This window comes from Panicum virgatum, chromosome 8K, assembly GCF_016808335.1.
Source record: "Panicum virgatum strain AP13 chromosome 8K, P.virgatum_v5, whole genome shotgun sequence".
NCBI lineage: Eukaryota > Viridiplantae > Streptophyta > Magnoliopsida > Poales > Poaceae > Panicum > Panicum virgatum.
In genome coordinates this window covers 42,879,505-42,948,910 of record NC_053143.1, presented here as the reverse complement: position 1 = coordinate 42,948,910, position 69,406 = coordinate 42,879,505, and the positions used below count along the sequence as shown (strand labels likewise).

At 48.6% G+C, this 69,406-nt stretch overlaps 6 protein-coding genes and 1 long non-coding RNA gene across 9 annotated transcripts in view; 4 read left to right on the top strand and 3 right to left on the bottom strand.

The window, feature by feature from the left end:
- The window catches only part of LOC120644764 (ETO1-like protein 1), a 5,359-nt gene extending 4,108 nt beyond the window's left edge, over positions 1-1,251 (bottom strand). Inside the window, exons 1-2 of the mRNA XM_039921470.1 lie at positions 333-1,251; positions 1-155 (exon numbers count right to left, since the gene is read on the bottom strand). The exon at positions 1-155 is cut by the window's left edge and continues 1,555 nt beyond it. Of these exons, the coding sequence (XP_039777404.1) occupies positions 1-155; positions 333-463 (286 nt within the window). The 5' untranslated portion in view covers positions 464-1,251. The remainder of the gene's footprint in view (positions 156-332) is intronic.
- Positions 1,252-27,809: 26,558 nt separating this feature from the next.
- On the top strand, positions 27,810-30,382 carry LOC120645777 (scarecrow-like protein 34). Its single transcript, XM_039922517.1, has one exon. The coding sequence runs from the start codon at positions 27,913-27,915 to the stop codon at positions 30,031-30,033; it is 2,121 nt and encodes a 706-aa protein (XP_039778451.1). The 5' UTR covers positions 27,810-27,912; the 3' UTR covers positions 30,034-30,382.
- A 928-nt stretch (positions 30,383-31,310) lies between these two features.
- LOC120644763 (50S ribosomal protein L4-like) lies at positions 31,311-35,492 on the bottom strand. Its single transcript, XM_039921469.1, has 7 exons — positions 35,278-35,492; positions 34,032-34,149; positions 33,560-33,708; positions 33,318-33,425; positions 33,099-33,218; positions 31,890-32,063; positions 31,311-31,770 (listed from the first exon to the last, which is right to left on the bottom strand). Exons 1-7 carry the CDS (start codon positions 35,389-35,391, stop codon positions 31,669-31,671), a joined length of 885 nt encoding a protein of 294 aa, XP_039777403.1. The 5' UTR covers positions 35,392-35,492; the 3' UTR covers positions 31,311-31,668.
- Positions 35,493-35,839: 347 nt separating this feature from the next.
- Positions 35,840-37,258, top strand: LOC120646330. Its single transcript, XR_005664385.1, has 2 exons — positions 35,840-36,101; positions 36,695-37,258. It is a non-coding gene; the product is annotated as an uncharacterized LOC120646330 (long non-coding RNA).
- A 2,847-nt stretch (positions 37,259-40,105) lies between these two features.
- On the top strand, positions 40,106-41,895 carry LOC120644762. Its single transcript, XM_039921468.1, has 5 exons — positions 40,106-40,384; positions 40,482-41,006; positions 41,093-41,296; positions 41,396-41,519; positions 41,614-41,895. Exons 1-4 carry the CDS (start codon positions 40,156-40,158, stop codon positions 41,497-41,499), a joined length of 1,062 nt encoding a protein of 353 aa, XP_039777402.1. The 5' UTR covers positions 40,106-40,155; the 3' UTR covers positions 41,500-41,519; positions 41,614-41,895.
- A 6,300-nt stretch (positions 41,896-48,195) lies between these two features.
- Positions 48,196-48,970, top strand: LOC120644761 (EPIDERMAL PATTERNING FACTOR-like protein 4). The gene has a single exon (XM_039921467.1). It carries the CDS (start codon positions 48,219-48,221, stop codon positions 48,606-48,608), a length of 390 nt encoding a protein of 129 aa, XP_039777401.1. The 5' UTR covers positions 48,196-48,218; the 3' UTR covers positions 48,609-48,970.
- A 6,505-nt stretch (positions 48,971-55,475) lies between these two features.
- LOC120644760 lies at positions 55,476-63,898 on the bottom strand. Of its 3 annotated transcripts, none has more exons than XM_039921464.1 (10): positions 63,651-63,896; positions 63,227-63,556; positions 62,971-63,114; positions 62,758-62,865; positions 62,620-62,657; positions 62,506-62,544; positions 62,214-62,285; positions 56,428-56,517; positions 56,225-56,345; positions 55,476-55,966 (listed from the first exon to the last, which is right to left on the bottom strand). In XM_039921464.1, exons 1-9 carry the CDS (start codon positions 63,884-63,886, stop codon positions 56,254-56,256), a joined length of 1,149 nt encoding a protein of 382 aa, XP_039777398.1. In that variant the 5' UTR covers positions 63,887-63,896; the 3' UTR covers positions 55,476-55,966; positions 56,225-56,253. The 3 variants fall into 3 exon arrangements, with proteins under 3 accessions (XP_039777398.1, XP_039777400.1, XP_039777399.1); XM_039921465.1 differs by having other exon boundaries at positions 55,752-56,001; positions 63,651-63,897; XM_039921466.1 differs by lacking the exon at positions 62,971-63,114 and having other exon boundaries at positions 63,651-63,898.
- Between the last annotated feature and the right edge of the window lie 5,508 nt (positions 63,899-69,406).

Genomic DNA, 69,406 nt, shown 5'->3' with positions numbered 1-69,406 from the left:
CGCGGAAGACCTGGAACTGGAGCAGGAACAGGCAGGACCTCTCATCCGGAGGGCAAGACTCCAGCTCCTCGTGTATCTGAGCCAGTATGTCGACATAGTCCGCGGGCTTGAAGTGCGGAAGCACCGCCGGCTCCGGCATCTTCATCAAAGACTCTCTGCATCACAGACAGCAGAAAACAGGGCAAACACCTCAATCAGCCAATTTTCCCTTCACAGAATCAGTACCCCCAAAAAAACGAATCTTGAGCAGCACAATTCAGCCACAGCAAGCCCATCTTGCGAAATCAAGCGAGAAATCAGGTAGGGCGGGGAGCAAGGGGACGGGCGCTTACATGGAGGTGCCGCCGGAGGCATGGGCGGCGGACTTGGAGAGGCCCCCTCTGTCGAGGGGCAGCCACGAGTGAGGCGCGGAGTGGAGCTTGGTCTCCTTGCAGGCTGACTCGGAGAAGAAGAGCTTCCTCATGGCGCATACCACGGCGAGCCAGACCAGATCTGCCCCCCTCCGCCTCCCGAATCCGCTCAAACCCTTCCCATCCAGGGGGCCCAGCCCCGCCCCCCGGGAGCCAAAGACACGCCGCGACTCGACCCCTCCCGCGCCACCGACGGAGGGGATCCGGGGCCCAAGAATTCCAGGGGGAAGGGAGCGCCGGGGAGGCGGCGCCGCCTTTGGAGCTCCGAGCCGCGCGCTCCGGGCAGGTGCAGGAACCCGGCCCCGAGAACCACCGCACCAATCCGCAGCTAGCTAGCTAGCTAGAGAGAGGAGAAGAGAGAGAGGGCGGGACGGGTAGAGAGAGAGAGAGGGGGGAGAGGAGGATGGAGAGAGAAACCCAAAGGAGCCGGCTTTAATGGCAGGACACGGCCGGCCCAGCGGGGCGGGCGCGGAGCAAGAAGCCAAGGGGGGGAGTAACCAGTAGTAACCACTCCCCCTGCCGCCCCGAGCGCGCGAGCTCCCCCACCACCCCCAACCACACCTCGCAACCAAATCCAACCCGACCCCGAGTACGGAAAAGGGGCGGCCGGCCCTCCCGCTGGAGCGAATCCACCAGGCGCGGCGCGGGCGAGCCGGGATCCCCCAAGATTTGCTCGCCCCGGGCGGCTCCTAGCCTCCTGCTCTGGAGGCGGCGGGGGGAGGAGGGAGGAGGGAGACGGGTGGGGAGGAGGGAGAGAGGAGCAGGCGTGCGCGGGTGCGGGCCGGCGCGGGGTCCCGAGATTCAGCCGCTTTGGATGGGGAATTCTCGGGAATCCAAAGCGCCCCCGGCGAACGCTTTGTGCGGCCGCTGCTGATATCTCTCTCTCTCTGCCAAGAGAGCAGGCAGGGAAGTTGCCAAGAGAGCATGTAGTTAATTAGATGGTGAAAAAAAATTTATAAACACTTTTAGCAGCTTTTACCATTAATTAGATGGATTAAATGAAATCTAATTACAAAATCATCTCCACAACTATGATACTTTAACAGTTGCTGTAGTTAATAAAGCTTTTGACCGTACGATTATAGGATGATTAGAGTATGATTACTGTAGCATTATTGTTGCAAATTATAGACTCATTAGATTTAGCTCGCAAAGTTGCATATATCTGTAAAAATATTTGACAAATAAATTTCGTTTAGTACCTAATACATACATTCGTCTTTTTTTGAAAATATTTCAAAGGGCAACAAACATGAAATATGGCCAAAAAGATGAAGAAAAAAAGAACAGGAGCTCCGTGCTAATCTGGGGTCAGGCAGGGGCGGCGGCCTAATCGCTTGGCAGCAACCCAACCCAGCTCCGACAGACACTCCGTGTGGTCCAGCGAGGGAGTGTCATTCATGGCCAACGTACACGTTTGGTTGCGGTGATCAGTGGTTTCAGCGTCGACGGATAAATTCGGTAGCTGGAGTTGTAAATAAATCACAAGGGAATTCTATCAAAAAAAACAGTTTACTGCCTCTTCGTTCGAAACAGTGAAAAACGGTTTGCTGCCTTCGCCGTAGTTTCAACACGGTCGTTTGACTACGACGACTTGGCAGTTGGCACTACTACTACTACACCCAGTGCTATTTAATTTCCACGTGATGGTTTCCCTATACTCCTTCATGCCCATGCAAAAAAAAAAAGTCCAACGATCTAGCGATACAGGTGCTGTGCTACTGGTCAAGTATGGCCATGAAAAAAAAAGTTACTTCGGCCATCCCGTATGGCCGTATTTATTTATTTTGTGGTGTCCGGTTTATTTGCGCCACGTACGCGAGGCCACGAGTTTTAGTTTTATTTTTCCCGGCAGCAAATAACTAAATGAACCTGCCGCCGGCGCGGACGTTGCATGGATGCGAACGTGCAACAACTCACCCTCGCTGTTCCGTTCCGTTCCGTTCCGTCCCAAATTTGTTTATCCATCCATCCATGTAAGATGCTCCGTCCATTTTGTTTCAAAAAAAAGAAAAAAAAGATTATCTGTTCATGAATTCCTTTTTCATGCCATAAGTACTTTCTCTATCAAACTCCGTTTTGAAATATGTTGTGGGCCTAGCTTTTCACAAAAAAAAATTGTGTGGGTCTACTTGATGATGCAGAAAATTCGAGCAGGTACTGCAGCTGAAGCTACTCTAGCAGTAGAAATCAATTTGGTATGGTAAGGTCGACAAGAAGTTTTACTGCCACTGTGGCTCTGAACCTGAATCTCGCTCTCTACACTCTCGACAAGTCTCGATCTTTTTATTCTTTCTCCAGAACCGAAACTTGGCCTTTTGCCCTACCAACGCTGCCACGCATTGGTCAGAAGCGAAGGGTCTGCGTTCTGACGAATAGCCTCACCACCGGCCGAGTGCACACATCGCTCTTTACGCCCTAGTTTTGGTACACTTCCAAGGTGAGGGACACATGGCAAAGGGTAGTATTTGATTAGTTCATTCCAGTGCGATGCAGGGTGACGGCGACAGTGCGAGCCAGGTTGGACTTGCAATGGCGAAAGAAGAGATTTATTTGCTGCTAAGAGCAAGTTTTATAATATCGCCGGCTACCGGCTGCGAGCGCACATCTCCCCGCGCACGAGGGTGCGGACCCCACTGGTATTGAATGCTGCCGCAGCAAACTGAGCCAATAGAAACAAGGTAAAAGTCTCTCCGCCAGCAAAAAGCGGGCGTGTAGTGAGTTGTTGGCTTTCATCTCTCTTGTTTTCTCTCACATCCACGTTGGATACCGCCCACAAAACGTCGTTTATAATACCTGCTCTAATGGAGTAGAGTAGTACTCCCTCCGTCCCAGTTTAACTACCTTTGTGAGATTCAAAAAATTTGTTGCCTCAAAAAGAAAAAGTTTGTGTGCTTGTAGGTCAGGCACCGGCCTCACCACTAGCCACAAAGATGCAGAGCTCGCGTCCAATTCCCAGTCATTTTCTTTCATCACCAGGAGAAAAAAAAGCTCAAAAGGGGCTGTACGGAATCGTTTCCAGGTAGTAATCCGTAATCTCTCACGATGCGGCCAATTCCAGAGAAAGAAGAGGGGATTTGTTTGCGAAATACTTTCTGTTTTGCAAAACGAGTGCAAATTAAAAAGATTAGTGTATCCAACAAAGGAAGGAGCCGTGGAACAGGGGCAGCGAAACCTGCCGGAGGCAACGGCTAGTGCGCGACGTGGACGCGCCCGTGCGCCACTTGCCCGCCCACTACTAGTACTAGTAGTCTACTAGCCCCTCTGGTCTATGGGCTGCGGGCCCCGGCGGCAACCAAACGCGGGTGTTGCCCGAGCCGAGCCAAGCCGGCTCGCCCCAACGGCTCCGCCACTGGCAGCCTCGTGGGCCCGCTAGTCTCCTGGCTTTGACTTCTCTCAGGTGCAGCAGCAGCGGCAACGAATCCATAAATTAAACTCATTAATCAATCAATTGATTAATTAGCTTGTGTTCGAGATGGTGTGTCTGCGATGATGGACTGGCCAAAACTACGTGGCAATTCAGCGAGCGTTAGGCCAATCTCAATAAGATTATCATAGGAGTAGTGTCATCAGTTTTAAATATCATACCATGTTAACTAATTTACTTATATATAAGAATCATTTATTAAAAGAGAGAAGTTTCATGCGATGAAATAGGAGTGTCATCATGATACCCTTCCAGTACAGTTATCAAATTTATAGTTTGGTAATCGTACGATAACACTCTCACTGACACGTACCCTCCACCGCAGAACATGCATTCTTGCACCGTAGTCGACCTACCGTGCATACTCTAAACATAACAGCTGACCCCACACGTGTGACGAGCAGTTGCATATATACAAATATACGCATCTGCGATCACCTACCACCTGATATGTAGTCTAGCTACTATACTAAATATTAATAATCAAACAAGGGGTGACTGGGGGAGAGTGGTTAGATGATAATAAACCGATTTATTAACCGCGTTCGGCCACGGCAGGCAGGTAGACCAGCTGCACGTCCACGTCAGCTTGGGGAGAGAAAAAAAATAGAGTGAAGAAAAAAGAGAAGAAATTCGGTGCCGTTGGGGGGCTTGGCCGACCAACTGCTCCGGTCCGGTCGGTCGTCGAAGCGACAATGCAAGCTCCCGTCCAACACCTAGATCCATTAAGAAATCCCAAACGAGTCCTTATTAGCTTCAAGGTCGTCTACCCTGGGGAACAAAATAGAGGGCCTCGAGAGCTGTTAAAAAATGAAAAGAATTATTTTGTAGTTGGGGAGTGCTCCCTACCTTGCCTTTCATATAACATGTGTTTGGTTTGGAGATGTGTTGTGTCCGTTCTTATTTCTTAGGTTGGCTTTAACCCAAGTTCAACCCACCTATAGTGTTTGGTTGGAGGGATGGGTTCAATCCAATTTTTATTTGGTTGGAGAGATTTAGAGAGATGATATGGATGCCAACTTCACACTGTTAGCAACAGTTGTCCGCAGACCCCACCTGTGTCATCCTCTCTTTTATTTTTTTCGTCTGCTCTTCCTAGAGCCTCCTCCTCTGTCTCTGCGCCCCGTCGACCGAGATCCACGAGCAACCAAGCTCATCCCCAAGGCCAAGTCCATTCATTGAGTGCCGCCACCGATAGGGTGGCCGAGCAGCTGGCCACGCCGCCGCTTACTCCTCCGCCACCCCCTCCTCTACCCGGGCAAGCTGCGGCAGCCAGAGCTTGCCCCTCCTCCGCGCTCCTCCACCGGCTCCCCCCTGACACACCGTTCCTCGCTGCAAATGGCTCCGCGCAACGCCACACGAGCTCCGCGTCGCGCTGCCTGACCCGGCCACTTGAGCTCCGCGTCGCGATGCCCGACTCCACACCCTCACATTGCGCCGCGCCGCCACATGTCACGCCCTACCCCACTCGCGACAGGCCGCGCCGGGTACCTATACTGCCCACTGGCGGCCGACTGTGGCGCGCCGCTACTCCCCTCGCCGAGCGCCCGAGCCGACCCGCCGGCTCGCAGTCGGCCGTGATCTGCCAAGCTGCGCCCCATCTCACACGCACTAATGGAAGAAGATGGGCGTGACAAGGACGAAGTGGGTTCGGATGGTCCCTTCATTTTGGTGGGATCTCATCCCAACCTGCATCTACAAGGAGTATTTCGATATGGGTCCATCACATTCCACACACAGTTGCAACCAAACACGGGTCGAATTAGGTTGTTCCCGACCCATTTCGACCCAGCAACCAAACATACCCATACAAAAGCCGTAAAGCCTAGCTTTTGAGTCCGCATGCAACAAGAATGTTCATGCCTGCTACGTTGTTGCTCCCTATATAAAGCAAGAAGCCGCCGCGTACTTTGACCGGCCTAAACAAAGCTCGCTCGATCTATCGCAGCCCTCTTTCGATCCGTTGGCCTATCTAGCTGCTTCTTAATTCAGCTCTTCGCATGATTGCATCCGCTTAATCATGCATGTCCGGCCCTAACAATACAGCCTCATTGATTTCTCTCAGGTCTCAACCTTGGCAAAGCACACCACACCCAAAGTTGCAGGCAAGTAGGCAACGGGTTGCCTACGAAAGAGCACCATGCTTCATCTTGTTGCCCTCTGGGTGTGGACACCACCACATCATGCATGTTACCTGTCACGTACACGCATGCAAGGTCCGGTTCATCCGCTCACGCTGTCAGCCAGTTACGCAGGGTAGCACGCGCAGGGAAGAGTTTTGCGTACGTGCATCTAGATCTAGCTAACGCTGCCTCGCCGGGCATCATCGTCTCGTCCCGGTCCCGGTCCCGGCCGGCCGGAGCCCCACTCCTGTCACGTCCGTCCGTGGCGGCGCTGGCGATTTTGATTATTGGAGTCGGTGCACCCAGACTCCAAAAGTTTAATCGTTTTCAACCATATCCTCCTCGCACCCATCTGGATTTTGGAGCGTATTTAAGCCATGTTCTGGTGACAAAGATTCCGTCCGATCCGGTCCGGCCGGTGTCAAGCAGCAAGTCTGGTTGCTTTGCTTGTGCACGGCTGTGCCGTGTGACGACTGACGACGAGTAACCCAATGCAACGGGGGCTAATCAGAGGCTGTAGCTTTGTGACCTTGCCAGTCTGATGAGGTTTGCACTCCACTACTCCGGTTCCTGCTCTGCGATATTACGTGTTACTCTCTCCGTTTTAAATTATAAATTATTTGATTTTTTTTACACAAGTTTGACCACTCATCTTATATTCAAAAAATTTATGCAAATATAGTCAAATTTAAGTCATTCTTAGAGAACTTGTATTGATAAAGCAAGCCACCACAAAAGAAGTAATATTTTGTACAAATTTTTAAATAAAATGAGTGATCAAATTTTGGGTTAAAAAAGTCAAACGACCAAGTAGTAGTATGAACTGATAAAGCTTCTGCGGTGGAAGATTGACGGGTGCACCGAGAACCAGTACTTCCAAGTCTTCTAATAAATTTTTAAAGGATCTCCAGCAAAATACTTATCTCTTATACTCTATATATTTTCTCTTTTGATCACCAATAATATCTTTTACGTTTTTAGTAGCATACTGTAGCAGATTACTCAAAGAATAGAGTGGAGGATCGCCAAAAAGGATAGATTATTGGTGTTGCCGATGGAATTGATAATCTTCTGGTATTGGGAAGAAGGATGATGCTCTTACTAAAGCATAATTAAATGTAGTTACTCGGAGGGAATAAAATGCCCGCGCAAACTCTTTAGTTGCTGAATTCATGCAAACAGCGTATCCTTTTATTTGTTGGCAGCTATGTGATTCACTTTATTTTTGCTATTATAAATGTGCAAAAAAATCACTTTAGGCATCATATAAAAAAGCACGTGTCAGAGATAAAGAAAAACGTTTGCTATTATAGATCAAAATGGACCAAAAGGCGGCCTGGGGTCGTCTTGTAAACCCAACCCGCCACGCGTCTTTTTATTTTTATATTTTTCAAAAACATTTTTTTACAGAAATATATTTTCAATTTCACAATTTATAGTTTTATACCCCTGCCGCCCGGCAGGGGGGCGGCAGGGACTTATATGTAAATAAAAAAATTTATTTACGCGGAGGCCCTTGGCGGGAGCCTGCCGCCCGCCCAGGGGGGTGGCAGGCTCCCCCAATATAAAATGCTTTTCCCCCCTCCCCCTCATTTGCTTCCCACGACATCCAGAGAGCGGGAGGGAGAGAGGAGGGGTGAGGGAGGGAGTTGTAACGGCGAAGCCCTGCCGGATATTGAATCCTAACCGCAGGTAATAAATATTTCTCAACTTTCTCGATCTAAATTTTTTGTATGTTTAATTCTATAATTAGTGTATGCAGCAGTAATGCTATTTTAGCGATTTAGGTAATGTTTTAATATAATTTTGGTAGAATTAATATTAGTTTTTAGAAAAACCAATTAGGTTTACCAACCAATTTTGTGGTATTGATTAGTTGTTTAATACGAGAAAAAATTTCGAGAAATAGTCAGAAAATATAGAAAATGCTAGAAAAGTATACGAAACATTCAGATAAATTGTAAAAAATGCAAAAAAATTAAAAAATGTTAGAAAAATATATTTATAAAAAGATATTGTACAAAAATTGTAGGAAATGCAAGAAAATGTTAGAAAAGTTTATGAAAATTTAAGATAAATTGTAGAAAAATGCAGAAAAAATGTAGAAAATGTAGAAAACTTATATTTTTTGTGTTAGGTATGGCCAAAGATACGCCAGCTCTACTTGACGGAGTCATAGACTCGTCGCACCGGTCCTTCCTTGCAGTGGTTCAGCGCGTGAAACTTAACGTGCTGCGTTCACGTCCACCAGCGGAGTTTATTCCTATTGACCCACGATGGGTGCCCAGGTGATATGTCGTCAGATTATGTTTCTAAGAATACGTTTGTTTTGTATACGTTTCGTACAAAATGTACTTACCTTTGATCGTTCTATTTTTCAGGTTGAGTGAGACTGGTCTTCTTACTATTGGTCGTCTTACTGAGAGTGGTTCAGTAAAGCTGGACAAGTCCCTACTGACGGCTCTGGTCTTCTTACTATAGGTCGTCTTGCTGAGAGTGGTTCAGTAAAGCTGGACAGGTCCCTACTGACGGCTCTGGTTGATAGATGGAGGCCTGAGACAAACACCTTCCACCTCCCTTGTGGGGAGATGACACCGACCCTACAGGACATTGCGATGCTGCTGGGTCTTCCTATCAGTGGCGATGCCGTAGGGTCTCGCGTCGTCCCGCCTACGTGGTTGGACGATCTAGAAGAGCGTTTTGCAAATATTGACATCGCGATTGATGTAGAAGAGCACCCAAAAGCAACAGGGCCTGCCAAGTCATGGATCCTGCAGTTCCAGGTACATACCTTGTTTTGTTACGATTAATGTTAGAGTTATGCTTTTGACTAGTGCAGTTATGGTTTTATTTTATAATTGATCTCGTACTCATAAATGTTCATCTTTTCTATGCAGCCCGACAATTTGGCACATGATGCTGATGAGGATAGCGTCACTCGATCCCTTGAGGCACACCTATTGTGGTTGTTTGGATACATAATGTTCAACAACTCACACGGGGACTATGTGGATAGGGTGCTTGTGCCTTACGCACAGGAGATCGCAGAGGCAGCTGTGGAGGAAATGCCTCAATACAGTTGGAGTTCAGCGGTACTTGTAGTCACGTACCGTGGCCTCTACAAGGCATCGGTGCAAAATAAGCACAATGCAATTCTTACAGGATGTCCGATTCTGCTACAGCTTTGGTCATACGAGAGGATAGCAATTGGTCGCCCGCTTGTCGACCACTCACCGTATGAGCTGTATATGTACGGTGACACCGAGGACGATAGGCCCACCATGGGGACTCTCTGGTACGCTCGTCAGGTACGGAAATGACTGCTACTCGTACTATTCTGTTGGCAATTCTGTTGCTTTGTTTCACCCTCTTTGTATTTCTTATTTGTACATATTATTATTAATCTTGTGCAGAAGAGATGGGCCCACGTACAGTCTCGTCGGGCCTATCCAGAATTTGTGGCTGAGTTTGATCGGTTGACACCTGATGACGTCGTGTGGGAGCCCTACTTCGAGTTGGCTATAAACACTCGTGCACCGATCGGGATATCTTCGGTTTGCTTTCAGGACCAGGCCTTTTGGATGACAACTACAGCGTTGGTGTACGATGTTTACATTGAGGCTCACTGCCCGGACAGAGTCAGGAGACAGTTCGGTCAAAGGCAGTTGTATCCTGTGCCGTCAGCATTGGATCGGGTCGAACGTCATGACCATAGGTAACAATTCATATGTCATTTCAGTGACTATGCATTGTATAGTTAACTAATCATATTTGACTAAATTGTTTTCAATATTTAGTTTGTCGAGGACTGGGAAACCCTTCTCCAACATGTGGGTGACAAGGGTGCAGCCTTGGGTCGATGGCTGGGACCAGGCAGAGGAGAACATGGCGCTTGCAACCCCTGCACACACGGAGGCTTCGTACAGGGCGTACCTGAGCTGGTACCAGCCTCAGACTCGTTGCCGCTTGATATATGCTGACATGCGACCACAGCCGCATGTTGCGATAGCACAGGATGGCTACGCACGACATAGGGATGAGGCATTAGCTAGGGCGGTGAGTCAAAGTTATCATCGCTTTTCAAATACTTTGGATTACAATGTTAATGTCTTTTTTTTTCTTGCTTGCAGTTAGAAATGTGCAGGTTGATGGACGTAGATGCCAGGGCGAATTTGATGAGGATTCGAGCGGGATCTATGATGGATAGGAATGAGCAAGAGTCGGCGTGGACCCGAGTTTCATAAAGAGCACATTCCTTGCTTGAAGCATTTGGTAGCCGGACATCGTACGATGACTCGTACGGTTCGTCTCAAGCCTCGACCTCGTTTCCTTGTGGTCCCACACAGCAGCAGTCTTCCCAAGCACTTTATTGGTCTCAGCAGCATTATCCAGGTACGGCAGGATACTTACTGACTTCCTACTTTGAAGCCAACAATTAATTCTCAGTCCGTACAGGTGATGCACACCCACCTTATCAACCTCACAGAGGGACTCAGTTTAGTACCATGGCACCAGCTGCAGGGATGTCATTTCAACAAACACAAGCACCACCACGACCTTTCGGTAAACATATAGTTCATATCTTAATTTCAATTAATTATGGTATGAAGTCTAATTCCTTTTGTATTTATATATATAGGATCACAATAGTTATATGATGCGGGACCTTCTTCGTATTACCCTACGGCGACTGCAGAAGGAACGCAAGGTAAATACCTAATCCGTAGCCCGAATTTATCATGTTCTTCTTATTTCTATGAATATTTTAAATAATTTCTCAACTTTAACAGGATCGCACCACCAGCTTCATGATATGAGTCCTTCTTCGTATCCACCACCAACAAGTACGTATGATGAATATGTACCCAAATATATGACTTACAAGACGATGATTAAGATATCTTAATTGCTACTGTATAGGGCTCACACAAGATACCTTTGAGGCGAACTTCAAAGATTGGAGTCGGTTATTTTCTACACCTAACCAGCCCGCCGATCCTGCCTTCCAGACACCTGTGGCCACCAGACGTCCAGGTAGAGATGTAGGGCCTCCAGAGCGACACACCTACTCTACAGATCACGTCCACGCTCAGCGTAAAAGAGGTCGACATGGCCGGGGTGGCCGGGGTGGTTAGGAGGTGCTTCTAGCTGTTTCTGTATTTTTGTTATGGACATGTCGTCATGTTATACTTATTTCGTTTTCATGCATCACCTATTTCGTTCTCATTTGCGTATGTGTATGAATTGCTAACTTATACTTTTCATATTCATGTATTTTGCTAATGGTTTTTATTTGTATCCAAAATATCTAAAACCACATTTAATGGCCTACTGCTGCAATTTTGCGGGGAGGGGGAGCCTGCCGCCCCCTGCCGGGCGGCAGGCCCCCTGCCGCCCAGTGGAGTGGCAGCAGGGGGCCTGCCGCCCGGCAGGGGGCGGCAGGCTCCCGCCAAGGACCTCCGCGCAAATAAAAAAAAATTATTTACATATAAGTCCCTGCCGCCCCCTGCCAGGCGGCAGGGGTATAAAAATGTAAATTGTAAAATTGAAAATATATTTATATAAAAAATGTTTTTGAAAAATATAAAAATAAAAAAGACGCACCCGCCACTGTCTTGTACCAAAGCCCACGTACGAAAGTCAGATCGGGCCAGGCCTGAGAAATTCTTCGGTCCCCACTCCTTCCCTTACCCACTTTCGCAGCCCACACCTGAGAAATTCTACCAAAGCCCATGCGGAGCCCACAAAGTAGCCCACGCCAGCAGCACAGCGCACGGGCCGAGAGCAAAACGGAAGGGAAGCAGCACAATTCAGATTTGAAGGCCAGAAAAATTAGCCATTTCTGCCTCAAAAAAAAAACCATTTGGTGATAGGGCCCGCTGCTATTTCTACAGAGATGCAGTCAAGTTGTGGATATGCATGCAAGGGTTAAAATGACACCATATTTATTGGAGTAAAGTTCTACCATTTGTGGAAAAAATTGCATGGAAAAAAGAGGAAAAGAAATTCAGAACATGTTGATGTCGATATGCCATGCAGTGCAACTTTGTTGAACTTGTCATAAGCACCAACATGAGCAACTGATCTTTTGTATCATTACTGGCCTGTAAGCACAAAGTTTTGGCGGTCATGCACTGCTGAGCACTAGCACTCTTGAGTTTGGTACTGAAATCGGCACCTTAATTTACAGGTCCAGCACACTGTACACAAACAAAACGCACACCCACACATACACTTGACACTTGTAGCATGCAACAGTAAAAAAGAGAATTCACTCTAGATGTTAACCTTACAAAAAATAAGAAACATCCAGACATCAGTAATGCTAAGCTTACTAGATGTTCAGTCCAAAGTAAGCGACAGCTTATCAATCAAACACAAGCATTGTTCGGCGTCAAACTTGTTCTCGACCAATGCTGCTCACAAATCAATCCAGCTAGTTACAATACAAACAACAAATCAGGCCAATTTCCTCCTACATTTTTTTTTGAAACGGAAGTCCTGAACAAATTGGCCACGAGGTTACAACAATTAAAACAAAGACGGAGTGTGATCATGAATGGGTGTGGGACCGGAACAGGCATCTAGAGGGGGGTGAATGGGAGCCTTCAAAAACTCATTGAAAAAGCTGACTTCAATTCACTGCCCAAAACACCTCTCTTCTAATCGCCAAGATGACACGAGTCGACTGGTGACACGCTCATATTAGGAATGATTAGGAATCTGTGACACAAAGCGGAAGCGACACTAGTAATAAAGCAAAGAAAAATTGCACCGAGAAAGAAGCTAAGCTATTGTCAAAACACCCTAATTAAGCATGCAAGAAATAGCAAGTTTAGAAACTAATTAAGCCTGCAAAGAAAAACACAAGAGCTAAGTAAGCAAGCAAAGATCTAAGGCCAGTAATATCAACCACTAATTAAATTAACTACTAGCTAAAGCACGGTAGTAGGAAATAAATAAATGCGAGAGAAAGAAAGAAAACTGCTCACTACCCTACTGTCGATGTAGCTGCTGGCGCTGCTCCCTGGGCTGGCTTCAGCTGCTTGGGCTGCTGAAGCTCCCTGCACTCGGCCTGCCCCCACGTGTTGCGCCTGCTGTGACTGGGCCGGCGTCCCTGCTCGGCCGTGCACGAGCCGGCCCGAGCAGCGCTGGCCGGCGGCCGCACGCCCCGTGCACCTCGCGTGCGAGCGCCGAGAGCTGCTGCTGCTGCTGACCGCATTCCCCATGTGTCTGGGTGTGATTAAGCATTAAAAGTTACACTGGATAACCAGAGTATTGTATTTCTTCATTCCTTTTGGTAATATTAGGCGATGCAACAGGAAAGATGTTATATCTCCAGTTTCTCACAGGTCTCTCAGTTTCCCAGGCAGTTTCTTCTCAAAAATTCAGATTACAGCTGTGATGCTCTTTTTGCAAAAAAGATGTACACCTTGTGGCAGCTATATCTGCAATGATCCTTTATGTAACTTCATCTCACTGAGACTGAGTCACTGGTGATGAGTAAGGAGGGTTAACTGCTGCAAATCTTTAGACTAGCTGTCTGTTGCCTATTGTACGCCGTTTGCAGAATATTTGTAGGATTCCAATATATTGTTATTGAGCTTGTTTGCATAATTGCATTAGTCAATTCTGGTTCTATGTTTTTCCCTAAGCAATTTTTATCTGTGTTCCATCTTATTTCTAAGTCATGTTCATATTGAACTTCCTTTTCTAGGATGGAGTACCAATAATTTTGTCCATCTGTCCATGCATGGAACAGGGGAGCAGCACCTGAGACCTGATCAAACGCGGGAAGCAGGTACAGCTTGCCCTGCCTTTTGCTCCGTCCATCCATTTATTTTTGGGGGGCAAGAACAGAGACTATTGTTCTGCTTCTACGTCGGCCAAGACCTCTACTTGTATGCCGTGCTACAATTTTTGGTCATTAGTGTTGACAAGCCCTGTTTGGTTCGCTAGAACACCTAGTGCTATAAAAAGAATCTTGTATGCATGAAGTACTAAACAAAATTTATTTGCAAAACCTTTTCACGGATGGGTACAATTTTGTGCGACGAATCTAATGATGATAATTAATTCGTGATTGACTACAGTAATGCTACAGTAACCATCCTCTAATCGTACGGTCAAAGATCTCATTTGATTCATCTCGCGGAGTAGCGCAAGGTTATGGAGTTAGTTTTGCAAACTGCCTTCATTTAATACTAGTAATTAACGGTCAGTATAACCGTGGGTCGGAACAGGAGGTATTAAGTATAACCGTGGCAGTAGAAACGTTTCTTGCATGAGCAGGGATCTCACAAAACTCGATCAACACCCTATAACGCAGGGAGGCAAAAGAAGCCATGGATTGCCTGCGCCATCTCTTCCAAATCAGCTGGAATGGGGCCTCAGCCGGATGGTGGGCGTGAAGGATTGTTTCCGCAACAGGAGCCGAACTAAATTCTACCAGGAAATCTTCTGGGTCGAAAGGAAATACCGTGTACTCCTCATGTTGAACGGAGAACTCCTCCAGAAGCATGCCGACTTGCAACGACAGAGACAAGAGGGCGGGTGCCCCCCCCCCCCCCCCCCCCCCCCAACTGCAACCAGGGCACATGACGAGAGCCTAGCTTCGGCAGCATCAATCTCCTTCGAGCGCGGAACCACACAGAGCTCCGACCGTGGACGGCGGGATGGGTCGCCGAACGGCTTCGGGGAGGGAGGCGGCGACGATGGTGGCGGGGAAGGACCTTCCTCCCGAAGCGGAGATGGGGCGCACACCTTGGGCAGCGAATGTGCACGGCCCGTGGATTGCGACCGCGCAGACCGTGTCTGAGGCCGGGGAGCGACCGCGCCTGGACGGACCCGCTCCATGAGAAGTAGCAGCGACCGATGCTCGAAGCGGACGGGGAGGAGCAGTTGCCTGGACCGCCTTCCTCTCTCCCTGTTGCCTGTTGTACGCCGTTTGCAGAATATTTGTAGGATTCCAATATATTGAGGCCTTGTTTAGATGTATAAAGTTTTGGGTGTATAGTACTGTGGTATTTTCGTTTGTATTTGGTAATTATTGTCCCGCCATGGATTAACTAGGCTTAAAAGATTCATCTTGCAAATTATAGACAAACTGTGTAATTAGTTATTTTATTTAGCTACATTTAATACTTCATACATGCGTTAAAAGATTCGATATGATGAGAAATTTTGTAAAGTTTTGAAATTTTGAAGGGAACAAAACAAGGCCCGAGCTTGTTTGCATTAGTCAATTCTGGCTCTATATTTTTCCCTAAGCAAATTTTTCCTGTGTTCCATCTCACTGACTAAAAAACTTCCTTTTCTAGGATAGAGTACCAATAAGTTTGTCCATATGTCCATGCAGGAGCAGGGGAGCAGCACATGAGACCTGACCAAACGCGGGAAGCATGTTGTTGGGATCTTTGCTTCTTAGATGTCCAAACAGGGAGCATGAACAGTATGAAAATGGCAATGAAATTAAGCACTTAATTCCCCAGTAATAACTAGAAAATTCAACCGCGTACACTGTGGAGAGAGGGGGCTATTTATACCACTAGCTCTCGGCTAGACTTTCCTAAACTGCCCCCTTCTAACTCATTTACAGCTCACTTACAAGCGGTTTCAGGGTAAACTTACAAGGTGAGAGGTGCACAAATCCGACCTTCTCACGTATTCACATTTTACATGCATGCCCACTACCGACGAAGGTCCTGATGTCCTTCGTTTGGGTTGCACTCTGTCCCCAATATTCTTCGGGTGCTGGGATCCTTCACAGGTCCTGGTCCTCAAGCTTGTGCTTTTGAGTGATCAGTCGCCATCTTCGGCCACCCGAAGGTGAGCTCCTTCATTCATCACAGGTCTTGGTCTTCAAGCTTGTGCTTCTGAGTGATCATTCGTCACCTTCGGCCACCCGAAGGTGACCTCCTTGAATCTTCGCAGGTCTTGGGAGGTGCCAATTATCCTTCGGGCACTCTTGTTCCCCAACACCGGGGCCCTGCAGACAGGTTAGGAGATGTTTTCGAGTCTGGGATTAACCTCCGGGCGCGTTCTCGAAGGTCCAATCGCCAACAGTAGCCCCTCGAGGGCGAGGTCCGAAGCCGACGGTCCGAACCCGCGTTAATGAAGAAGATTGCGCGTAACCTTTGGGAAGCTCCCGAGAAAAAAACGTCTCCCGAACCGTCGGCTGCAACGGTCGGTTTTGGTTGTGTACGTGTCAGGCTCCGATTGCGTTGCTTGGGCGGCCGACTCCTCGATTTTACCGTTGGTACTGTTGCTTTTCCCCGCCTATATAAGCAGAGGAGGGGGGGACCTGTGCCCTTTTGATCTTTTCTTACCTTCGACGCTTTCTGCTATAAAGCGCTTCTTCCGAAGGTTCCGCTTCGTGTGAGATTAAGCTGCTCGTTTTTCTCGATGTAAGTAGATTAGCGGTTCATGGCTCGCACTAGGCAAACAGCGTGGTTAATCAAAGGTTCGTTTGAACCCTTTTTTCTAATTTGCCTTTCTTCGCTTTTATGTAGATATGGCATTCATTAAGAGGGCGATTCTCCGCGCAGACTCTGATCCTGTTGAGCATCCCGAAGGGTCCGAGACCTCGCATCCGCCAGCCCAACAAGAACATGCCAGCGGCAGTCTTTCGGGGGTTTCAGCGAGTGTTTCTGATCTGATGGCTCCTGAGTAGCGTAAGACTTTGCTCTTCGAGCCATCTGTCGTCTCTCAGAGTACGATCGATTTCTATGTTTTAAAAGTATATTTTCCCGAAGGTGTGTATCGCCCTCCTGGCCCAGAGGTTTTCCTAGTGCCTCGGTCTGGAGAGGTGGTGGTGTTTAAGGATTTTTTTACCACTGGGTTGCGCATTCCGATGGATCCAGTAGTTCCGAAGCTGCTGAAGCCATTCATTGTGAAGCTTCACCATTTTACCCTGAACGGGATAGCAGCATTGTCCAAATTTTTGTGAGTTGTGAGGACGTTCGGAGGTGGGGTATCCGTTGATGCCTTTTGCAGGCTCTTTCAGTTGCACTGTCAACCTCGGAAGGTTTTTGTGGATGATGATGAAGAAGAAGAGAGTGAGGTGCAGAATGGGTGTTGCACCTTCGTCCCTCGCAAGTCCAATAAGAAGACAGGCTTGACGAAGGTTGTGCTTGCCGCAGCCCAGAAAAACAAATGGGAGGGGAATTGGCTGGAGTACTAGTTTTATGCCAAGATCGGTTTTTCGGATCCCGAGGGCTCGAGCGAGGAGAGGTTTTTGTTAGCTTCTGATATCGAGGCGTTCGATCATACCTATCAACCTGCGTACAACAAGCATGAGCCGGGCTTTAAGCCGTGTGTGGAAGCCTTCGTGACAGCTTACCAGGTTTGCGGCAATAGAGATGTGGTGGAAGAGTTTTTGGCTGCGGGGATTTGGCCTTTGTCCGCTGGTTGGGCTCCTCGAGGTTTCGAGCGAAAGCGTTTTTCTGGGATGGAGTATGACTTGACCTCTCCAGTTTTTGGGCTTCGGAGGCCCGAAGGTTCTAGTGGTGAGGTTATTGTTGCCGAGTTGGAGCGGGAGGCCTCGGACATCTTGGGGCCTTGGAATAGGAAGGAATATCTTTCCTTGGTCGAGGTTTGCAAAATGAACCTTCATTTGAACAGATGCTTGGCGGAGATGGGCGTGGAGTACGGTCTTCGGCCGATGCCAGAGGGTGCGGTTCCGAGGATGACGCCTCCGGGCAATGTTGGCTCCAAGGTGGCGTCGAAGAAGTCCAAGGGCAAGGCTAAGAAAGAGGAGGTGGGGACTAAAGGCGAAGGTGGCAGAGGGGGTGGTCGGGGTCGCGGGAGGGGGAGGAAACCTTCGAGCTCGAAGGCTTCGGTTGCGAGGGCCGAGAGCGCTAAGAGGAAGGCGCGGGACGAGGAGGTTTCTTCGGGCGATAGTGGTACACCCTCATTTATGGAAGAGCTCATGGGGACAGTGGGCGGGGAGATCGTAGTTCCCGAAGGGAGGCTTTTTAGATCCCGTTATGATCTTAGCGACGAGTACGGGACCATGCTTTTTGGTTCCAGCCGTCGGGTTGAGGTGGCGAAGGCACTGATTAACCTTTATTGTTGCCCCGAAGCTATAACGAAACGCCAGAGGATTCAGAGTCTTGTTAAGACTGGTGCCAAGCCTTCGGACATTCCGAAGCCGCTTGAGCCGAGGCCCACCAGGCCTGCAGTCGGTGCTCCGAAGGCTCCGGCGCTGGTGACGGCGGTCGCCGCACCTACCCTTGCAGCGGGTGCCGAGGAGGGGGAGGTTTTGGTTGGTGAGATGCTGCTCTCTCTCAGGGGCGGGGGTTTCCCAAGTGGGTCCTCGGCTCTACCTTCGGATAAGGAGGTGGAGATGCTGGAGGGGTTGAACTTTGACGAAACTGGTAAGCTTCATTTCCTTCGGATAAGTGACCCTTGGTTTGTTTGTGAGCTTAGAGGATTCCTCTTTTTATTTGCTTCGCAGTTGTGTCTGCGTCGATGAAGCAGCTTTTGGCTGTGATGCACGGGCCTGGCACGATCAGGATTCTCCCCCCAGAAAAGGGTAAGGCGGAGCCTGACTGTGTTTAGCTTTTGTTCACTTTTTGGTGTCCCCGGGGGTGATTTTGTGTTTGATTCAGAGTTTAATGCAGCCGTGGAGGAAACGTCCACCTCTGACGCTGCCTTCATCGTTGCTGACTTGAGCAAGAAGCTTGCCCACGCCAGCCGTATTTTGATGCAGAAGGCCAAGGCGGATGTGGACCTTCGGGTCAAGAGCGCCACCGAGAGATTGAGTCTAGCGGACAAACTGCAGCGGGCTGAAGTGGAGATTCTCGCTCTGAAGGACGAGAACAAGCAATTGAAGGGGAGGTGCGTTAAGTTGGAGACGACGGTGAAGGACAACGAGAAGGTGCTAGAAAGCCTTCGGAAGACGGTGGAAGAGGACGCGAACGAAAAAGCCGCTCTTAAGAGGAAGATCACGGAGCTGGAGGTGGTTCATTCCAAGATGGATGAGCTCAAGCAGGTCTTTACGGAGGTCACTTGTCGTGCCGAAGGGGTGTACCAGGAGTACAAGAGGGCTCTTGCTGCTCTTGGAGCGGAGCCTTTACCCTTGCCTGAACCGTTCGAAGGTTCTCAAGTAATCTTTCAGCTGTTGGATTGGATGGTGTCTGAATTTGAAGGACTCGGAGAGGTGATGAGTGTTGCAAATGACAACGCGGCTTCCGTCTTCTTCGAGGGGCTCATTGGCAACCTCCTTCGCGCTGGTGCGATTGACCTCGCCAAGCTGCAGGAGGGGTTTCGGTATGTCCCCTATGAAGGTTTATCTGAGGAAGTGGCCAGGATCCAGGATGTGAAAGTTGCATTTTTTGAGAGGTTCTGGGGAACTTCGGGCAAGGATGCCGTTCGAACTCTTCAGTCGCAACTTCTGAGGTGGGGTTTTTTCCATGTGACTTTTCTCTCTCATTTTTGCTTGCTTCTGACAAAGTTCTCTTGTTTGCACAGGAGATGGTTCCAGATGAACCTTCGGAAGGAGACCGAGCGCCCGGGGCTAGGAGGTCTCCTTCGGGACGCAATGCCAGCGGATCACCGAGGGATCAGGTCTAAAGATTAGTTTGTAGGGATTTGTTTTGGGGACTTTAGATTTTGTTTGTAAATATTCCCATGCTGCAGGATGTGAACAGCGCTGTGGTATTGATGAGCTGGGAGGCTTTTAGCCTTGCTCATCCCGGATGCAGCGTGGCAGAATACTTATGCTGGTCCGGTCGTAAATCTTTGTAATCGTGTTTGTTTTGGTGACTTAGTTTGACCTTCGCGATGTTCTGCGAAGTGCATCCTTCGAGTTGCTTTTGTTCGCATCCTTCGAGATGTTTTGTTGTGTGCATCCTTCGAGGTGCTTTTGTTGTGTGCATCCTTCGAGGTGCTTTGTTCGTGAGTAGAGTTGGGTCTCGATGAGCGGTGTGCGAGGGAAATGTTGGGAAAAAATGTCACCCCCCTTTCTCGCACATGGCTCGTCGAAACTCTTCGTCCGAAGCCTTTTAGGGTGCTTCGGGTGTTATGTGTTTGAATGCTTTAGAAAAGTGTATCCCGCTTTCTAGTTGCTTTGGGCAAGGGTAAGTACCTTCGCGTGAGGATTTGTCGGGCTTAAGAAAAACGTCTCCACCTTACGTTGGGAGTTGGCTGTATCCTTCGGGTAGTGAGTTGTTACCATCGAAAGTAACGAGTGTTAGGGTTATGTTTTTTTTGGAGAAAAACGTCTCCTCCCTTCCTAACAGCTCGTTTCTTGAGGGTTACCGATGTTGGTGGCAGTTCGGGAGAGAAGGGTTCCCTTCTTTCTGTTGGCCTTTGAAAGGTAATTTATTCACTGACGAGGCAAAGTGCGCAAGGTTTTATGTTTCGGAGAAAAACGTCTCCCCCCTTTCTTGCGCACTATTGTCTCGAGGGGTCTTGTGTTTGGCTTTGCATGTCTCGAAACGATGGATGCCGAGTCCAAGGAGAAAAACGTCTCCCCCCTTTCTGGCATGCATCTTTCAATTTTTCTGAGGGTGTTTTGATTCGTACCTTCGGGGGTAGGAGTTTCTTCGTTTAGGGCCGAAGGTTTTTGCTTTGCATATTTTGAAAGGCCGAAGGTTTTTGGCGTTTGTCTTGCACTTGTTGTGCCTTTATTTTCGCCGAAGGTTTTTGGTTCGGACATTTTGAAAGGTCGAAGCCCCTTGGCGTTTGTGTAGCACTTCTTGTGCCTTTATTTTCGCCGAAGGTTTTTGGTTCGGACCTTTTGAATGGTCGGAGCCCCTTGGCTTTTGTCTAGCACTTATTGTGCCTTTGGTGCCGAATGTTTTTTTGGTTCGGACCTTTTGAAAGGTCGAAGCCCCTTGGCGTTTATTTTAGCGCTTATTGTGCCATTTTTGCCGAAGGTTTTTTTGTTCGATCCCCTTTGAAGGTCGAAGCCCCTTGGCGTTTATTTTAGCACTTGTTGTGTCTTTGATGCCGAAGGTTTTTTTGGTTCGGACCTTTTGAAGGGTCGAAACCCCTTGGCGTTTATTTTAGCACTTATTGTGCCTTTTTGGTGCCGAAGGTTTTTTGGTTCGTCCCTTTTGAAAGGTCGAAGCCCCTTGGCGTTTATTTTGATAAGTATGCAAAGTTTACATATTCTGCATACATTGCTAACTTACAGTTTTAAACAGCATACAGATGCTGGCCGAAGCTTGCCGTTTAGGCTGCTTAGACGAAGGTGACACTTTACTTGGGGGAAATTCATTGTATTGAATTAGTTTACAACGGGTCCGCCTCGTCAAAAACCTCACCTCCGGTGTGGAGTTTCCCCGTGTGAGGAAAAGAGTACGGCCCTTTACAATGTAAAAAGAAATAAAAACAGCTACGAAGGTCCGCAATCGCTTATAGTTTTGCGATGCGGCCTTTTTACATGCTCATATGTAGTACTTCTTGAGGCTGTCAGCATTCCATGGATGCTGCAGCTCGTTGCCTTTGGCGTCAGTCAGGTGGTAAGATCCTGGCCTGTTGCTTTTGGTCACTAGGAATGGCCCTTTCCATTTTGAGTGGAGCTTGCCGGAGGTTTCGGCGTTTGGCTTTCTTTTTAGGACCCAGTCCCCGACTGTGATGTTCTTTTTCACAACCTTTTTGTCTCTCCACTTCGTGGTTTTTTGTTGATACTTCACAAGGTTCTCCAAAGCTTGAAGGATATCTAGTTCCATAAAATCCTTGCCGCCCGATGGTATGGCCTCGATTTGGTGAGTCACCCTTAGGCTTCGGTTTTTAAACTCCTCTGGTGTCATTGCTTCGGCATCATAGAGTAGTCTGAATGGGGTGAACTTCGTTGTTCTTGATTCTGAAGTGTTATGGGACCAGATGACCTTCGGTAGTTCGTCTGCCCATTTGCCCTTTGTCTGATCAAACAGGTATTTTTTGATGCTGTCGAAGATGATGCCGTTGGCTCTTTCGACGGCCCCATTAGATTGCGGGTGGTAAACCGAAACAAAGATTGTCTTTGTGCCCACACTGTGATAGAACTCTCTGAAGAGTTGTGAATCAAACTGTTTGCCATTATCAACGGTGATTTCCCGTGGGACCCCAAACCTGCAGATGATGTTCTGCCAGAAGAATTTTCTAATTGTTTCTGATGTGATGTTGATTAGGGGCTTGGCTTCGATCCACTTTGTGAAGTACTCGATAGCAACTGCTGCGTACTTGTAATTGCCTTGAGAGGTGGGTAGGGGTCCAACGAGGTCAATTCCCTATCTTTGCAGGGGCCAGGTCGGAGGTATTAGCTGGGTTGGCTCCGAAGATTTTGAGGACTTCGGGCCCATCATTTGGCATGCTTGGCATGTCTTGACTATGTGCTGGGCGTCCTTTAGCGCCGTGGGCCAGAAAAATCCTTGCCTGAAGGCTTTGGAGACTAGTTGTCTGAAGCCAATGTGGGATCCACAGAACCCGGAGTGTATTTCCTTGAGGACCTCAATGCCTTCGGCTGTGGAGATGCACTTCAGCCATGGGCTGGTGACGCATGACTTGATCAACTCACCCTTGGAGATTATGTAGCCCCTTGCTCTTTGGAATATTTTTTCTCTTCTCTCTCATTTGCCAGTTTATTGTTTCCCCGAAGGTATTCCATTATGGGTGTTCTCCAGTCTTCAGCTGCTATGACTGAAACCTGCTTTTCTGTCTTCTGCTTGACGGAAGGTTCTGTGATTTCTTCGTAGAATACATCCAAAGGTAATTGCTCCTTTCTTAATGCTACTTTTGCCAGCTTGTCAGCTTTGTCGTTCATGTGCCTTGGGATATGAACGACATCGAAGCCCTTGAAATATTTCTCCATCACTCTGACGGCATCGAGGTACTCGATGAGCTCTGGTTTTCTTGCTTCTGAGTCTTTTTCAATGTGGTCTCTGACAACCTTCGAATCTGTTCTGACTATGAAGTTTTGATGGCCAAGGGTTTTCATTTTGCGAAGGCCCAGGAGCAAGGCTTCATACTCGGTGGTGTTGTTGGTTGATGATTCGAGGTTGCCGAAGCTTAGATGTGCTGCGTATCTTATTTTTGCTCCCGAAGGAGACTCTATGATTGCAGCAATACCCGCTCCGTCATTGCACCAGGCCCGTCGCAGTGCACGATCCAGGTTTCAGTCGAAGGTTCCTCCTTGAAGATTGGGGATGTCCAATCCGCAATGAAGTCTGCCAATACTTGTGACTTGATGGCTGTTCTTCTCTCGAAGTCTATGTAGAACTCAGAGAGTTCGGAAGCCCATTTGGCAATTCTGACTGAGGCCTCTCTGTTACTAAACAAGTCATGTAGAGGTTGATCTATAACTACGATTATCTTGTGAGCTTCGAAATAGTGTCGAAACTTCCGAGCAGACATGACTACTACATATGCAATTTTCTCTAGCTCTGAGTACAGGAGTTTCGAGCCTACAAGAGCTTCGGAAATGAAGTAAACAGGTAGCTGCTTCTTCTTTCCCTCAATTTCTCTCTCGAGCATGAGCGCTGCACTGACAGCAGAGTAGGATGCTGCGATGTACAAGAGCAACACATCCTTCAGGTCAGGTGAGGTCATTTTGACCATGTTCTGGAGATGATTTTTGAGTGCCTGAAGGGCTTCGCTTTGCTCGAGGCCCCACTCGAATTTGTTTGCATTGCGAAGGACCTTGAAGAATGGTAGGCTTCGGTCAGCAGAGCGAGTGATAAATCTGTTTAGGGCTGCTATCCGCCCTGTGAGCTTCTGTACGTCCCTGATGGACTTGTGCTCCTCCATGTTCCAGAGAGCTTTTACTTTGTCAGGATTTGCTTCGATGCCTTTGGTGGACACGAGGCATCCTAGCACCTTTTCTTTGTGAACTCTAAATATGCACTTGTTGGGATTCAAGGACTATCCTGCTTTTTTTAGGCTTACGAAGGTTTCAGCCAGGTCTGCCACATGGTTACCTTTTGTTGAACTGGTTACTACAATATCATCAACATAAGTCAGGACATTTCTTCTGAGTTGGTGCTCCAGGACCACCGAAGACATTCTTGAAAAAGACTGTCCTGCATTTTTCAATCCTTCGGGCATCCTCACGAAGCAGTAGGTGCCGAAGGGGGTTATGAAGCTTGTTTTTTCTTCATCTTCTTTCCTCATCCAAATCTGATGGTATCCGGAGAAACAATCCAGCAGAGACATCAGTTGACTGTTTGCCGCATCATCAACGACTTTGTCGATTCTTAGCAGTGGAAAGTCATCCTTCGGGCAGGCTTTATTGAGGTCAGTGAAATTGATGCACATGCGCCACTTGCCATTCTTCTTTTTGACCAGCACGGTGTTTGCCAGCCATGTTGGGTATTTGATTTCTCAAATAACATTTGCATCTAACAGTCTCTGGACTTCGGTTTTGACTGCCGCAACTTTCTCATCTGACATTTTGCGAAGTTTCTGCTTCTTCGGCTTGATGTTGGGGTTGATATCCAAGCGATGCTCAATGCTATCTCTGCTGACGCCCCGAAGGTCGCTGGCGGGCCATGCAAAAACATCTTGATTTTTGCGTAGGAACTCGAGAAGCTCTTTTTCTTCCTAGGGCACGAGGGTTGCATTGATGGTTACCATTTTATCGGGTAGATGCACGTCAAGGGGGACCTTCTTGACTTCGCAGCCTTCTTCGAAGGTTGCTTTCTCGTTGTCTCTGTGCTTCTCTTTGAAGGTAATAGACTTGGATTCAGTATGAAGGTTGTGAACATTTTTCTGGCCTGGGGTGTATCCCTGCTCTATGTCCCGTGCAAGCTGCTGGTCCCCGCGGACGGTGATGACCCCCGCAGGAGCTGGAATCTTCATGCACAAGTATAGTTGATGAATGATAGCTTCGAATTTGTTGATTGTCCTCCTTCCTAGGATTGCGTGATATGGGTAGGGCATCTCTACCACATCGAAGGTGATGTGCTCTGTTCTTGCATTGGCTGTGTCTCTGAAGGACAGAGGGAGTGACAGTTTGCCGATTGCGTTCACTCTCTTTCCTCCGAATCCCATTAAAGGAATATCCGAAGGCTGAAGCAGGCTTCGGTCGATACCCATCTTGTCGAAGGTGTCAAAAAAGATGATATCTGCAAAACTGCCAGTGTCAACTAGTATTCTGCCAATCCTCCAGCCCTGAATATTTGCCTCGATGACAAGAGCATCTGTGTGTGGGTAGCTGATGAGGTTGACATCTTCTTCGGAGAAGATGATCGGAGAGTGTGACCACTGGGTTCTCTTGGTTGGACCTTCGGAGACGATGCAATGGACTTGCCTGAAGTAGTCTCTGCGCTGTCTCTTGTTTTCAAAGTCTAGGCTGGAACCTCCGGAGATGGGCATGATCATCCCGAAGGTTGGTAGTGCCGCGGGTTGGCTATTTGTGGTTTGGTTTTCTTATTTTGGTGGGTGGATTGGGGGTGGTGGTAGCTGCTCTTGTGTTGGCTGAGCTTGGGTGATGGGTTGACTGGGTTGTGTTTGAGAGTTTGGCTGCGGCTGCCAGTTGTGGTTGTAGTTGTAGTTGAACATGGGTGGGCGGTATGCTTGGGTAAATGGGGGGTAGAACGAACGAAGGTTGTGTGTACTGTATTTGTTGAGATTGAGTTTGTGAAGTCTGAGGCCATGTAGTATGCCCAACTAGTTTGGCTTTTTTCTCGGACTCCATTCTCTCAAGGGTCTTCTTCTTCTCCGGGCACATGTTTGTTCTATGGTCGGAGTCAGACCCGTGGAAGTGACAGAAGAATTTTTTGGGCTCACACGAAGGTCCGCGACCTCGGCCCCTTCCTCTGCCGCGACCACTGCCCCATGCTCCGGACGAAGGTTGCTTGTCATTTGAGTGTTGAGGTTCCGACTCTGGTGGTATCATGAAGGGATCAAATGTTAACTATTCCTCATCATCTTGTGAGGGTTCCACAGGTAAAATGAGTTGCTGATCTGGCTGCTTCTCTTGCTGCCATTTTTGCTAATTGTATTTTTCTGCCTGACGCATGATTCTTCTTTGCTCTACCCTTCTGCGGTGGTCGGCATCTGACTTCGCGTACTTCTCTGCTTCTGTATAGAGCTCCTCTAGGGTCTTCGGGGGAGCTCTTGTGAGATGAGAAGCAAGCTGGCCAGGCAGGAGACCTTCGATACATTTCTCAATCGCATCTTTCTCTGGGAAATTTGGGATTTGAGTCTTCTTCTGAACGAACCTCTGGAAATAGTCATAGAGAGGCTCGCGGTCGTGCTGTGGGCACTTGAAGTCTTTCACAGTGTTGGTATTTAGCTTTCTGAAGCCCTGGAAGTCCTGAAGGAGCCTTCCTTTCAGTTGGTACCAGTTATTGATTGATTGTTGGGGAAGATATGAGTACCAGTTGGCCACAGAACCTTCGCAAGCCATGACGAAGGACTTGGCCATGGTTGAGTCGTCACCTCCGGCCGAAGCAATGGTTAATTCGTAGGCCATGAAGAACTGGGTTGGATCAGTTGTAGCATTGTACTTGGGTAGCTGTGTGGGCTTGTAGCCGAGCGGCCATGAAGTTCGCTGCAGAGCAACTTAGAGTGACGAGGTCGGGTCAAATGGGAGGTTGACCGGTGGTGGCCTTCGGTCTTCATTGTGCGCGAAGGTTGTCTGGTGGATGACGCGGTTTTCTTGTTGGGCAGAATCTTCGGACATTTCTTGGTACGTCCTCTGTAAATTCTCAACTTCTGCCTCCATTTCTGCTAGTTTGCGCCAGACCTCGGCTAGCTTGTTTGCCTGGTCCAGTACCCTCTTTTTGGTGGCGAGCTGAGCTTCGATGTTTCTTTTCTTCATTTCATGAGCCTTGAGCTTGATTGCTGCTTCTGTGAGCTCCGCAGATTGGGTTTGATGAGCTTCGGTGTCTTCGTTGTCTTCAACCGGATCTCCATTAAGAACAGTTTCGTTGGTGATGTCTTCAATTCGTGGGTTGGCTTCTTCGTGCTACGGTGGAAAACCGTCAGGCTGAGTGGAGTTGCTGGTGGTACCGGCGGAGGCTTTCCTCTTCGCTAGGGCCATCGAAGGTTGTTTTTCGAGCTGGAACGGTGGACGCCGTTGTTGGGATCTTTGCTTCTTAGATGCCCAAACAGGGAGCATGAACAGTATGAAAATGACAATGAAATTAAGCACTTAATTCCCCAGTAATAACCAGAAAATTCAACCGCGTACACTGTGGAGAGAGGGGACTATTTATAGGCTAGACTTTCCTAAACTGCCCCCTTCCAATTCATTTACAGCTCACTTACAAGCGATTTCAGGGTAAAATTACAAGGTGAGAGGTGCACAAATCCGACATTCTAACATATTCACGTTTTACACACATGCCCACTACCGACGAAGGTCCTGATGTCCTTCGTTTGGGTTGCACTCTGTCCCCAATATTCTTCGGGTGCTGGGATCCTTCGCAGGTCCTGGTTCTCAAGCTTGTGCTTCTGAGTGATCAGCCGCCACCTTCGGCCACCCAAAGGTGAGCTCCTTCATTCATCGCAGGTCTTGATCTTCAAACTTGTGCTTCTGAGTGACCATTCGTCACCTTCGGCCACCCGAAGGTGAGCTTCTTGATTCTTCGCAGGTCTTGGGAGGTGCCAATTATCCTTCGGGCACTCTTGTTCTCCAACACCGGGGTCCTACAGACAGGTTAGAAAATGTTTTCGAGTCTGGGATTAACCTCCGGACGCGTTCCCGAAAGTCCAATCCCCAACACATGTCAGCCTGACCTCTACTTGTAGGTGGTACTACAAATTTTGGCCATTAGAGTTGACAATTATTCTGCATATATGACCGAGATAATACTTATCATTGAAGAAAACTTGCAGACGCAAGGCAGATTGCTGGAGAAGTCGTCGTCTGCTCGAGTTTGAGGAGGTAAGGAACAGAGAAGGGTCCGAGCCTTGCCATGGCTGATGGCTCCATCCATCCACTGTAGAAAGAAGCGCACTCATTCATTTTTTATACTTGCAGATGGACATCTCCGAACTTTCCTTGGTTGACTTGTGAATGTTCGCCCCATCTTCCGTTTGTAGATTGTCAAATGAACCAAGAAAGCTTACCCACCCACCCCATCCACAAATACTAGTACAGAGCTCATCGCCGGTCCAACCACACACAGCAGCCATGGCGGAGGGCGAGGGCCTCTTGGCTGATCCCGAGCCCTTCTCGCCGTCCGTCTTCCTCGACCTGCCTCCGACGCCCCGCCCCGATGGAACCGAGGACCCGGTCTCCTCCGACGACCTCATCCTCCCTTTCATCTCGCGGATGCTCATGGAGGAGGACATCGGCGACCAGTTCTTCTACCAGTACCCCGAGCACCCAGCGCTACTCCAAGCTCAGCAGCCCTTCGCTGACATCCTCTCCGACGCCGCCACCAACAGCACCTCCTCTGGCTCCACCGCGACCCTCTCGCCATCGTCCCCTGACGACCCGATCCAGCTTCCGCATCTCCTCCAGCCCGCGCCGCATGCCACCGCGGGGCTGGAGCAGCACGACGGCGTGCAGAGTTGGGCCTTGTTGGATGATGCCGATGAGGAGGGGCGGAGGAAGAAGAGCAGCGACGGTGACCAAGACCAAACCGTGCTGGCCTCGGCTTTCTTCAGCGGCAACAACAAGGACATTCTGAACCAGGCGTTCCTCAAGGGCAAGGAGGAGGCCAACAAGTTGTTGCCCACCAACAGCGCCCTTCTCGTCGACCAAGTGAAGGAGACCAATGGCGGCGGCCGCAAGAAGACGCATAACTGGGATGACTATGATGACTTGGAGGCCGAGACGTGCAGGAAGAGCAAGCTGATGGTGCCCGAGCCCGAGGAAACCGGCGAGGTTGTCGATGAAATGATCGTCAACGCATATGACTTGTGCCTCAAAGAAATGGAGTCCCTGCGTATCACCATGGGCAGCAGCGAGGACACCAAGAAGAAGAAGGAGAAGAAGAAGAAGGGCATGAAGGGCAAAGGGAAGGGAAGCCGGAGCAGAAACGAGGCGGTGGACCTGAGCACCTTGCTCATCCACTGCGCACAGGCCGTGGCCACGGACAACCGCCGGGGCGCCGCCGAGCTGCTCCGGCAGATCAGGCAGCACTCCTCGCCGAGGGGAGACGCCACGCAGAGGCTGGCGCATGTTTTCGCGGAGGGGCTGGAGGCGCGGCTGGCAGGGTCAGGGAGCCAGCTGTACGCGTCGACAGTGGCGGAGCGCGTCCCGGTCACGGAGTACCTCAAGGCCTGCTGGCTGTACCTGGCAGCCTGCTGCTTCGAGATGGTGGCATTCAAGTTCTCCATCGCGGCCATCTGCAACGCCGCCGCGGGGAGGAAGAAGCTGCACATTGTGGATTACGGCGTGAGCTACGGCTTCCAGTGGCCAACTCTGCTGCGCTGTTTGGCGAACCGGGAGGGCGGGCCGCCGGAGGTGAGGATCACCGGCATCGACCTCCCCCAGCCCGGCTTCCGCCCAGCCGCTCAGATCGAGGCGACCGGGCGCCGCCTCAGCAACTGCGCTCGTCAGTTTGGAGTGGCATTCAAGTTCCGTGGCATCGCAGCCAAGTGGGAGACCATCGGTGCGGACGATCTCGACATCGACCGCGATGAGGTGCTCATCGTCAACAGTGTCCGCTTTCAGAATTTGATGGACGAGGGGGCCGACATCGACAGCCCGAGCCCCAGGGACATCGTCCTCGGCAACATCCGGAAGATGCGGCCGGACATGTTCATCCTCTTCACGACGAACGTCTTGTCCGGCGCCTCCTTCTTTCTGACACGGTTCCGCGAGGCACTGTTCTACTACTCTGCCATGTTTGACATGCTGGACGCCACAGCCCCGCGGGACAGCCACCAGCGCCTCCTGGTTGAGCGGGGCCTCTTCAGGCCGTGTGCCCTCAACGCCGTCGCCTGCGAGGGCTCCGACAGGGTGGAGCGCCCCGAGACGTACAAGCAGTGGCAGGCGAGGAGCCAGAGAGCTGGGCTGAAGCAGCTGCCGTTGGATCCGGACATTGTCAGGGACGTGAGGGAGATGGTCAGGGAGCAGTACCACAAGGATTTCGCCATTGATGTGGATCACCACTGGCTCCTGGAGGGGTGGAAGGGGCGCGTACTCTATGCCATGTCCACATGGGTTGCAGATGATGCTATGTAATCTCAGAACATTATTAGAGAGGCTCTCAGCTTTTCTCCACTGGTTTCTACTTTTACAGAGATAATGGTTTCTGTTTACAAATCTAACTTCATGTATGCAGCATGATGCTGTCGTTCAGCACGAGATGAAACTTATAAGTAGTACTGACATGACAGCATAATGTCTTGCAATGTAAAGTAGATCGTTATGCTTTAGGTGTCCTTGCTGCTGCTTATAGCTGCATAGGGTCGTAGATATGGTTCTCTGCTTGTTGGGGCAGAGCTTGTGTAAATGTGCAACAAACTCAAGTCCTGTTTTTTTTTTTATTTTAGCATATGACTGTATTATTATGTAGCTTTGCAAAACTGAACTCCTTTTTTTTTTTTGCTTCTGTTTCTGTACTCTATGTTCCTCCCCCATAATTGTTGTATTCTGAACTCCTTATTTCGCATATGCTGATGGGGGGAACTTTTTAATAGGAGATGTATTGATTGTCCGGGTTCTGGGATTCGGATTGATTTTTCCGGGTTCCGATTAGGATTCGGATTCTAATTGATTTGTCCGTATTCCAATTGTCTCACATTCTCATGTTACAAGAATCACGGAGCAATACTTTACTATTACACTACCAAAGGATAGTGTGTTTATGACACAGAATCATGCCAACATTGAGCACTTAACGTGAAACTCAAAATGACGCATCTCCCGCACGCCTTCTATGGAAACCGGAGGATGGAGCCTTGTACGAAAATAGTTGAACCCTCTTCCGAGCAGGATATGGAGATGACTAGTTTACTAGCACATGATAGCTGAGTGCCTGTGCAGAGCGACCAGTTCCCGGGAAACTAGCAAAAAGACCATCAAAGCACTAGTAGGAGGGATCTTGTTAGGGCATGACAGTCATCGAGTTTCCCTTGATCGGCCAGCAAGCAGACAAGGATGCCAGTAGTTGTGTAAAGTGTTGTAGAGCACACTATGTGCCGTTTGTTTCAGCTAATTCACTGACTTCTGCAGCAGCTTCTGATGAAGCTTGTACCAAACATTACTAAGAACAGCTTCACCAGTGAATAGAAGGGACTTTGGCCCTACTTGTTAAAATATATTAGAATTTAGAAAACAAGAGAGTATTATGAATTTACACTCAGGCTTTGCTCCATGTATGTCTGCTTGAATGTCTTATAAATTCATTTGATGAATACAGGGTACGATCTGTCATTGAATCAACAAAACTCCACTTGGAAACCATAAATCACATCGAGTTAAGTTTCCACGGCTCATTTGAAAGGAGAGGAAGGTGAGACCAGCAAAGAGAATGTAATAGAAAAGTTCAAGCAAGCCTCGTGCGCTTCACAAACCAAATGTAATCGCAATCTACTTGTTTTCGGAATTACAAAACTAGGACAGCATAATAGACCGTGAAAGAAGCTTACGGTCCATCCACAATCTAGCAACAACATCCCCAATCTGTCAACGCTAACTTTATTGCAAATCCTAATATCCTTGCACATCAAAATTAAACGGACCATTTTAACACAAAAAACGGTTGTGTTTGGTGCTTCAAGTCAGCTCCGAGGTAACTGGAAAGCACCTAGCTCCAGGGATTAAATTGCAGTTGCTGTCGGTAAGAAATAATGGTCTGACTGGAATCTCTTCTTGCTAGCGGTTGATCGGGGTGTGCATCCGCTCGACAATTCTATTGATTGCTGCTCGAGTCATTACAAGGGTGTCATGCTGGAGGATACTGTAAACGTTGAGGCCCTGCATTTCATGGTATAGAAACATCAGTGCAATGCTCCTTGAGCCCCAAAAGACATACCCAGCAGAAAGCACTAATTTTGATTACTCAAACACTCAAGTAGTGAAATTATGAAGCTTACAATCGAAGGAAGAACATTCACATAGTGAAGGTTTTGAGTAGCCAGCTTTAGCTTCTTATCAATATCATCTCCATCCACCAATAAAACCTTCTTTGAATCATCCATCTGGCGTATGTATTGCACAATGTTTTTTGTCTTGTGGTTAGGAACTTCCAAGTCCTCAAAAATCAAGAGCTATACAAAGATCAAGGACCAGTAAATTTAAAGCAAACATTCTGATAGCAAAATTGAATACATCTGTTAAGGACTTGAGGTACAGACATTTTGTTATACAAGTATTCACACGAAGGACAGAAAAGGTTAGGACTTAGGAGTGCTCTGAATGTTTGTAAGCTAAAAGTATAACCACACCGGAAAACATTGCAAACAAACATGTATTGTCATATACTCATATTGCTTCACATATTTCAGTTTACTTTCAGGAAAGCAGGGTAAAGATGTCAGTTTCTAGTTACATCTGGTAACTAATGATTCAGCTTTTTGTGCGAACATGATAACAGTAATTTAAGTTGACAGTAATACAAGTCCTCAAAAACCAAAAGCTATGGAACAGCCAAATTTTACTGCATAAATTTTAATAGCATGGAAGAAAATTATAAGAGCCACACCAGAAAACATTGCGTAAAATAGACATTTATTGTCATATTATTTAACAGATTTCAGTTAACTACAATATATTTCAGGGAGATGGGGCAACAATGTCAGTTCAGAGTAAAATCTGGCAACTAAAAATTCAACCTGTTGTCCAAACATGACCCTAATAATTTAAGTCAATAATAATATCATTAAAATGGCCATCTGAAACAACAGCATATTCATGCATAACTACAAAGCTTAAATATGATGCAAGGACATTAGGACACACACAGGGGATCGGCACCATGTATCATGGAACCAAGCTCATATTTGTCAGATAAGTAGACGTGTGGCTGGCCACTTAGCCTGTAATCCTTAAAGAGGATCTAGAAAGTCGGGATATGCAAAACAGTTCTTCAATTATGCCAATGTCATTACAAAGTTCATCATGTGAAAACATTGGAACAAAGTCTTGTGTATGTCTAAATAATAAGCATATTTCTTCCCAGAGCACACTATTAAACCATTAAATATAGCAACTGGCTTGTCTATAATAATTTTGTAATATAATATAGCTGTTAACCAAAAGTGACCATATTGAAGCACATATATATTTAGTATGTTAGCAAATACCTTCCCCTCTGCAGTGCGAGCAGACAGGGCAATCTTGAGCCCCAGCCGCCGTACTTTCTTTTGCAGCTTGATTGCATGGCTTCGTGGTTTAGGCCCATGCATGGTCGCACCACCACGAAACTGTTACATTCTTAGTTTAGTTGACTGAACTCCAAACTGGATGCGATGTTTCTAACAACCTCAATAAGAATGATGTATAATTCAGTAATAATAACTAGCCTGAGGACCACGTAGTGTTCCATGCCGTGCTCTTCCAGTTCCTTTTTGTTTGTAAGGCTTTCTTCCTGTGCCACTGACTTCACTGATAGTTTTAGTTGAGTGTGTCCCCTGCAAAGACAAAGGTGCATCCAATTTATCAGAACATAGAACTGTTATTTCATCAAGATGATACTGTAGATCTCCAAGAGTCAAGGTTCAAAGTCAGGGCCAAATAAAAACAACAAGAGATCCTATGGGTGCACCTGCTGTCTTTTAGCAAGCTGCCACCTTACAACTCGATGAACTATATCTTTCCTAATTGGAACATCAAAAACGTCACCATCCAAAACCATGAAGCCCTTGTCCTCATTATGGAAGTTTGTCACCCTAGCTACCAGGTCTTCATACTGCCCTGCAATATTATAAGAAATCAGGTAGCCAAAATTAAGCATATGCTTAGTTCAAAAGAAAATCAGCAGCTCAGAGATCCTATGTTTTTTCATCGGAACATAATAAAGAAGAAACTGTAATACTGCAGAAGTGAGGTCAAATTACATTAATGTCAAATTTTGATCAGGGTAGATAAACAGCTAGCAAAGCTGTAGTTAGCCAAAAATAAGATAAGCAGTCACGGAATAAACCAATTCTAGTTAAAAGGAAAGTTGAGAAGATTAATTTCCTCAGAAATGGCATTAAGATGGTGCCTTGCAACTGGTCAATAGGGGGAGAAAGTACCAAGTTCGCGGTCTGGTGTCCAAACAGTCTTGCTGGATAGAAGTTCTGGTGGAATCAGGACTTCGTTTGCTGGAGCCAAAAGAGTAGAATACCCATTGAAACAGGAAGCTGGAAAATTCTGGAAATGAAACACAAAGTTAAAAGAAAAGTCAATGCTAAAATCATGTGCAATCAAATATAGCAAAACACACTTCAAAAGGGCGAGATGCAAAAAATTGTCTTCTTAACAGATGAGTGGATAATAAGCCAAATATTCGCAACAAGAGAAATTTCTTTGTTGAAATATTGACAACCCAAATTGTTAGCAGGATGCATATAATTGACGCTATCCTCTAAGGTATACCTATCTTACCTAGGAAACACAATAAATCAATTATTGTCAACCAAAATATAAAAAATCAAAAGGAAAATGCTCCAGTAGACCAGAGCAGGTCATAGATATAGCCTTTGCAGTGCATTTATGGGCAAATGTCAAGCCTGAGTTTCAAGGATCATTTCAAACCCTCATTGAGCAGTAACTGAATGCAGCCTAAGGTAAGCAGGCAGAATCACAGCACCAGCGGCACCAAGAACAGAATAAACAGACAGAGGCAATTGGACTAAGGCCCAACTGAATCAACACCCAGAACCACAACTAACACAATGTAACTGCACTAGTATGTTTTCTCACCTAAGGAAGATTCAGAGATGACATCTCAATTTTCAAACAATGAAATCTACTCGATGCACCCCTTCCTAACCCGAGCACAGTTGCTGCTACCAACAGTAATTGCTGAAACATGACTTAATTTTGCACCACCCTCAGGAACTTTGGGAATGGAGTAATCCCTGGACATGCCAACCAGAGTGGACCACAAGTAAACCGAACTGCAGTCGAGTGAAATGGTCCCCAGCTTCATCAGATGTTTGCTAAATCACACACTATATTTCAAGTCGAAATACGAATCAGGATTCAGAGAAGCGGCACCTAAGCCACAGCTCTACCCCAAAACAGGTCCATTCCCCATCCTACACGGCACGAGGACCCAAACGCAAGAGTAGCAGCTCCTCAACCCTTTCTCCTAACCCACCCGTAAACCCTACCGCGGCGGCGGCAACCAGACGCGGACCGGAACCAGCTGCCGTCGTAGCGCCAGCACCGTCGTTATGAGCCAGCCACCGGGGCACCGCCCTCACCTAGGAACGGAGAGCGGGAGCGGAGGGGAGGGGAGGGGAGGGGAGGGGAGGGGAAGTGGGGGATCCGGACCTTGGCGAGGCTCGGCCCCGCGCCGGGCAGCGGGTGGCACGGCGCCACGGGAGCCGGCCCCGTCCCCGCGGCGGCGCGGCGGAGCAGCGACGCGGCGCGAGCGAGGGCCCGCATCGGGAGAGAAGGAGAGGGAGGCGGCGGCGGCCGGAGGTGCGCGGAGGGAGGGCGAGGCGGCGGCGGAAGAGACCGCGGAAAGGAACGGCCACCTATCTGCGTGGGCTCTCTTCCCCCCGCGAGAGAATGGGCTTAGTGCCGCAGTTGCAAGCGATCTGGGCCGGCCCGTCGGCGAGCGCGTGGGCTCGTAGGCTTTCAGCGAGAGCCCGCACGTGAGCCCACAACAGGTCGCGTGAGCGTTGGTAGCTTTTCGATTGTAAAATGAGTTTTCTCAACTTTTGCTCCAAAAGTTATCAAAAAAAAACTTTTGCTCCAAAAGACAAAAGCCCCCCCCAAACAGAGTCTGCTACTCCTAGAAGCAAAAGTTGAGAAAGCTCATTTTACACTAAAACGAAAAGCTCCTCTCTCGCAGCTTCCCGAGCTTCTGCAAACGAACTGTTATTTTCTTTCCCATCTCTTCTCCTCCACGCAGTTGTCGCCGTCGTGTGCTGACGTTGCTGCACCTCACCTGTCGTTGTCGTTGCGGCCGTCGTGTCCTCTTTCGTCTGCGCATCCGTTGCATCCTCCCTCGCCTGCCACCGTCACCGCCTGTCACCTGCCCTCCCTCATCTGCCGCCTGTCGCGTCCTCCCTCCCCTGGACGGAGACAGCCGCTGCTCGGGGCCGGCGGGGGCGAGCTCCCTTGGGCGGCGCGGCCGGGGCTCGGGGCCGGTGAGAGCTTCCTCCCTCCTAATGGCTCAAGCTTTTGATAAGTTCCCCCAAATAGATATAGTTAGTTTTTTCTCCAAAGCAGCTTTCTAGGGAAGCAAGTGGAGCTTTTCCAAGTAGAGCTTTTGGAGAAGCTGCAGCTCCCCCAGACAGGGCTGCTGAGAGCCTAGAAACATCTCGTATTCCCGTTCCTGTGCTACATGAAAGAAGAGCGGCGATTCTGAGCCCGAGGCCAATTCCCTCGGTTTCACTTCTCCTCCGGCAACCCTCGGCGTCGGAGACGATGGAAAGCTCGGGAATTGACCAGTTGTATATACTACCTAATACCGTAGATTTAGGGGTAGTTTGGTTTTTTCCCATTGTGATTTCCTCCACGGTGTTCCGTGAGCCGGAGAGGTTAGTTGCTCTGGAATTTGGGTTGGATTTCTTCTCAATGCGATCGTCGGGAATCTTTTGCTTCCTCCATGATTTTTGTGGTGACTTTGTTGGTGATGATCAGAGTTTGGCCGTGGATGTGGGGCGTCTTGGACAGGAAGGTGTTTTATGGGGAGGGTTCAACATTGACGATGCTTTCTTGAATGTTTTCTTTTGCGTAGGTGCTCGAATCCGCTGTGATCTTATCTGCACCCGATTTGTCCTAGGTATATCGCCAGGTTTGCAACCACCAATATTGCTGCTAGAGGTCGAGGGATTGTTTTATCCCTCTGAAGTGTTTCAGATGGCCACATTGTCATCTGTGACTTTTTTTGTGAGGTTTGCTCTCCACTGCTTGTGTGTTCAAGCTGGTGTTCTTCAGTTCCCCTTGCGGGATTGCTGCTTGTCGACTAGGTGGTGCCGGTGAGACGACCAGCGACTGAGCCTGGTGAATGGAAGGACTGCCCGGGACGCTCAACGGATAAATGGCATACTTCTAGTGGGCCACTGATGGGGCTTTGAAGATCTTTTCGTCAAATTTGGGTTCTGGCCATGAGTTTCATCCTAGGTTGTTCTTCATTGCGGGAGATGAAGAAGGCTCGGCCTACAGCAACAACGGTTGGCGGCGGCGAGGATGGCTGAGTGCTCCTGCTTCGATAATGATAATATAAAAAAAGAAATCCTGTTTAAGAGGATGGATGTAAAAGTATTATGATAATGAAATCCAACCCTTCTTCAAAAAAAAAGGTCGTGTGCGATGGTAGAACTTGAGATGGTCTGATCGAATTGTTTCTGAATCTTCAGATGGTGTTATCGTCAGAATTTCGACCTACATCCTTTGCTCTAGCAACAATGGGGTCGCATTCGTGCTCTTATAATAATATTGTCCTAAACTGGAATGAAATTCCCATTAAAAAAAGAATAATTCGACCCACTCTTGGTCGACAAATATATCAATGGGTGTAGCTGTAACATCCGTGTTGTCGTACTGATGCGAGGTCTTGGCAGGAGTACGTTGGAGAAGTTCCGGCCGGGGCCGGAAATGCAACGCACCTCTGTGGTTTGTCACAAAACTTCCTCTCAAACTTGTCAACGAGGTCAAGGTGGAGCTTCATAGCAGCAGAGCGAGAAGTGCAGTGAATAAAAAGTCTCTGAACTTAAAAGGGATATTTTTGCCCACAGAAGTGAGTTGTCCCGTGACAGATCCAGATCCTTGGATGACAGAGCCTTCCGATCGAAGGCTGAAGCAGCAGGGACCTGCTTGGACTCAAAGTCATGAATCTATCCATGTTATTAAGACAGAAAGAAAACTAGGCTAATGTACACCGGTAAAAAATGGAGCTCTATGCCCCGTTTGGTTGCGCGTTGTAAAAATTTTGAAAAGGCATCTTTCTATATTTGAAGTACTAAACATAAATTAATCACAAAAATAATTGCAGAACTCGTCTGTAAATCGCGAGACGAATCTAACGAGCATAATTAATCCGTCATTAGAGGTTGTTTACTATAGCATTACTGTAGCAATTTAGCGTCTGATTACAGCCTAATTAGGTTCATTAGATTCGTCTCGCCATTTACAGACAGCAGTCGCAATGCGTTTTTTATTTCGTCTAGATTTAAGTCTCCATGCGGGTGCCGAAATTTTTTTTGGAATTTTGGATTTTGGAACTGAACACGGGCCTAGTACCGGTTGTAGAGTGGTACAACCTGGCTGGTACTAAGTCAAGGGCAGTTTAGTACCGGTCGCAGCGATCGATACTAAATTTGCCATCTAGAAAAATGAAAAAAATTTACAAACCCTCAGGAATTTTTCACGTGCATGTGTGGTTGTGAGGATTCAAACTCACGACCTAAAGTCTTGCATGTAGTTTTCTTACCATCCCACCTATATATTACTTGTGACTGGATAGATATGCTTTTCTTATCATCCCACCGATGCACCACAAAAATGGCTTTCAAATTCGGACCCAGTATTAAAATGCCTCCATGACAACTTTAGTACCAGACTAAATTGTGTCCGGTACTAACCGAAGCGCAGCGGTAGGGGTACCTTATTTTTTTTCTTCTTCGAAAATCCTTTCCCCCCATGGTTGTCACCTGTCACATGCACAGGGAACAAACCGGTGCATGTATAAGGCCATAAACATAAGACCAAATATGAAAAAGGGACTATACATACGATGGAAGAACATGCACATGGACCTGCTATCAATCAATTTTTTTTTTGCGAAATGCTATCAATCAATCTATTATAGGACCGGTCGGTCAAGGTCCGTCGTAGGCCCACGCCCAGCCCACCCACTTTTCCTCCGGGCCTCCACGGCCTCTTCTCCATAATAGACGAGTCAACCGGCCAGCCCACCCCTCTCTTCCTCCTCTTTCAAGATGACAAGATCGGTGGGCCAAATACCGGCCGATTCTGGCCCGGCCGTCCGCATCCCCCCCTCCTCCGGCGCAGAAAATCCATCCCCTGAGCCATTTTAGTACCGGCCCAAGACACCGGCCGATACTAAAATGGTGTGTGCGGGCCTCCCGGGTGTTTGTCAATTTTTTTTCTTTATTTTTTGGGTGAAAAACCATTTAGTACCGGTCCGTATTACCGACCGGTACTAAACTTCCACTTTAGTACCGGGCGTTTTGACCGGTACCGGCCAGTCGGTACCGGTCAGCCACCCAGTACTAAAGGGGGGTTGCTGACCGGTACTAATATTGATTTTTCTAGCAGTGCCTTCAGATAAGAACTCATTTGTTCTGTGCCACAATTCGCATGTGGCCCATCCAAGTTTGCTAACCATCTTTGCCATGCAGGATACCCAAGATGACGACGCTCAGGCGCCTGGTGCACCACCTCCTTACCTAGAGCAGCTGCTCCAGCTGTACGGTTCCCCCAAAGACAGGGGATCATTCATGTGTGCCGGAGGTATTGCAGATTCAGTCACCCCCCCCCCCCCCCCAAATGATGCACCCGCTAGCCCGTCAAACAAAAGAGCGGTCGTGGAGACAGAGGTTGACAGCCCACCCAAGAAAAAGAGTTGCAGTACAGAGGACTACATGAGGCAGCTAACTGAATGCATACGAGAACGGAGTGCTTGTGATCGTACCCGTGAGCAGATCGATGTTGCCGAATGCATGGAAATACTGAGACAAGACGGTGTTCAGGAGGGGTCCGAGCTGCACTTCAAAGCAATGGATCTATTCAGGAAGTCGGTTTGTCGTACGTTGTTCAAGAGCTTGCAAGACCCAGAGAACCGCATTAAATGGATCGACTGGACGTGGACCCATGGAAAGCTACAGTAGCATCTATCGTGTATCGCCAAGCAGTTGGCTTGACAGTTGCAGTTGTTTTAGTGTATTTTATGGGACAGATGAACAATGCTTGTAATGTTGTTGTTTATGTTATCAATCTGGACTAGTTTAGCTTCCTTCACCTTGGTTGCAGTTACTGAATTTGGTTTGTTTACTTTGTTCAACTTGATTTCATGTATCGCTGCATTTGTCTCTTACACTTATACTCAATTAGAATTCTTTGCGCATCATTTGCAAATAACTGTGGTGTTTTATTGGTGAACTAATTGAAGTTTGATGTTTCCAGGTTTGTGAAGGACAACTCGGAGATAGAAAACAGCATCGGGGGGCATAACCAATGGCAGATGAAGGGGCAAGTGATGCTTCAAGTGATTCAAGCAACACTTTCTGGGATTTGGCCACTTGTGCTGCTACTGTGGCAGCATATGCGGCCGAAAATCCTAATGCAATGGCCATGGATAGCCAAATGCAAGCGGCACCTGTGGCCTTCGAAGTGCACGAGGCTACTGGGCGAGAATGGGTGGAAGCTAGTTTGAGGGACCCATGGAGATGCTATGAGAATTTCCGTAAGTATCCTTTCCCAAATGCATTTAGGTGTAATCCCAGCTTCAAAAACTTTTGGGATATTTTAGCTTATTCTGATCTAGGTTCGTTTGTTTGTAGGTATGAACAGCGAGACATTTCATAAGCTGCATAAAATTCTAGTTGTCAACCATGGGCTGCAGTCTACTCGAGAGTTCGGGTCCATAGAGGCTTTAAGCATGTTCCTATGGGCATGCGGGCACAAGCAATGCATGCGACAGGTGAAAGAAAGACTTCGTAGGGCATTGGGAACAGTAAGCCAGAAGTTCGGGGAAGTGTTGCGTGCTATGGTGTCATTTGCAGATACAGTGATTATGCCAAAGGATCCGACTTATATCACAGTGCATCCGGCTTTGCGGACGTACTCACCTTTGTTCGACGGATGCATAGGCGCTATAGATGGAACACACGTACCTGTGTGTGTTTCTCGAAGGTCACATGATGATTACCTCAACAGGAAAGGTTGGCCAAGCCAGAATGTTTTAGCTGTAGTTGACTTTGACATGAGGTTCACATTTATTGGAGTGGGGATGGCGGGAGCTGTGCACGACATGGCAGTGCTTAGGGAGGGGTGGACGGCTCGAACATTCCCTCACCCACCACCAGGTTGGTTTCCTTAACGAAAACCTAGTAGACACTTGTCGTTGTACGAATGCAATTGAGTAACATGTGCATTTGGTTTCTGTACATAGGAAGATATTATTTGGTGGACTCAGGGTATGCCAAAGAGCGTGGGTATTTGGGACCGCATCGCCACAACAGATACTGGAAGGAGGAGTTCAAATATAGGGGTCCTGAGCATTTGCAAGAGTTGTTCAACTACCATCATTCGAAACTGCCTAATGTGGTTGAAAGGACATTTGGGGTCGCCAAAAATAAGTGGCAAATGTTGAAAGGTATGCCAAACTATCCTACGGAGAAGCAATGTGGAATTATTGTGTCATGTTTTGCACTGCATAACTTTGTAAGGGATGAGAATGCACGGTCATTGACGGTCGGTCCGATGCTGGTACCTCCACTAAGTGAGTATTCCAATCAGTGGGTTGAGTCAAATGCGGAAGATGACATGGTAACTCTCCGTGATTGGATTACTACTTGACTTGGAGTAATGGGGTTCGGGTATGTGAGTTTACAAAAAAGATTCGGATTTTGATGTTGGTAAAATATGAACAAATGTATGATTCTTTTTTGTGCCGACAAATTTGTGAACCAGGCTTAGATGATCTGCAGTGGAACCTGGAATGAAGGAGAAGCACAGGACAATGTTTATTTTGGTCCCTACGGTTTCATGAAGTTGGATGTGCCTGTATGTTGGCTTATTTTGGTACGGAGGGGTTCATGAAGTTTGGATTTGTGACTGTAGTGCATAATGCACAACCACTTGGCAATTTGGTAATTGGCTGACCTTCATTCGGTTGTATGAATACATGATGATAAAACTGGTGATTGCTAACTAATTTGGGTGCAAATTTTGCACCAGAAGTAGGCGCCAAAATTTCGCTTTCATGTTCTATGGCTGTTGCATGTTGACATGTCTGTCATTTACAGAGCCCGTTGACATGTCTGTCATTTACAGAGCTCGTTGTTATGGTTGTAATAATGTAAAATGACGTGTTCGAACTGTTGTGTGCACATCAAATCTGGCGTAAGTACGCACCCATTTGGTGCCCAAATTTGAATTAAAAAACACGCACTTATTTGGGTGCCAAAATTTGAATTAAAAATCAACCAGTCGCTGCCTTCAGCCCTGGTGCAACAACCAGCCGGCCTGCTGCACCCTCCAGCCGAGAGCAGCTGGGACCAGCCCAAAAGCGCCGCACGGCCGGCCAGGCCGGTCGACCCACCCACCCGCCGCCGCCCGCCCCGCCCCCGACCTGTGGCTCCATTCCCTTTCCACATACTGCCACCCAGCTGCCCCGAGTCCGGTGAGCAGGGGCGCAGCTCTGACCACGCCATGCTCTGCTCCGCTCAGCCCATGCGGACACGTCTGAGTCCAGCGTACAGAGCCGTACGTACGTAGTTGTATACAGTATCATGGCAGCCTGACGCACGTACAATGCTCGTTGCCAACAGGTCTACGTGCCCCCCCCCCCCCAAATCATAAAAAAGAAACATTAATAAAATGCGTGGGGGAAAATAAGATCAATGTACGTACTGTGTTCATTGGAAAGCTCTGAATCTGCCTCATCAGTGGGTGATCAGTACATCTAGATCCAGGTCATCCGTACCTGAATGATTCGCAAACCCCAAACACGTCCTACGCATAATGCTAGCTGCTGCCCACATGTCATCCAGCATGGACCATGGTCCACAGCTGCACACCCTCTTTTCCACAAAACAAAACACACACACACACACACTCTAATCCATCCATCCATTAGCAACAAGACATCTGCATCTGACTGAGCGCGCGCACAAATTAAGATTACGCAGAAGACGCACATCATCATTCAGCGTACGTATTCCCCAGGGAAACGGGCTCTCAAAACCACTCCTGATTGAACACTCCAACCCAAAAGGATCCAACCCCTGTTCATCCTTTTTCCCACTACGATGACATGTGCAATCCTTTTTCCCGTGCAAGCCTCATCCACCAAGCTACCCAAAGGCTACTGCCCGGTCCGGTCACCTCAGTCAGGCACCAGATCAAGTCATTATATCAGTAAGGCTCGTACTAATCACAGTGCCCATGGTTGCCGGCTACAGTGGGCTAGCTAGCTACGCACCTCGAGCCCTAGCTCATCACTAGCACGCAGCAGGAGGCAAACGCAATGCAATGTGTTGCCCAAGCCCAACCACCGTGGTTCGGTTTGTATTCAATTATAATCAGTTTACCAGTAAAAATAAACGATAATTCTAACAAACGTCTCGTTTATTTTCGTTTCTTTGGTAATCCGCTTTAGAGATTTGCTATGCTAAGCGAGAAAGTTTTCGTTTAGTTATAATTTAGACATGGCCGAGAGAAGCGGAAACAAACTGGCTCGTGGCTGGCTGGGTGTCCATGGGGCCCCTAACTAGGAAAAACAGTGAGCACAGAGATCCAACAAAACTAGGATCAAAGTCCTACTACGCAACACACGCCCATGTGGCAGGCAGGGCCGGCCCTCTGATCTGCCGGTGAAGGAAAACTGGGGAAAGAGATCGAGCCGGCCGGCCGGTGTGCGTCCATGGCCGCCGGGGATTGGGAAAGAAAGAACTCCTACATTCCTCGCTCCTCTCCGCTTTCTTCCTCTCGCCATGCGTAGACGGTAGGTAGACCCGTAGGCTCGTGCAGGCGGCAGCAGCCCGGTGGCGGAGGGCCTGCGTGTCGGGGGGAAGAGAGGCAACGGCGGTGCGCGTGCGTGCGTGCAGCGGTGCAGAGGACGGAGGGAAGGAGCAGAGGAGAAGCTGCTGGCTGCTGCAGTTGCATTGCACTGATGGTTTTCGTTTCAGATTTGCGACTCGATTCTGACAATTTGTTTGGTTGTTATTGGTTTTATTAGTGGTTCATTTCCTTGCTGTGTTTTATTAGGGGGATTCGTGGGCCGAAGGGGGGATACGTGCGATCTTGATCATTGAAGCAGTGCGTTCATGGAAAAGGTAGAATAAATTATGCGACTATGAAACCGGAGCTAATGAGTTTGAAATCACGGAGAATAAATTTTTAAAACATGATTGTATTTTTAATTTGGTAATAATGGAGAATAATTTTCAAAACATAATTACATTTTTATTTGGTTTTTTTGTAGATAATGGCCATATCTAGGTTTGATTTATTACCGGAGGCCGGCCACGGAGGAGCTGGAAATAGCAAATAAGTAAATAAAAAAATTAGAACCAATTAGTACGTACAGGGGTATAGTACATGTATTTACCTACGTAAATAGATTAAGGAGAAGTACTTTTACCCGCAAAAAAAAGATTAAGGAGATGTACTGTACATGTGTTATAATGGGTCAAATCATAACAAGCTCTACGTTGTTACTGGGAGCTTGACCATGTAAAGCCTCTTCAAACAACTTCAAAGGCAGGCAGGCAGGCACGCATGCATGCATGATGCATGGCACGCTTTTCACATGCCTTTGCCTGCCCGTCGTCCATTCCGTGCGCTGCGCATCATCATCATTCAGCTTGGGCAACGACGACAGTACACGGCATCCATGCAGGACCCAGCAATCCAATATGATTGACCAAAAAGAAACACAAGGCTTGAAAATGCACGCACACACTCGTTTCAAAAAAAAAACAAAGAAATTCGCGCACATTATTTCAAAGAAAAAACTTCCAATTCTATATCTTTCATCTTGGTCAAATCAGCATCGTTCGTGTGTACGTGTACACACACGACGGACACTGCACATGACTGGTTATATTCTGTGGATACCTACCTTTATATGTATGCATATATGTATATGTATTAAGTACCAGTATATAGTTTACTACGGTAACCCTTCTAGAAAGTCTCTTATAGGCTCCGCATGAACTATAAAATGAAATCTATTTGCAAAACCTCTTCAGAAAATGGGTGTAACTCTTCGTGACGAATGTAATGACGATAATTAATCGATGATTGGCTACAATGATACTACAGTAATCATCCTCGAATCGCACGGTCAAAGGCCTCATTAGATTCGTCAAGATTCCTAACACAGGGGTTCTGAAATTGATTTTGTAAACTGTCTTTATTTAACATTTCTAATGGACGATCAAAGTATCTTGTAGTCTCTTCTAGGAGCAAACCAAACATACGCTCCTCGACGAAGCCCGTTGCATGCAACGTCCAGCTCAAGAGTGACGCGTCACCTACTTAGCTCGATCGCTCGCTAGCTGCGTGCCTGCGCCCCATGTCCATGAACGTGCTTGCTGCTTCCTTGCATGCTTGGCCTAGCTGGCTAGCTATAGCTATGGACGTACTACTAGGATGTTAAGCCCCTACCCTGATGGAATGGAAGAAGCGATGTGTTTCAACGAAAGGTGAACGATCGATCTCGTCAGCCGTCAGGGCCGGCCAACCGTGTAAAGCCACCGTCTAGGACGACCGTCCGTGGCGTACGTTTCTGAAGATTTTTATAAATAGGCAGCAATAAATTAAAATGGCACAGCTAGGTCTGAAAATTTTATTTTATTTTATTTTTTTGCCAACCGGATGGAGGAGGAAGTCGTCACCTCTACAGGAAACTGATCCATGTGCATAGTGAAACGATGGGTGGTGCCGGTTTATAGAAGTCTAGGGCTTTTTTATATGATAGGTGAATTTTGATATTCTTTTGATTTTTCTATTCATTGTGAGCTTTTAGAGTTGATTGGTTGGTGCACACGTACAAGTGATCGGTAACCTATTCTCCTGTGTAAGCCTGGCGACCTGATCACCCGGCGACGAGGGAGTGGCGCGCACTCCCTCCCTTGCTTGCTTCTCCCTCCCCGGCCGCTCGGTCAAGCCGGGCAGGTAGCCGATACGATCACAAGTCACATTGCGCTGTGCACACACACACATGCTCGTGCTCGCTCTCCGCTATACATCATCGCCCTGCTCCTCTCAACAGCGGCCACTGTCGCCACCGGCCGCCGTGCCCCCCTACCCATCGCCTGCCTCTCCTCTCTCTTCCTCCCTCCTCCCAATCACATCTCTCTCTCTCTCTGAAAAGAAAGCAAGCGTGCGGGTGCCTGTGAGGCCTGTGAGTCTGCGGCGGACGGACGCGCGCGGTGGTGGCAGGCTAGCAGCTGGCGCGCGCGCGCGCACGCACGCACACCCTTGCGGCCGGCTTGGAGCGTTGCGGGAGCATCGGCGGCCGGCTTGCTGCGTGCCCGATCCTCGGCTGTCGCCATTGCCGGCGAGCGCGGAGCTAGCTCCGGGCCTCCTCTCCGGTCGGGCTTCCGGCGGCCGGGAGCTCAGCTCGCGCTGCGCGTGCCAGCCTCCAAGCCGCGTCGCGGTGGTTGCTGCAGTTCTCGCGGCCGGCTGGGCCGACGAGAGCGCGCGCGCGCGACCTCTTCGACCTTCTTCTCCCGCGGCGATGGGCGCCGAGAGCGGCCTGGGCCGCCGCCGCGCCGCCGCGCTACTCGTCGCCGTCCTCCTCGCCGCGGCCATGGGTAAGAGAGCGGAAAATGCTAGCTAGAGCCGCGAGCTTTGCTGCTCTTGTTCTTCGTCCTGCCTTTTTTTCTTGACTTAATTTGAGGCGAATTGAAGCTTTGCTCTTGCGAAGATCTTCTTTTCATGCGCGTCTGTCTCGTCTACCTTTTGAGCACGCATTCTCTCTTCGCTTCGTTCTTGCTTCTCGCCTCTTTCCCGGCCTTCTTCTTTTTTTATCTTTCCCTCCCATTATTTCCTCTTGCCTTTATCTCTTCACGCACTAGTTAATCCAAGACCAAGGGGACCTTTTAATCAATCAGGTTCCTCTCAATTAGGTGCTCGTTCTTGACATGTTTGCTTGCCCTCTCCTAGGTTCAATACTTTAGTAGCTAGCTAGACAGTCCTTGCTCCTGCATTAACATGAAGTTCTCCCTCAAGAAACCTCAATTATGTTGTTGTTAGCATGCACGCACTCTCTAGATGTACCTCTCCCTCCCTTTCAAATTAAACACAAATAAAATCTGTGTCCTTCCCTCAATCCTATCTCCTTGGTGTCACCGTCTTGCTGTAAAGCAATTGGGCATGGTAAATCTGCCTTAACCATGTGTTTCTAGGTGCCACCCCAACTTTTCGAGAACCGGAGAGCAGCTACACTGTTTTTATTCTGTGAGATCACTGAAGATGTTCAATTTGCCTGAGGAATTTGCTTTTGGTGATACTACCTCCCTTCTTCCATGATGCATGCAAAACCAGTGCAGCATCTTATGCTTGCAGAAATCCATTCTGACATCTCCATCCTCCCATGACATGTGCACCAATTAAACATGATTACCTTTTTTTTTCATTTCACCCCGCTGTTAAATAAAACTCAGAACAAAAAAAAATCTGCCTCTCTGCTAATTAATTAATACTAAAAGTGGTTTTCTTTTCTCTCCCAAGACACTATTGTTGCTAGGTAACCCCTGTAGCTACAGGGATGTTCCCTCAGGAATTAAATTAAACCCCATCACTCTCTTCCTCTCTCATGGATCTGGCAGTAGTCTTCCAGTCTTCACCAACCAAACCAAACCAACAGCAACCCTTTCTTCTTCCCTGCACTGCAGCAGCAGTCCTGGCACCCCACCCTGGCACAGCGCCCTGCCTGCAGTCTGGTCCAGAAAAGCACACATCACACGGCCAGGATCCCCCTCCTCCAATTCATTGCACTGAGCTGAGCTGAGCTGAGCTGAGCTGACTAGCCAGCATACGACACCCACTTCAGTGCAGAGGAGACCTGCAGGGAGAGGAGATCAGGAGAATCTCCCCCGTCCACGCGTCCATCCTGGCCGTCCGATCGATACGTGCGCTGCTGCGTCTGCTCCGTACGTGCCAGTCGGGCACAAATAATACGCTTTGGTCTCACTCGCTTGGTCTTGATTAGTTGTTTATAAAAATTTTGTAAAGGAATCTTGCTGATTTGAAGTACTAAATAAAATCTATTTATAGATGGTTTGTAAATCGCTTGACGAATCTAATGATGCTAATTAATTAATGGTTAATTCATAATTAGCAGATGGTTACTGTAGCATTGTTGTTGCAAATTATGGATTAAGTAGACTCATTAAATTCGCCTCACGATTTACACTCCATCCATGCAAAAAAGTTTTGCGAATAGATTTTATTTAGTATTTTATGCATGTGTCAAAATATTCGATGCCATTTTTTTCTGTGCATTTACGGATTTACGGTTAAAGATCTGTCTGGACAGGGACGACGTTTAGGACAACCACCATATGCCCAGTACTGTATCTATCTTGTCAGACCCTAATAATAATAGACCGGCCGTGATAAGAATTATTTTTTTTCTTGAACGTCCTGCAGTTGCCACGGCGGGGCGGCGTCTGCCGGCGGCGGCGCTGGCGAGGAGGCGGATCGACTCGTCGACGGCGGTCGGCGCCGCCAGTGGCGCGTGGTGGGCGGACGGCAGCAGCGCCGGCGTCCCAGGTCGCCGGCGGTGGCTGCTCGGGCCGGGGTCGTCGCCGCCGACGTGCCGCGCGCGGTGCGGGCGGTGCACGCCGTGCCGGCCGACCCGGGTGGCGATCCAGCCCGGCGTCGGCCCGCAGTGGGAGTACTACCCGGAGGTGTGGCGCTGCAAGTGCGGCAACAAGCTCTTCATGCCCTGATCGATGAGCAAGGCCGGCCGGGCCGCCCCTCGGGGTTGCTTGCGTGTTCTTGATCGATCGAAGGAGAAAAGTGCCGGTGATTTTGCAAAAAGGGTACGGACGTAAAGAAAAAAGGAGCAAGAGGGTGCTGGTTAGGTAATTAGGCGTGCGTGCGTGTGCGACCGTGATGTTTGTGTATAAGCAAATCAAGACCTTAACTACTACTTCTACATGCCATTGCTCTTTCTTTTCTTCTTTTTTTTTCTTGAAACTGTTTCATTTTTAAAAAAATTTCTTGGACAGCATTCAGGCCTTGTAAGTATGAAGTAGAAGTACCTTTACATGGGGGTTAATTGTATGTTGATGCATGTTCATGGCTGTAAGTAGTGGCAACATCCTCCCGGTCTAGGCGATTATCGGTGCAAAATAATGTTCATTTATTCGGCGTGATAGAACTTGCAGTACGTGCACGGTGTGCTAGGTACCAAATCAATGTGCACGAATATTGGTGTATTGACGTTTGTTTTTTGGATCTGGATTTTAAAATTTGGCCACCCACGTACGAATTTGGATCTGGATCCTCATGGAATGTGATGGTTTGTGCGCTGTGGCGATGGCTGTCATATTTATTCAATTCATCAGTCTTTTCAGTGGCCACCTAGCTGATCCGATCAGCGACCACCACATGGGCAGTGTAAATACTGCAAGTTTAATTTGCATTATCTTTTAGGGTACCATGATAGATGATTATACACTTGCACAATATACAAGATTTACCTGTCCGGAGTTTTTAGCGTTTATACGTATTCTTTTTCTTTATTTTCCCTAAAAACTAAAAATTCAAGGAATCCAGGAGGTCTTCTTTCTGTACAAAACATGCTGGTTGCTAATTTTTTTTTTCCTCTCGGGAAAAAAATCAAAAGTATAGACCAGAAAACTATAGCCCGGTTGACAAAAATATTGTGAAGACGAATATTAATTATTCTCGACCATTAAACCTTTGTTATCAAATAGAGGTGGTCACGATCATGGACTCATGGGGCAAGTAATAACTTTTTCATTTTCTTTTTCCCTGCATGGCCAACCGTACTTTTTTAAGCTTTTCTTTAAGCCGCGGATGCTCTAGAGAGCCTGCATGCCCTGCACCTGGTAGCAGTTCCTTGTATTATACTTCGTTCTCGATTCGTCGTAGTGTCATCGTAAAAATAATGCAAAAGATAAAGGGGCTGTTTGGACTCAAAGACTAAATTTTATTTAGTCCATGTCATAAAGAAAATTTTACTATTTTAAAATATTAAGTAAAGTTTAATTATAAAAATAATTATAAAATTTGGGGCTAAATTGCGAGACGAATCTAATGATGTATATTAATCACTGTAGCAAATCATGGATTAGTTAGGCTCATTAGATTTGTCTCGCGAATTAGCACTCATCTATTAAAAAAATTATAAACATATTTTATTTAATACTCTTAACTAACAAGATTTTATTTGATGTGACAGAAGCTAAATTTTAGTCCCAGAAAACAAACATGGTGAAAGCTTTGCTAGCTCTGCCACATGGAAATGCAAATGATATCGCAATGCGTGACAAAGGCACAGGCACGGCGACAGTGCCGTGAAAGAACTTGGGGAGACCAAATGTCGAGAGAACCAATTGCCCCGGTAATGATTGTATGTACTACCGTGCAACGCTTTGCTCACTAGTCAGTAGTCACATGCGGCACACTCTCCCGGCCGGCCGGCACGACCGTCGATGGCTAGAACGCTGTAGAGAGTAACGTGTGCATGTAGGACCAGCTTATTTAATTTGCTTTCTATTAGCAACTAGTTATGCTCTCTATTAGCAACTAGCGTACGTGGTTCCAGTTGCTTCACGTTGCATAAATAATGTCAGGCAGGGGAGCTGCCTATTACTGTACGTTGATGAAGGAGACAAATTAAAGAAGGAAGACCAACAAAATCTGCATAGCAATAACGTTGGCAACATCATTTAATTTGTTGAAGTATACAAGTGAATCGTGCAACCTTTCTCCAATTCACTTTGGTCTGCTAGCTGCTTCTCCCGCCAACCAACAGATTTTTCTCTCACACGGTATCGCGGTCAAAGATCTTAAGCTTCTATCTATACGGATGTGATTATATAAATAAAATAGTTACATCCGGCTCCTACTTACAAGTTTGATTTGATGCCTGAGCGAGTTTGCGTGCGACGGGGAATAATGTTGAACAATTGAAGTATGATGATTAATTTAAAAAAAAAACTTGATCGGGTGCAGTATGACGGCCCCAACCGTATTTCGTAAAAAGTAAGCAATCGGTTTTCGGGTCAAAAAAATTCCATGGGATTCTTTTTTACCCGTTGATGAAAATTCACCTCATGTGGGGTTCGAATCCCAGACCTGCGAAATGCCGCCGGAGTGCTTCAACCGGTTGGTCTAGCCTTCTTAAGCAACTACTATGGTTAATTGCTCCATGTTTTTCTATTAGCTTAAGTTTTTCAACGAACTTAACAGTGTTTTGAGGGGATAATGATTAAAACTCATTTAATTCGGGGTCAGCAGGTCTTTTTTGTTTGTGATCCTTTTCATTTCTTTTTTCAAAAAAAAAAAGAGTGGAAGGTTCAGGAGTCCGTCCTTCACGGGAGAAAACCTGTAGCGATCCTGTTTGGTCATGATAAGCAATTTTGTCTACTCCAGGCGCGGCACCTCCTCCGGGATCCAGAAGCGATCCCGCGCGAGGCCGCGCGTCCAAGTCCAAACCCCAGCAGCTGCGCTGCCTCTGCACTCTGCACTCTGCACCCACGATCCATGGCTTTTCCCAGCGAGTCCATGCCGTGCTTTATTCCATTGCCCCCTTCCTCTTCTCCCTTTAATTTCTCCCTCCCAACAGTGTCCGGTCAAGCTAGCGTTTTCATCACATTCTCGGCCTGGCCTGCTGCACACCTCATCGAATTCTAGGCGTTTTCATCACCTCGTCGTCGTGGCAACTACTTGCTGATTCTGGCGTGTGCTCACTTCTCCCCGAATTCAAAGTGCCGAAAAAGTCACGTCTTTTGTTACGTTTAATTTAGCATATTTAATTTTGTTTCTGAAAAAAATGTTTCTACAATAATAAACATGTTTTATACGATAATTTCGAGCATGTTATTAATCGAAGTTAGTTCTAGCTATACCCTTTGACTGTTTTCATAGTAGTAGTGAACCAATACGCTAGTACGCATTTGGGACAACGTAGGGCGGCAGAGCGTAATAATAAACAAGACGGCGACGTAAATGGGAGCATGAGATGGACTCCATGGAGGGGAAATTGGTACAGATTTTGTCGCCTTCACGTTGCACATTCCAAGGCGAGCATGATCATGATGAAAGCAGCGAGACAGGGCTATACACTGAAACTGCGTTCGGCAGCCAGCTCCGACTCCAGCCCAATAGTATTTTTCTCTCACATTACTCCAACCACCAGCTCTAGCTCCAGCCAGCCCAACAGTATTTTTCTTTCACACCATTCCAGCTCTACCCTCCAATTCCAGCCTGCCAAACGCAGTGTGAGTCGCTGCATGCTCTCCATAATTGCCTTGACTATTTTGTGGATCCATCCATCCGTCTATCCATTCTTCACCTATCCATCTCTATCTCTGTACACGCACAATTTTAATTTGTAGCATAGTTTGTCGTGGCACAAAGGCTGGGGTGCGTCCCCAGACGACCGTCAAACCCTGTAGCCGAGTAAACACGGCCGTATCGACAACAGTGGACCGTCCCGCCGGCTCACCATATTTTTAGTCTCAAGCAAGGCACGTACGTGATCGATTCAAGTTAAAATACCTCATCTGTAAATGTGTGATATTGTGTAGAAATTTAACGAATTCTTGTGGCGACTAAGGAGTATATTCAAGTTATGTAATTTTATACAATGGTTGTGTTTAAATACACATATAGACAGGTTTTCATCTAAATTTTTAATTTGGTTTGTCTCGTATTATTGATAAATGTGTCATATTTATTAATCATGTATGTGAGTCGGATCAACCCCCTCCGTCCACGACTTAATCTCGTAGATCCTTATGAATTAACACACGGGTATCAATACGTATACTAACTTTATCCATAGCAACACACGTGCATAATAGTCTACTATAATAAAACTTGTGTGATATGGGAGAAAATGAAAATTTACAGCGTCGTGGGTGTATAGCTTCACGCCCTTCGTAGATGAGCTGAAAATTGAGGCCGTGTTTAGATCTATTTTTCAAAATTCCAAAAATTTTGTAAATCGCCGGCATGGTGTATTAAATGTAGTCGAAAAAAACCGCATTACACAAATGGACTGTAAATTGCGAGACGAATCTAATTAGGCCGTGATTAGATACTAAATTGCTACAGTAAAGCTACAGTAAACATGCTCTAATGATGAATTAATTAGACTCATTAGATTCGTCTTGTAGTTTACAGACGAGTTATGTAATTAGTTTTGTGATTAGTCTATGTTTAATACTTTAAATATGAAAAAGATGATCTTTCAAAATTCAAACTAAATAGATCTAAACACAGCCTGAGCATGCGAAATGCTGTTTTGCATATATATATATATATATATATATATATATATATATATATATATATATATATATATATATATATATATATATATATATATATATATATATATATGCACATACACCCTCTTATCGTGTAAACATTGCTCCTATCCCATCTCCACAGGTAATGTGGTAGGATAGATGAGAACATCTTCAGCAATAGACCCTACTCAAGGTCTCTATTTTTTCGAGCAGGAGCTGTCCTAATTTTTGAGGGCTTAGAATTCTCCTCTCAACTCCAACAATGGCTCCTATTTTGCAGCCCCTACTTTCAGGACCCACCTGTCATAAGCAATATCTTTTCTTCTTCTTAGTTTTTTTTTTCTTGTCCGCTCCGTCTCTTTTCTCTCTCCCGCATCGCTCGCGCAAGGCAGCGCCTTCGCCGATCTGGAGGCTGCGGCGGATGGAGCTATTGGGAATCAAGAGGGACGTGGCCGTCGGCACCCACGCCGGATCCAGGCGACGCGCCGGAGCTCCCGCAGCACAGCCCGCGCGGCGGTGCTAGAAGCAAAGGCGGCGCGGCCTGCCACGGCGGCGCGGACAAGCACAGGCGGCGCGGCGAGCCTGGCCTTCGGTGGGAGCGAGGATGAGCACGGGCGCGCGGCGAGCCCAGCCTGCGGTGGCGGCGCGGACGAGCCTAGGCGGGGGGGGGGGGGGGGGGGAGCGGCGGCACGGACGAGCCTAGGCGGTGCGGAGGAGCGGGGCCGGCGGCGGCGACGCGGAGCAGCCGAGACGGCGTGGAGGAGCGGGGCCGGCGGAGGCAGCGTGGAGGAGCCGGACGGTGCTGCAGGCCTGGCCGGCGGCGCAGCACGCAGGAGCATGGGAGCGCCGGCGCACAGGAGCCGCTGAGTAAGGGCCTCCCTAGGAGCCCGTGGGAGACGGGGCTGAGGGAGGAAATTTGGGTGCCTCCCTAGGGATCTGAGTAGGGATCCTGATTTTGGATCTCTCGGCTCCTATTTTAAAAATAGGGATTCAAGTAAGAAACCTTGTTGCTCTATCCCAAAATATTTACACTTTTAGAATTGCGCATGGTAACCAAAGCAGATAAGAAATTACTAAAATACCCCTACTAATATCAGCTGGTTGCACACGTTGACGACTGAAAAGAGGGTCTAGCTAGAAGTCACTCGTTTTTGGAGCCTGGGCCAAACAGTAACATCGTTGCACTCGTCTCCACGGAAAGAGCTAATAAAATATACTCACTGTCCTTGCTCTGGTTCGTGCTGCATGCGTCCCGGTCCGGCAGGTTAGCTGTGCAGGTCTATGCGATCGTTTAATTCGGGACAAAATTTGAACTCTAAACGTGAGTCTTTGCGTAGCAACAGTAGGGCACACGATTCCTGAAAAAAGAATCTCACATGCAAGGAGTACTAAATGAAATTTATTTGCAAAATTTTTTCATGGATGGGTGTAACTTTTCTCGACGAATCTAATGACGGTTATTAATCGATGATTGGCTACAGTGATGCTACAGAAATTATCATTTAATCGTGCGGTCAAAGGCCTTATTAGGTTCGTCTCGCGAAGTAGTGCAGGGTTGTAGAGTTAGTTTTATAAATTATATTTATTTAGTATCTCTAATTATTAGTTAAAATTTTTGTGCTACCTCAAATCAAACAGCACCTGGGATGGAGGGAGTATTGCAGTCTTTTTCAAAAGAGCATTTTTTGCACGTTTACTTTCCAAAAAAAAAGGTGCTTGGTGAATGGTGATGGATGGACAGTTGGACACGGCACACAGCTGCTGTCCTTGCACACAGCTGCAGCTCGCACGCCTGCACTGCGCCTACGAGCTGCAGCCTCGAGGGGCGGCATATCCGCCGTCGCCAGGGGAAGAAAAAGAGAGGCCGCGCCCGCGCGGCCGGCTCGCCGTCCGTCGTCCACGCCGGGCCCAACACCACCACACCACAGATCTTTCCGATTCAGAAAGGAGCGCGGTTCGCAGGCCCATGGCCATGGGCTACCTTCACAAGCAGGCTCGCTCACAGCACTGCGGCTGAAACGGCCCAGCAGTGCTACTGTCGACCTGGGGCATCCAACGACACCGGTAGGTGGTTGCTTTGAGTGCCTGCTAGGCGCTCCAAGTTCATGCTGCAATTACACACAGCTCAAGTCCTAATCAACGCCGCCGTCTGCAGTCAGCAAGTATTCCAGCAGTTAGTACGGTTAATAAATTAAGGGATCAATGGACTGCAAAATGCAAATGGAGGTTCCTGATCATCAATAGATCAGAAACTATGACAGGCAATGTTTATAGGATCGTCAACGTATGATTGTATCAACATGCAAGTAGCGCAAGAGTCCCTGGACTATGTGAAGCAAAGAAATCCTGGTGAGCAGAATCCCTTTGATGTACATTTTTTTTACAGTTATTCTCTAATATTTCACCATAAAAAGCTTCCTATTTCACTGCCAACCTCTTGGAACTCCTAACCTCTATTTCACCAGATTGTCAGGACCGCTAAGACCATGCAGGTTGTAGTTGTGGGATGTTGGCTGCCAGGGAGAAGGATCCGGTGGCGGCGCTGCCGCGACGCGGTCCTGACGCCGGCGTCGAGCAAGAAGAGAACGTGAGCGAGATGCAAGATCTAATTAATCTCCAACTTAACTGTCTTACAAGATATCTTAGCATACATATATGACTCTCCTAACAACTGCCTGATACACACGATCGGAAAAAGCTGACGAGGAGCGTGCGTCTGGGCGCCGAGTCCTGTTCGTCTCCTTCAGCCACGCTTCCTTCTCCTTCTCTCGTAGACTTGGCCGGTCATAACAGCCTCACTGCATGGTTAGTGTGAAACACACTATTACACTTCCTAATCAAGAGGCAAAGAGAAAATGAAGCATAAAAATTCCACAAATCTAAACAACAGCTTAAAATTTAAGAAGTTTAACCAAGAACGGACAAGATGATCAAATATTTTTTAATCAGTGATGGATTCAACTAGAATGTTTGGTTCTATCGAACAAGCTTATTATCATAGATCAAATGTGCAGATGCGTTTTTGTTCTGATCTGAAAAAGCTGCGCAAAATTTACCTGCATTTGTCATCAATGATATCCAGACATTATACAAGGGTTTTTGTTTGCGAGACTGTAGCACCAGTAGTAGTCCTCGAGAATGGAGCACCATGCATTGCCAATTCACCTGCATTTGTCCCTGTTGAGACACCAAGTTACTTAGTTTTGCTCCCAAGTACCAAACATACTCTGAGACTAGAGCAGCAGGGTTTTCAATTTACCTGCATTTGCCGCTGATGGCATTCCAGAGTCTCGAGCAGTGCGAGCCAAGGCACCAACCGTAGTCTGTGATACTGAAGCAGAAGTACTGCCTGCAGCAAGTTGAACAGTTAAGAATAACAACACATGAACTTATTAAATGCATAGAAACATTTCAAAGCACGGTGAGGTTGTTATACATGACAGTTCTGAATCCTTATGCACGCAAAGCAGGCAAAGTTGTCAACCAACCAATTGAAAACCAGCATAAATGGAGAACTTGATCACCATTAATTTTTTTAAAGGTAATTCTTCTAAAAAAGGTAGTTAACAATGCTCATAAGGAACTTGACCGTAATATATTGGTTCAAATAGCTCTTGGAATGAAGAAATATTATATTTCAGAAAGCTGCATTAGGCAAAAAACAGCAGCCAGAATTACCAAAAGTTGTGTGTGTCAACAGTAGATCAAATATTACTATGAACGGTGCACAGTGCACAGTGCAATGACTCCAATAGATAAGATACCATTATCTAAAGATCAATTTTACAGATTTAAATGTGCAAAGATGTTTGACATCAGTTGAAGATTTGTGACTGAACATTTGGTATTGCTGTCTAAGGAATTTTAAGGATTAATGTCGGTACCTCTGGACTAGAGTACCCTCTCTTGCTGTGTCAAGACTCGTGTAGTTATCCGTAACTACGCCCAAAGGAGCTGAGCAGCCGGACCCCTGGGGTCCGACTCCATCTCACCAGACCAACGGTCCCGGACCCGCATCCCGCTCGGGAACGGGTTCGGTGTCACCACGTGTCCCAGAGAAGGGAGCACTCAGCCAAAACAGCCGGGGGGCCCCGGACCTCCCACGGGGTCCCGGACCCCCATATACTATCCGGACCCCTCAGCAGGAAGGGAACAGATACCCCGCCTGGGAGGGTCCGGAACCGCCACGTGTCCGCAGGCGCAGGTACGCGCGCGGCTGCCAAGCTTCCTCGGGAAGACTTGCCCACCTACCGTATTCAATGCGGGAGACGTTAAGTGCGCTCTGCCACAGCAGAGCCCGAGGAGACTTTTGCCAGGCTATATTGTTGGTCGCGCGTTACCAAGATGCACAGTACAGCCGCTGGCGCCACTCACGCCACGCGCGTCAGTCTGCTATGCCAGTTAGACACGATAGCTCGGCAACAGAGTACATAACACCTACGCGGTAGACCCAACAGTCTACGCCGCAACCTACACTGCCTCAACGGGCGCCTCGCGGATGGGACAAGTGAAGACTCCCTTCGGTGAGAGAGTCTACACTGCAATGAAGCGTATCCGGGAAGAGATTCTCAACTATTATAGCACCATTAGTGTCTTTCTGATAGTAAAATATACATCCTTGTTGGGCCCACCTGTCGGGGTCCAACGCATGTGTATGCGTCCTCCTTGCGCTATAAAAGGGGGGCGCCCGCTAGAGAATGACTCAGGTCTGAAAAGGGGCTTAGAGGCAGAAGATAGACTCATCCACGAACTCTAGAGCAATAGAACTCTCAGTAGACGTATGGTATTACGCTCCGGCGGCCCGAACCACTCTAAATCCTCGTGTGTTCTTGCTTCATGAGTAGATCTGAGGAATAGTTTGCATTTCCCCGAGTAACCACCCTCCGGGATTAGGCGGGTGCACTACGCCACCCGGCTGTGGTCCTCCTCCTTGAGCCACGACATCTGGCGCTGCCGTGGGGAGCGCGCAAGCGTCGGCCGGATCTTCGCTCACCTCCTGCTTCTGAGGTTGAGCTTATCCTCTTCAACGACGACGAGAAGATGAAGGGCAGCGCGGCGTCACCTACGCCGCATGCCCTGACACCGAGGCAGCAATGTCCTCGGTGCGGTGGCGCACGGCAGCGGCGCCTGCTGTGCGTCGCCACTACGACACCTCAGAGCCGGCACGGTGCCGCGCAGGGGCGACGCCTGCTTTCCGTCACCCTGCGACGCCTTAGCGTCGGCTCAAGGTTTTCTCTCAAGCAACCACTCGGGGTCTCCTGCGGCGGCACGGCGTCGGCTCGAGGTTTTCTCTCAAGATGGAGCCTGGAGCCGGAAGGATGTCTGTCGCCTTCTCCCTCGCCTGGCTCAAGCCTCCCTTGGAGCTGCTGCAGACAGGCGTCAACCTCCACCGCAAGGCGCGGGGGCCCTATGCCAGCACCGAGGTGGAGCCGGCGAACGACCGCCCTTCTCCACGCTCCGTGCTCGTCCAAACGAGCACCCGTCATTCCGCTGCGCCTAGGTGTCAAGCTGGCTTCAGCACATCGAGGGCGGCCATCGGGCTGGCTTCCGCCGGCAGCTGGCAACGGCAGGGCCACTCCCATTCAAAGCCAAAGAATTTGTTCCCATGCTATCTGAGCGTGGGGCAGTTCTTGTGCTGGGAAGAGCCCCGCAAGCTCCCGAGGTGATGCTGGATGATGCTGTATAACAATGTTTTCCTAAACGGTAAACGCTAAACGAACGGCGACGCTCTGTTTAGCGTTTAGGCTGTTTAAACGCCATTTAAACGGGCTAAACGGTATGGTACTGTAGCACAGTTTTGCATGTATAAAAAGGAAAAAGGAGTCCACAACTATCAACTATCTGGCCCATATACAAGCCCACAAGACCCCCTTTCTTCTCTTATCTGCTCTGTTCACGACCCCCTATCCAGCCTACATCACCTCTTCACGGTAAAAAAAAGAGAGAACATTATCTCTTCACCCGAATCGTGCTCTTCTCGTCTCCCTCTCCTCTCCCAACGCCATGGCTCCACCTTCCACCTAGAGCTCCGCTCAGATCTAGCCCCACCCTGGTGCCCCGAAACTCCAGAGGCAACATGCAGGGGGGCAGCAGGCCTGCGCGGCGGCGGCGAATCAAGAGGTTCCCTCCTCCCCTGATCTCTGCTCCTCGATGGCTTGCGCGGCAGTGTCCTACCCCTCTCTTCTCGTCTCCCCGCTGCTCCTCCAATCCTCCCCTGCTCTCTGCTCCCCGCCCAATCTCCCCCTACTCCCCTTCAATCTTCACATTTCAGTTGTCATGTCTTCTCTCTATCGCCCAAACGGGATGGTACACGGGCTGAACGCCACTCAATCCGTCCAGGAACCGTCCCCGTTGAGGCCGTTTTTGCCGTTTTTCCCCGATTTTGACCGATTAAATGGGTCAACCGTTTAGGAGACCGATTAGGCCCTAAACTGTGCGGTTAGGGTGCGTTTAGTGTTTAAACCGGTCTAAACGGCCGTTTAGAACCGTTTAGGATAACATTGCTGTATAAGCACGTCCAGGACGCCTTCGCCCCCAACGACTGAGAACGCCAAGGTGGCAGCTCCACTACGGCTAGCAACGTGCACGCCTTACGGGGCAACGACTGTAGGTTATCACTAGATAGGTTGAGTGTGTTTCTCCTTTGTAATGATGCAGTGCCTACATGTGGTCCAGAGCGGTAGAGGTCCGCCTTCGTAATCCCGGCCTTTGATGTACACCACAAATCAAGTAATGAAGGAGACTTGCTTTCTCAGTCTTATCTTTACATTAGCTTAATAGCACTCGTCCGTTCAGCTTGTATGTTTTCCTTTTTTTTTCCAAACGGAGGTTCTTTTGTTGCTAACGATCCAAATTGAGTTGCTGGCTTGTGGTCAGGTTGGGATGCCCCTTCTAGCTGAAAGGCGGCCCGAACTTCTAGGGACCTGCTCCGGAGAAGTAGTGCTTGTATCCTGGGGTGGAGGAGTTCTGCGTAGCCGCTTAGCCTGGTAATGTACCCTAAGCCTACGCACTTCACTACCCTGTTACGAGTACCCTAGTATCCGAGGCTGCTGTGTCTAGAGGTCCGGGCTTCTTTCTAGTATAAGGCATGGTCTCCTATGCCCCACCGTGAGGTCCGGTAACATATCTCGGTGGATCGATGGCAACAGCCCAAAAGTCCACTCCGGTGGCCCGCTCCGGCGGAGACCGCTCGCCATGGTCGCTCAAAGTCCACTCCGGCGGAGACCACTCGCCGCTGTCGCTCAAAGTCAACTCCGGTGGCCCGCTCCGGTGGAGACCGTTCGCCACGGTCGCTCAAAGTCCACTCCGGTGGCCCGCTCCGGCGGAGACCGCTCGCCACGGTCGCTCCAAGTCCACTCCGGTGGCCCGCTCCGGCGGAGACCGCTCGCCACGGTCGCTCAAAGTCCACTCCGGTGGCCCGCTCCGGCGGAGACCGCTCGGCACGGTCGCTCAAAATCCACTCCGGTGGCCCGCTCCGACGGAGACCGCGCGCCACGGTCGCTCAAAGTCCACTCCGGTGGCCCGCTCCGGCGGAGACTGCTCGCCACGGTCGCCTGGAGCCGGGTCCGGGGAAGTAGTGCTTGCTCCCAGGGCGGTTCAAGGTCCGTGCAGCCGATTAGCTCGGTTCCGTACCCTAAGCCTGCACCTTCGCCGCCCTGCGGAGAGCGCCCTGGTACCTGAACCTAGCAACAAGTGTTACGGCCTTGAAGGGGTCCGGAGCACCCGCTCTCGACATGAGCACGCCAACGCAGTCAGCATTGCGTCACGATAACGGCCCCACCTGCGGGTTCGTACCTCTCCCGAGGTGGGCCCAGGGGCCCTTGTCGGTACCTCTGGACTAGGGTACCCTCTCTTGCTGTGTCAAGACTCGTGTAGTTATCCGTAACTACATCCAAAGGAGCTGAGCAGCCGGACCCCTGGGGTCCGACTCCATCTCACCGGACCCGCATCCCGCTCGGGGACGGGTCCGGTGTCACCACGTGTCCCGGAGAAGGGAGCACTCAGCCAAAACAGCCGGGGGGCCCGGACCTCCCACGGCGTCCCAGACCCCCATATACTATCCGGACCCCTCAGCAGGGAGGGAACAAATACCCCGCCTGGGAGGGTCCGGAACCGCCACGTGTTCGCAGGCGCAGGTACGTGCGCGGTTGCCAAGCTTCCTCGGGAAGACTTGCCCACCTACCGCATTCAATGCGGGAGACGTTAAGTGCGCTCTGCCACAGCAGAGCCCGAGGAGACTTTTGCCAGGCTGTACTGTTGGTCGCGCGTTACCAAGGTGCACAGTACAGCCGCTGGCGCCACTCACGCCACGCGCGTCAGTCTGCTACGCCAGTTAGACACGATAGCTCGGCAATGGAGTATCATAACACCTACGCGGTAGACCCAACAGTCTACGCCGCAATCTACACTGCCTCAACGGACGCCTCGCCGATGGGACAAGTGAAGACTCCCTTCGGTGAGAGTCTACAGTGCAATGAAGCGTATCCGGGAAGAGATTCTCAACCACTGTAGCACCATTAGTGTCTTTCTGATAGTAAAATATACATCCTTGTTGGACCCACCTGTCGGAGTCCAACGCCTGTGTACTCGTCCTCCTTGCGCTATAAAAGGGGGGCGCCCGCTAGAGAATGACTCAGGTCTGAAAAGGGGCTTAGAGGAAGAGGATAGACTCATCCACGAATTCTAGAGCAATAGAACTCTCAGTAGACGTAGGGTGTTACGCTCCGGCGGCTCGAACCACTCTAAATCCTCGTGTGTTCTTGTGTTCTTGCTTCATGAGTAGATCTGAGGAATAGCTTGCACTTCCCCGAGTAATCACCCTCCGGGATTAGGCGGGTGCACTACGCCACCTGGCTATGGCCCTCCTCCTTGAGCCACGACAATTAATCACGCTTATGGACAAACATCAGGACCAAAGATTGTATGTGTAGACAAAACTGAAGTCGTACGTGCAAATACTACCAAAAGGAATCAACAAATAACAATCACAAGCATAATGAGGATGCCAACTTTCTCCGTTTGGTGGATGCAACAAATATGAATTACCTTGCTTTCCGCTTGTCTGAAGTGGGCTCTCCTGATGGAGCTTTGGAGGTTCACCTGCTTTCAAACTTCGATCTAAAGATCAAATATGTGCATTAGTCAGTAAATGACACAAGATGCTTGCAGGTGAAGTGACAATAGGGATATCAAATATGTTTTAGCCACTACAGGAATACGAGCATAGCATGCAGGTGTTCAAGCTACCAAACACTAATCGACAGGGAGTTGAGCACGCACAAAGGTCAACAGTGCGTATACAAGTTTGAAATGTTAGGGAGCAAAGGTTAGTATTTACCAACAAGATCTGCTACCCAGTTCATTTTCTTCTCATTTTCTGCCATGGAAATGCAAATATTATTAGCTGATGCAATCATTACAACAAGATATTGCAAAGAGAAGGATATCATACCATCAGGTGATTCCTTAGAGCGGCTTGAAAAGTGCAGCCTGCAAAACAGAAGAAGGAGAACATGTTTATGATGTGAATGCAGTAGGAGCAAAAAATAAAAAAGAACACTCAGAACAAGAAAAACACATTGTAGAATACCTCCCCCTTTCTAGAAGATAGCGATCGACAATAATATATGCTCGTGTCCGGCGGCAAAGCTGCAGCTTGTTCTTCTTCTTCTTCTTCTGGTGAGACCTCTTGCCCGTACTGTGTCAGGTCACGAACAAATCAACGGAGCATCACTCAAAGAAAAGCTAGCGGAAAAGAAAACACACTGATGAACAGTTTTTTTTCCCGTCCAGTTTATCATACCGGTAGTGGAGCGGAAGCACGTTGTGCGGCATCAATGGGCCGGGCTGTATTAACACTGTGCGTTTCAGCTCAGGGCTCCTGCAAACCAAGTTAGAGACAATCTTGGCGGCGTTTCGCCAAACAAGTTCCCAGTTCAGGGAGGCCCTATGGCAATGCAAGTGGTATTTGTTTAGATTCACATAAGCATGAATGCAATGCGTACTGAAATCGCAAACCTGTCAAATGACGGGCGAAGAGATCGAATGCGTACACGCACCTGAGATGCTGCTTGTCGTGGAGCGCGGCGAGCACGATGCAGCGGATCCGGAGGGAGCCACGGCTGACGGTCCGGTCGTGGCTGCGGTACTCGCGGAAGTCAGCCGCGAGCGCGTCGCCCCGCTCGGTGCCGGCGAGGATGTCGGCCAGGTCCGCGTGGACGGCGAGGAAGCGGCGCAGGACCCGGGCCTCGACGCTCGGCAGGCGCCCGCCGTCGCCGCCCGGCGGCAGGAAGCGCGACAGGTAGCCGATGGCGTCGCGCCACTGGCCCCGAGCGACCAAGGTCCCCAGGTGGGCCGCGGAGAAGGCCGCGTCCGTCTCGCGGGCCATCCTGCGCCAGATCAGCGACGGCCGGGGAAGAATCCGTTAGCAGATAGAGGAGCAAGCGCAGCGAGCGGAGAGCGAAGGATGTGTGGAGCGCGTACGATTGGAAGGTACGCTCGAGGCCCTGGAGATGGAGGAAGGCGAGGAGGCGCCGGTGCCGGATCCGCCGCAGGGCGGGGTGCTCCGCCTCCGCCGCGCCGGCGAGGTCGTCGTCGCCGCGATCCACGGCGGGCGGCATCGCTCCGCCGACCGCTGGTACGAGGGAATCGACTTGACTCGACTCGATTGAGGCGATTAGGGTTTCGATCTGGGCAAGCATCCAGCGATGGATTGGCATCTCCCCCCGTTTACTTCCCCTCCCCCACGCAGGGTTAACAAACCGGTGGGACCGGTCCGGTTTGACCGGGTCCGGCCCGGTTACGGTTTGTGCCGGTTTTGACCGGTTACTGGTTAAACCGGTCCGGCTCGGTTACGGTTTGGGCCGGTATTAAATCGACCCCAATTCTGAATTTAAATTTAAATTCAAAATAATAAAAATTCCCAAATCGGTCATACCGTCCGGTAAACCGGTCAAATCGGCCGGTAAACCGGTCTACCGGCCCCAATTCAAAATTCAAATTTGAATTCAAAAAAATAAAAAAATCCCAAACCGGTCATACCGCCCGGTAAACCGGTCAAATCGATCAGTATACCGGTCGGAACCGGTTGCACATGCGATTTTAAATTTGGATTTGAATTCAACCGGTTTCCACCGGTTTCCGGTCAAACCGGTCCAGTAAACCGCTACCGGAGGGCGGCGGTTTGACCGGACAGGTCGGATTTGTAAACCCTGCCCCCACGCGGCCACGCCACGATCGCCCCCCTTCCTCCAGCCCCACCCCCCGAACCCGCGCGTGGGGCCCACAGTCCCACCCCCGCATCCCCACGGGAAAAAATTCGGCCAAGATGCAAAGTTCAAAATTCCAAATTTCGAAACTAATACATGTATGGAGCACTAAATTTAAACGAAATAAAAAAACTAATTACATAGTTTGCTTGTAAATTACGAGACGAATTTAATGAGCCTAATTAGACACTAAATTGCTACAGTGATACTACGGTAAACATGTGCTAATGACGAATTAATTAATCTATGTGTAATACTTGAAATGTGTAAAAATTATCTTTCAAAAAGTTTACAAGGTGCAACTAAACAAGGCCTCGATGCAGAAGGGCTATAAAGTGTGGCCTGTGCAGCCCTGCCTCCGATGCCCGCCATCCGTCCGTCAAGGAGATCGGATGCCCGCCATCCGTCCGTCAAGGAGATCGGACGGCCGCCTAGAGCGCCTCCTTTCCCACGGCTCCACCGCCTAGAAATCATGGCTCCACTGAGCCAACTGACGCGGCTCCGCGTTTCTCCTATCCACCGCCGCCGTCACTCAGCAAGGATTAGTATCTCCAACAGAATCGGCATCACCGCTCGACTTGGGGGAAAAAACGAGACTCCGACCAAAACGCCTTCCAACGGACTCGGCATTCGGCTCTGCTTGCAATCTAGCTCGGCATCCCAGCGCGCTCCCTCAGAATGTATCCCGAGCGAGCCCGACTCGCATCTAGACTCCCACAACCTCCTCCACCTTCCCCAGGCCACGCCGATGTCTCTCCTACCCTGTACCGGGCTCCCACAATCTCTAGACAGCCGCTATGGCAGCCCGTCGTGAGCCTTCCCCATCCCACCTCGCGCCACCATAAGCCCTAAAATGGAATCCCCACTTCACTCTCTCTCTTCCAGTGCGACCAGGGGCGGATCTAGCACCGGATCAGCCGGGGCTAGAGCCCCTCCTACCCGTGCAAGATGTATGGAGTCCCTCCTAAGCCCTTTCCTATGAATTTATAGCCATTGAAGCTTGAAAGGAATAATTATAGGTAGAAGATGAAGTGAAAAAGCTCCTCCTAATATTCTTTCTAGATCCACCACTGAGTGCGACCCCCGCTGAAAACAGTAACTGGAACGCCTCTCCAGCGACCCTCCGGCGAGCTTCAGGCGAGAACACGGCGGCGCTAATGGCTGACACGATGGTCGACCCCTTTGCTTCCCTGAGTGCCCTCCGCTCCTGATTCCCTCCCTTTGTGGGCTTGGCCCAGTGCGCAAAGCCCAAAAGAAGCACCACTAGCGCCCTTTTTTCATTTTTATATTTTAAAAAATCGAAATTTCCAAAATATATGGCCGTTCCAAGAAATTTCAAAAATAGCCCCCTGTCGCCCAGGCAGGGGGCGACAGGCCCTTTTTGTAAAATTTTTTTTACAAACAGGCCCCTGGGTGTAGCGCGCGCGGGGGCTCGGCGGTGGGGGGGCGGTCGCCCCCCCAACGGGCGACAGGGGGGACCTGTCGCCCCCCCCTCGGGCGACAGGGTCCCCCCTCTATATAAGCCCCTCACCCCCATTCCCTCCACATTTGAGCCAAAAAATTCCACCAAAAATCCAGAAAAAAAGAGAGGGGTGAGGAGAAGAAAAACGGCGAAGCCCTGCCGGATTGTGCACTTGTGATCTGCAGGTAATTATATTTGAAGCCATTGATAGAAATTTAATTTAATTAGTGCTATAGTAGAACAATTTAAGTACGAGTTCAAGAATAGAATTAATTTTTGGATAGTGAAATATAGAATTGTAAACTTATAATGACAGTACCTTATTGATATTGCAGCATAAGGCAATGGCTGCCTCCAATTCTGGAGGATTTTCATGGACCGAAGAAAAATCTAGTATAATACTTGATATCATGACACATCTTTTAATCAGTAAGAGGTTGGATCCATTAGCGGATGGTATGATAGAGATGGTGTTGTCCAAAATAGTAGAATTTAAAGATTTCACAATGTTTCGAGGTATTACAGTGCAAGATGTAAAGGGACACATGCTAGAACGTCGGAATATATACATGAGAGTATGTGAACTAGCGAATCATCCTAATGTCATTGGATTCTTACAAAGTTCTTGTAAGATATGGATGCGACCAGAGGTGTATGAGATGCACATTAAGGTAACTCTCATTCAGTTCTAATCCTGTCCGTCATTTAGAATCCATATTTATAAAATAGTAAAAATGTTGTTTAATTATATGCTAGGATTACCCCGAGGACACGGAGTTGATTAACAAATTCATACCAAATTTCCATAAATTGGTATGTATCTTTGGTGGACTTATGTCGCAAACTAGGCGAAGGAGGTGGAGAAGATCTTCGGGTGATAGTAGTTGGCCTCCACAAGAACAGATGACCGGAGGTTCGTCAAGTCATGCTGCAGCACCTCAAGCACCAAGTTGTGTTAACTGGGATGGCGACATGGATGACTTCATGCACCCTAAACCATGGCCTCCAACACATGATGTTCCTCCCCCTGTACATGAAGCTAGAACCAGAAAAGAGAGAAAGGGAAAGGGAAGAGGTTCGTCAAGTCATGCTGCAGCACCTCAAGCACCAACTTGTGTTAACTGGGATGACGACATGGATGACTTTATGCCCCCCAAACCATGACCTCCAACACATGATGTTCCTCCCCCTGTACATGAACGTAGATCCAGAAAAGAGAGAAAGAGAAAGGCAAGAGGTTCGTCGAGCCATACTACACCACCTGCAGCACCACCATCTGTCAACTGGAATGACGACCTAGATGATTTCATGCCATGATCTATAACATATGATGTTCATCGGTTTAAGATGTATTCGCATTTAGTATTGTTAATGTTGTATTATGCTTGTATGTATGTCTCGTACCTAACTTGCATTCACTGGACATGTACATAATGTCGAGTTTGAATCGTAGTTAGTCCTAATGGAGCATCGAAGCATAAATATACCATCTATCGTATGTAATGGAAAATACGAGAGTGATCAGAGGCGAACGTTGAAGTTTACAAATAAGCGGTCCACAGCTATCTCATTACAAATAAACATTAGAGATACAAACATCGGATATATCTAACCACCCCTAGGGCGCCTGACCCTCTTAGCCCTCTGCTGGGCACGGACATAGCCCTCGGAGTACGTGAGACGATCCGGAGACATCACCTGTCGCTCAGGACGCAACTGGGGCTGCGGTGTCTGCTGCTGAGAGATCCCAAATGGTGCTCCTCCTAGCTGTGAATACCCCAAGACATCGGGGTCACCGTACGCGCCAGGTGAGTCTGGAGTCAAGCTGTCGAGTTCCTCTAAGGTGACGCCCTCGTTATCTGGAACGAACGTACTCGAAACAAACCCTGCGTAACATATAAACGTAAACCAACATATGTTGCGTGGTAAATTAGTTAGTGTATTGAGAGAGTGTTTTGTACCAGGTCGAAAGGAGGAAGAAGGTCTGGCGCCCGCATCAGGGTAGAATCCTACGCATAAAATGCGGATGTTAGCGTACGCTCGTGTCTTTCGTCGTGACAAGTAGAAAGTGAAATTCGAAACATAAACTAACATGTGTAGGCCGGTATCTGTGGCCCCGGTACCATCTCTGGATACGGTCCGACAACTGGTGGTGCCCCTTTAAACATTCCAGCATGGCCGAACGCAGTAGCTGGATCGTATCCTGTTTGTGATATTAGTAAATATGTAGCAATACTTGATGTAATTTTAAAGAGATGTAGTTTTAAAGAGATATCTACCTGCGGTCGCCGGACACGGGAACGACGACGAGGCCTGGGACGACCCGTGGCTTTCTTGATACTGCACACGGCTTCCCAAGTTGTGCAGTACTGAATGCAACTGGTCACGCTGCCTCGACCATGCCTCTGTCTGCTCAAACTGGGTCATTGGGGATCCAGCACGTACCCTCGTTAGGTAAGTCGAGCAGTCCGTCTCCATCATGTTGCAAAGGTGAAACTGCATCCATTGAGTAAAGGACCAGTTAGTAACACATGAATTATCTTATGAATATTAATATACATGCAAATATTATCAAGAGACTCACAGCGCTAGCTAGTGCCCCCACGTTGTGCCGGGCATAGCCATCCTGAGGCCTCGCCTGGTGTGCCTGCGGGTGAGTGTCAACATAAACCAGACGAGCCCGAGTCCGGGGTAAGTACCAGGTGAGGTAAGCCCTAAAGGAGCTGTTTGTGTGTGGTCATATTGGATGGACCAAGTGCTCGTCTGCATATTCCCATTGGTCCACCCACAGCTGCACCTTGGTGAGCCAATCACCTGAGCACGACAAGCCACTCCTTGACAACTTACAAAAGTGGACGACGAAGAATCGTTAGATTCGACACGAATGTATGAGCCAAGTTCATTCATAATTACCTGTGGTCCTGTCGACTGACACGCTCCAACACGGTGGGCACCGAAAACTCCTGGCGCTGCCCAAACTGTCTCATGACTCTCCAGGGGCAATATGCCTCAACCACGATGTCGTAAACCAGGACGACTGTAGTAAGCCACAGGCTCGCATTCGCGGAGCAGTGCGAAGACAGGCCTGCTGGTGCACGGGTAGCCACAGCCTCTGGGATGTAAGGCTCCCAGACAACGTCCTCGGGCGTCAGCATGTCGAGCTCCGAAACAAACTCAGGATATGCGCGTCTAACCTGCGCATGCGCCCAAGACCTCTGCAGTCTGAATAAGTAAAATTAAAAGTACGCTAATGCATCGTGTAACAATGAATAACAAAATTAGATTTGTTGCGAACGTACCTAACGCCAGCACCAGAGAGTTCCCATAGTGGGCCTGTCGTCCTCCTCGTCTCCGTACATGGCCCCGTGGTAAGGCTCGTGGCTGACGATGGGCCGACCAACGGTTAGCCTCTCGTACGACCAAAGTTGCAGCAGTAGTGGGCACCCCGCCAGGACCGCGTTCCCATGTGTCTTCCTGCAGCCGTCGCAGAGTCCACGGTAAGTGGCTAC

Bases quoted from the DNA above. Each gene is read 5' to 3' on its own strand.
- LOC120645777 (XM_039922517.1), top strand. From the start codon at position 27,913: ATGTTCGCCCCATCTTCCGTTTGTAGATTGTCAAATGAACCAAGAAAG.
- LOC120644761 (XM_039921467.1), top strand. From the start codon at position 48,219: ATGCCCAGTACTGTATCTATCTTGTCAGACCCTAATAATAATAGACCG.
- LOC120644762 (XM_039921468.1), top strand. From the start codon at position 40,156: ATGGCAGATGAAGGGGCAAGTGATGCTTCAAGTGATTCAAGCAACACT. The intron at 40,385-40,481 runs GTAAGTATCCTT...GTTTGTTTGTAG, and splicing joins GAGATGCTATGAGAATTTCC to GTATGAACAGCGAGACATTT. The intron at 41,297-41,395 runs GTATGCCAAACT...GGTCATTGACGG, and splicing joins TAAGTGGCAAATGTTGAAAG to TCGGTCCGATGCTGGTACCT.
- LOC120644760 (XM_039921465.1), bottom strand. From the start codon at position 63,886: ATGCCAATCCATCGCTGGATGCTTGCCCAGATCGAAACCCTAATCGCC. The intron at 62,286-62,505 runs GTAAATACTAAC...TTTGATCTTTAG, and splicing joins CTGGGTAGCAGATCTTGTTG to ATCGAAGTTTGAAAGCAGGT. The intron at 56,518-62,213 runs GTAATTCATATT...AACTTGCTGCAG, and splicing joins TCAGACAAGCGGAAAGCAAG to GCAGTACTTCTGCTTCAGTA.
- LOC120644763 (XM_039921469.1), bottom strand. From the start codon at position 35,391: ATGCGGGCCCTCGCTCGCGCCGCGTCGCTGCTCCGCCGCGCCGCCGCG. The intron at 33,709-34,031 runs GTACTTTCTCCC...ATAATATTGCAG, and splicing joins GACACCAGACCGCGAACTTG to GGCAGTATGAAGACCTGGTA. The intron at 33,219-33,317 runs GCTAGTTATTAT...AGAATGTAACAG, and splicing joins GAACACTACGTGGTCCTCAG to TTTCGTGGTGGTGCGACCAT.